General features: G+C 37.6%; 1 protein-coding gene and 2 pseudogenes across 2 annotated transcripts; all 3 read right to left on the bottom strand.

Annotated features, from left to right (window-relative positions):
* Positions 1–36,884: 36,884 nt before the first annotated feature.
* LOC149150578 (malate dehydrogenase, mitochondrial-like) lies at positions 36,885–39,764 on the bottom strand. The gene is made up of 5 exons (XM_089440284.1): positions 39,602–39,764; positions 38,597–38,765; positions 38,174–38,235; positions 37,890–38,017; positions 36,885–36,998 (listed from the first exon to the last, which is right to left on the bottom strand). The coding sequence occupies exons 1-5, from the start codon at positions 39,761–39,763 to the stop codon at positions 36,908–36,910; spliced, it is 612 nt and encodes a 203-aa protein (XP_089296410.1). The 5' UTR covers position 39,764; the 3' UTR covers positions 36,885–36,907.
* A 97-nt stretch (positions 39,765–39,861) lies between these two features.
* LOC149150577 (ABC transporter G family member 29 pseudogene) lies at positions 39,862–40,897 on the bottom strand (annotated as a pseudogene). The gene is made up of 3 exons (XR_016263240.1): positions 40,719–40,897; positions 40,096–40,179; positions 39,862–39,996 (listed from the first exon to the last, which is right to left on the bottom strand). The product of XR_016263240.1 is annotated as an ABC transporter G family member 29 pseudogene (transcript).
* A 16-nt stretch (positions 40,898–40,913) lies between these two features.
* Positions 40,914–48,174, bottom strand: LOC149150576 (malate dehydrogenase 1, mitochondrial pseudogene; annotated as a pseudogene).
* Positions 48,175–72,089: the final 23,915 nt, after the last annotated feature.

Raw genomic sequence — 72,089 nt, 5'->3', positions numbered from 1 at the left:
GTCTTCAATGATAGATGCTTCAGCCGACCACCTGAGCGGGCCAGCCGGATTTTCAACTAGTGATGGACTCGGCAAGAGTTTTTTATATCTAGGAGGAAGTCGTAACGGTGAAACCGGACGATCGTCCAAAACTCTTTTAGCCTCATCTAAGAAGAGACAATGGTGGACGGCATGATCGCCTTCGCACAGTTTACAAGGAAATCTATATTTTCCTTTTTGTCCTAGGGCTTCACTTTCACTAGTCGACGGTGTGTTTTCAACATGATCATCAGAGGTTGACGACACCGGGTTGTGCAAACGAGGAGACCAGTCCCTTAAGATCCGAGGGATGCAAGGACAATCTCTATGATAGTGGTCTCCTTTGCAAATGACACATGGCGATTTAGGCCTGGTCCGTGCAGTGTGTGGATTTTCGCTAGACGACGCTTGTTTGCCCCCTTTCGCTTTTGGCTCCTTCTTCTTCTTCTCTTTCTTCTTCTTTTCCTTCTTCTTCTCAGGTACTTGACTTTTGTCTTTACCAGCCCCATCAAGCGAAGAGGAAGGAGGAGACGAAGAATTGGAGGAAGTAGGAGGTCGGTGAGTAACTCTGGACTCGTCTAGTTGTTGACTTGATTGTTCAAGAATTGCGGTGTTCTGAACGACAGAGGTTGAGAAGAGCCATATAGGCAAGCCGATTGTTAGTCCTGGAAGCGACAATGTGGCCATATGGGGTGCACCAACATCTCCCCAAGAGGAGAAGGGACTAGGATTTCCTCCAAGGGGAATTCCTTGGTTGGTGGATTCCATTTTCTCAACCCAAGATCAACGTAGGGAAGGGTGATGAATATTCCGTTTAAAATAAATTTTAGACGCTTTGACACAACTTGTTTTTCCAATTTTTAAGAGTCGAGAAAAAACAAAAGATGACTCTAGTCACCTTCGATTTTTAATGAGCCTGAAGTGACAAGTGCTCAGATGGACCTTTTCCGTTAAAGAGTCTAAAAAGGAACGAAAGGGACTGCTCTGGAAATATAGGTAGAGGGATTACCAAACCAATCGCAAAACTGCAAAATGCTTTTTACGGTACGGCAGTCAATCTTCCCGAATGCTGTGTTTAGTGCATTGCGATCGATAGGGCGGCAGACACAGCTTCCTATGGATAAAGGATTAAACCTATTGTGGTCTCCGAAAATATACTCAACGGTACATGGGAGCACAAGTCCATACTGGCACTTATCGTCTCAAAGTGGAGGAATCACCCAACCATCAGTGAGAACAACAGTTACCAGGCTTTACGACGCCGGAATAGGTCTCTAGCCTAGACTTCTAAATGTTGTGCGTTAGGTTCCAAAGCGTTGTTAGATTCATTGAATTTATTTTATAGTTGATCTTGTTTATGAAGTTTGCCTTTCAGGTTCACCGCGAGATGTAGATGTAATTCCTAAAATGCAATCTAAGATGATAAACAATCTTTTTATCTTCTTTGTGCAATGAAAATCCTAGCTACTAAGGAAAGAAAGACAGAATCCTTTCACAAAGAGCAAAGAGCACACTCTAAATGCACTTTCCTCAGTCAAACCAATCAGACTGTCTAAATGAAAATGCACATGCATGTATTTGTTTTCGACTTTCTTAGTATATGAATGATAAAAAGAAAGTTGATGCACAAATCTGAATTACTTTTCAAGCGACAGTTATCAACAAGTTTCTTTTCGAAATCAAAAATGGGGGCAATCACAACACCTTACGATTTGGAAATGAATACTTGTTTTCGACACTAGAAAAATTATAAATTCAGACCAAAAACAATAGTAACAGGATAACCAACTATCAACAGCAATCAAACTCTTTCCTATGATTGAAATCGACACTTGCGACGCTTTCAAATCAAAGGACGACAGTGCGATTATGTTACTTTTTGCAAAGGAGAACTGAAAATGACTCAACAAACACACAAAAACATTTACAGTTCTTTTGTACAAAGGAGGCGGAATAACGGCAAAGAAAAGGGGTTTCAAACAGAGATATACTGATCACTGGTAGAAAAATTCATGAATAAAACTGGAAAGAATGAATCACAGAAGCCAAAACTGAACAATGCCTAGTCTGATCAGCGCACCTATAACACAGGGAATTTGAAATGCAGCGCACCTACTACACTCGGGAAGTGCGCTGAATTTCAGATTCTCAGAACAGTACCTGCGCTGGGCCAGAAACGAGACTTTGCTTGGGTTCCGGGTCACAGTTTGCAGTTCAGTTCATGAGTTTTGGCCGAGAAAATGGTAATCAGTAATGCAACAATCAGGGGTAGATCTAAGGAGGATCTAAGAGCTACCACAAGGGGCAATCAGAGAGTTTGTGAATCAGTTGTTTAAATCATAAACAGATCCCGGAGATTGACTGAAGCGGCATTTATCTACTTTGCATTTGCATAGCAAATGCAGTTCGAAAGCTACCTGGCACGACTTCAGACTCCGTCTGTAAGTTTATGAAATAGACAACAAGGAAGATAAACAAACAAACTAATTCGTCCCCAGCGGAGTCGCCATTTTGTTACAGGGAAAAGTGTCTACTCATAACTGCTTATCCCACTAAGGTGTGATAGCTGCCTTAGAAACAAACAAAGTAAAGCTACTTTCATTTTTCCTTTATGAAGTATAGATAGAGAGGAACAAAGAAGACCAACCTTTGTCTTGCGCTAATCTCCTGGTTCGATTCCTCTCTTCCTTGATAGTCTTTCGCTACTTGTTCCCTTGCACGCCCAGCTTCACAGAGTACCTGTAAGATCACAGTAGCATAGCACTATACAAGAACATGGATCTATAATTATAAAAAATTTAGGATCAGATGTAAATTGACCATACAAATGCAGCAAACATAAATGACACAAGAGTATGGAGGAAAACTTGAATAGCTTTTATTGATAAACAAGAAAGAGCCAAGAGGAGTTACAACCAGTTGTTCTGACCCAGCATCAACCTCTCAGCAAGGAAGCCCCTCTTCACCTCATACAAAGCTTAGATAACCCAACAATCTGATGTTTGTCTCAAGAAACCAACAACAATTCCTTACAATATGCAAAATTCCAGCCTCTGGATCTCTGGGATGAGGCATCCATATATAGATATCTGTAAGGGAGATGAGTCAGCTTGTGATTTGATTAGTGTCTTCTCTCTAATAGTTCTTGCTTCCACTTGGAGATTGATGATCTCTTACTCATCCTTGGTCGAATTCAGAGAGGCAAGTGTCACAGGAGAAGTTTCTGGAAGCTTTCATTGCCTCTCCACCTCGCGGAATGACACTGCCATTTGTCATTTCTCGCCCATCGCACCCCATAGAAGGGCTTTTTGAAATGCAACGCACCCACACAGTGTATTTAGGTGAGATGCAACGCACTTGGCCTGTGGAGCAACTGAAATGATCCTGTTTTGACCAATTCTGAGCAGTTTTTCATGGAGAACTTTTGGGAGAAGCTGTAATCACTTGACCTTATTCCTTTAGGGGTTAGAACAACACTTTTAGGGACTTAGGAGCCCTTGGTTTATGGACATTTCATGCTTGGGGTTGTAGTGCCCAAAAATGTCTATAACAGAGCCTTAATCCAAAATGAGAGAAACCAAAAGCATCTGGAATAGAGAGGAGATAATGCCAATTCATATGGTCATACGTTTTAGACAGATCAAGTTTAATAAGAATACCTGACGATTTGGATGACGTCAGAGAATGGACTACCTCATGAGGCACTAGTATATTGTCCATAATCTGTCAGCCTTCCACGAAACTTGTTTTCTCAAGTCTAATGATAGCTTTCATTAAGGGCTCAAGACATTGGACTAGAATTCCTAAAATGATTTTACATATGACATTACAAAGGGAAATTGGCCCGAAACCGTTTAGGTCCAATGCAACACCTTTCTTTGGGATGAGAATGAGTAAGGTTACACTAAGTCTCGACCATATTATTTGGGTTTAGCGAGGTTCCTCCACAAACTCATGCATTTATGGCCCTAAAAAGTGTTAGTGAGCTTTAAATAAGTCTGAGGTGAATCCATCAAGACCCAGAGCTTTATTTTATGGAAGAGCACGGATGACCTCTTCTACTTATTCATAGGAGATATCCCTCACTAGGGCCTCATTCTGATCTGCTAAAATTAATTGGGGAATACATTTTCTGACCCTGGAGATGGCCTCACTTCTCTCCACCCTTGGTTCTGTGAACAGGGTTTGGAAATGGGAGATCAACTCCTCTAAAATTTCCTCATGTTGGACAAGTCATTGACCTCCCGAGCCATTAATGGAGAATATTTGATTGACCTAGTGATGTTTTAACATGCTTCTATGGAATAACTTCGTATTTTGATCCCCCTCTTTGAGACACTGGACCCTCGATCTTTACCTCCACAATATTTCCTCTTGTTTTCTCCTTTGTTCCAGATCAGTTAGTACCTGGCCCTCTTGTGATGCAAGGGTCTCTGTATGACCTTCTGCAATAATCCGCTACTAGACTAACCTCATTTCCTCATCCAGGCACTACTTTTCTTTTTGAATATTTCCAAAATTGGAATGATTCCATTTTTTAATCCTTTCTTGAGCTCCTTCTGTTTCAGCTGGAAAGTTTCCATGTGACTTCACCCCACTACCATGATATCCTTCCACCATTCCTCTAACTTTAAGATGAAATCGAGCCTTTAAAGCCATAAGGCCTCAAAGTGGAAAGTCTTGTTCCTTGGGTCCATTCTCAAATTGATTTCCAAGTAGATATACCAATGATCTGATCCTAACCATGGAAGGATAGAAGATTGAAGGTACAAATCATGTTGAAGTATATCATCTAAAATGATGGAATGATCCAGATGTGAAGCAATATGATGCTTACCCCCTTGTTGATAATTCCATGTGAAGGAACCATTAATAAAATCGATGTCTTATACTTGGAGATCTTGAATAGATTCCTGAAAGGAGAGAGAAATAGGATCCAACTATCTAACTCCTCCTTTCTTTTCGCTCAAGTCCTTGATCAAATTGAAATCGCTTGGAAGAATCCAACTGCCCTCGCCCAGAATTCCCCTTAGCTTCCATAAACTACTAAGAAAATCTAGCTTTTCCACTGGGAGAGTAGGACCATACACTCATGTTAACCAAACCTTTTCTGAGGAGCCTCTACATTGAAATTGTCCTAAAAGAGTATTGGGGAAAGTGATCCAAGCCACAAAGTAGATAGATTTCACGTCCCAGAGAATACCCAACCCTCTTGCACTGCCCTTAGCATCTAATGCCATACAATCCATCGTGGGCCAAATCCTTCTCAAGATTTCACTTAGCTTCTCCTGCGTTACCTTAGTTTCATACAAAACAATGATATCTTGTTTTTCCTACTGAATTCTATCTCTCAGGTACCTCAACATCCCTTTTGAGTTGAGGCCCCTTATGTTCCATGAGACTACTTTTATTGGGAAGTTGGTAGAGAGTTTTGGTAGTACTTCGTGAGGACATTGGCTTGCCTTGACTTTACTAAGATCTTCCCAGCTTCCCTAATCACTTCACTGGTGGGTTTTCTACCCTTTTTTCTCTTTTCAAACCCTGAATTGGATTCAAAACGCTTAGACGACACCTCTTCATTTAGCAGGCCAGGGGTTAAGTGAGGGGAAGATTCCAAAGGATTTTGACGTTGTTCCCATTCCCTGTAGATCTGGTAGAATTGGTCTACTTTCTCTTGGGGAATATCGTCAGATCCAGCCTTGGCCCAATTCTGCAGGAAGGCTACTAGTACCCTCTCATCGGAATTGAGTTGATCCATTTTAACTTCATTCTCTAGGGCCTATTGAGCTTGGGCAAGGACCCATTAAATTTCCTTACCAGTGGATAAATCCTCTTGAGATTTCATTTTACTTCGTTGTTTTCTCATAGGGTTTATGGAGCCCACTTCCATTTCCATTTCTACTTGAGTTTAGCTCACCGCTTCTAGCTCTTTTGGCTTTTCGATCTCCACTGATTCGGCCAGAAGAGAAAAATGGTTCCTAATTGGATGATTCGAGGTCGTCGATGGCGGGGGCAGTGGAGCGTGGTTGGAAGGACCCTTGCTAGCCAAAGAGTGTTAACCCAACACCTCCTGGAAGCCATCATGGGGTGGATTGGCCAAGGAATAAAGACCTCTTTTTGCCGCTAAGGGAAATCACAGAACAGATTCCCATACTCATGACAAATTCTACATTTGAATGGGACATACTCATAGTCCAGCAGTTGGGACAAGACTACATCCTGGTATTCAATGTCCGGTAATTCCAAGAGGGGTTGGAAGATATTCATGTAAACACATATTCTGGCATAGGGCAAAAACCTTTGTCGTTTCCAGTGATTTCAGAGGCTTGCACAAAATTACTAATGGAATTACCAATTGATTCCAAGATGTCCATCTCTCAGAAATCCTCTGGTAGAGAGTAAATTTGGACCCAAATAGATGCTTCAAAGACCTGTTCCTTCTCCAAATTGTAGTAGGGTTACCAGTTCTTCATGAATAACCCAACGTTGTTCATGAAATAAGGCCTATTGTCCACGACTCTCTTCCGGTCTTCCAAATCCTCAAATATCACTTTGAAGAAGCCCTTTTCTCTTAAGCGGAGATCGATTGGGGCTTTCCACTATCTTTTGCGCTAGATCCATCTGAGGATATTATAATCCTTAGGCAAAAGACCCATAAATTTACAAATTATTGCATGATCTTGCATGAATTGCCAAGATTGTTTCAATATGTGATTAGGGATCACTACATGAGAGTTTTTAGCTACCTTTGGAAGGTAGTGACCCCTCATTCTAGACTACCATTGACCTTCTGATGCTGGCAAGTTCATTTTCTTACCTTTCTATTGCCATGTGTTGGCGGACGGACCAGAAGTAGGGCAGTGAGCAACGATTACAACATTTTTGAAGAAAGGGCTTATCCCCCTCCACCGTGGGGGGGATGACATGTGCCCAACAAGCCGAAATGCGCCTTTATAGTTGACTATAGATTTTGTATGCAAGGAGAAGTTAATCTGAAGGCAATGATTTCAAAAAAATTATGAACCCCTAGAGCTTCATAAACGCAGAGCCCGCCTCCACTCTTTATTTAGTTTTTTAATTTGTTTTCTAAAATGTATTTTTTTTCCTTTTCTTTTTTTTTTACTTATTGTTTTATTTATTTATTTTTAAATTTTTTTAGTAATGTTTTATTTTTTATTTTTTATTTTTAATAATCTATTTAATTTTTTATTTTATTTTTTTAATAATAATAAATCAATTTTGTTTTTCTATTCTTTTTTTTAAATAAATTTGCATTTTAACTCATTTCTAATGCTTTAGATTTTTATTTATTCATTTTTCCCTTTTTCGATAAATTTTTTACATTTTTGTTTCAAATGTTTTAGATTTTTTAATTATTTGTTGTTTGTTTTTTATTTTTATTTTTTGAAACAATTTATTTTGTTTTTGTTTTTTTGAATTTTTTTTGTTGATTAAAGTTGTTTTTGTTTCACATTTGTTTAACTTAAAATTTATTTGAATCTTCATTTTTTGAGAAAAAACCAAAACAAACAAACCTTCATATATTATCATCTTTGCACATAAAATTCATAAAAGTTTCATAAATTTTGTTATTTTTTCATTTTTTTGGTTGAATTTTCCCATAAAAATCTTTTATTAAACATGTCATTTTTAGCCAAAAAAATTCATGAAATGCTTTTTTTTAACTATATCTATATGCAAAATGTGTATCTTTTGTAAGTGTTTAAAATTATATTTTTTTAGTAACAATTATTTTATGTATATTGAAGTATTATTTAACAATACATAAATATATAAAAATCGTAACTTCAAAATATTAGTTTTATTTTTTTTTTAGACTTTACAAAAATATAGAAAATTGCATTGTAAAAAAAAACATTGCAAAGAAAAACAAAACACAAAAGCTTGAAAAACCCTTAAAAAAAAACATCTCGGAAAGAAAAAGAAGAGAAATAAGACAACTTGGAAAATGGTAAAATAATCAATATTTCAAAAAAAATGTGCACGCCTAGGACATAAGAAAATTTAAAGTGTCAAAAATATGCCCATGAAAAAAAAAATGTTGATGTTCCATCAACATGTTTAAAAATCCACAAGAAAATCACCAACATTTAAAAAAATCTATCCACACTTAATATATAATAAAAATGAAAATGTCAAAAATACCAACCCGCCGCTCCCCCCACCACCACCCCCCCCCACCCCCCCACCCCGCCCCCCCCCCCCCGCCCCCGCCCCCCCCCCCCATCTCCACCCCCCAAAAAAAAGGGGTTGATGTTGCATCAACACTTTTCAAAATCGAATGAAAATCACTAACATTAAAAAAGATGTCCATGCTTAGTACATAAGAAAATTTAAAGTGTCAAAAATATGCACCAAAATAAAATAAAAAGGATTGATGTTGCTTCAACATTTTTAAAAAACAGCATGAAAATCATGATCTTTTGTGACCTCTAAAAAAACAAGAACTCGATACACTTATTGTTAAGTTGGTAACTTTGTTTTGGTATCAGAGTAGCTATGGCTTCAATGGGATGCCTTTGTGGAAAAGGGATTTGGCTCGCGCCTATCATAGACCCGGTTACAGTGGGAGATATGAAAAAGTGATTCTTGTGGTGAAAAGGAAATGGAGAGTTCAATGATAAAGATCAAGAAATTCAATGGACAAATATTTTAGTTTAGGAGCTCAAAATGGAAGATTTGTTGGTGTACAGAAATCAATGGATCATTATGTATTCAAGTAATGCACTAGCAGAGACATCAACAAAATACTAGACCAAGTTAGATCAAAAGGAAAAGAGCACAATATGATTTTCTCTCATAGATTTAGTATTACTAAAAGTTTCATGGGAAGATATAGCAAAGGCATTATGTGACAAGTTAGGGAATTTTTATTAGTCTAAGTCCCTAGTGAACAAATTGTTCCTATGGAAGAAATTGTATAACCTAAGGATGAAGGATCGGGACTCAATGACATAGCATCTAAATGTCATTAATACTATGGTAAGTTAGCTATTATCTATTAATATTGAGAATTTAGATGAAGATAAGTTCATCATATTATTATGCTCTCTACTAGACTCATGATAATCTAGTTCTTTCCAAAGGTGGTAATGCAACTACTTGAAAGTTCAATGAAATAATCTCATCCTTGTTATCAAAGGAGATGAGATGGAAAAACATGAAAATCCAAAACAAAGATGCCTTTTTTGTAAGAGGATGCTTCCGGAATAGAAATAAGAATAAGCCCTTGAGTGGGAGATCTAAAACTAGAGGAATATTTAAACCTCCGAGAAAGTTCATAAATGTATGTTGGATATGTGGAAAAGAAGGGAGTTATAAGAAATATTGTAGATCTAAAATTCCTAACAAAGGGAATGGATATAAACATGCTCCCTCTACAAAAGCGAAAACATCCTCAAATGAATGAGGGGATGTGTACTTTGCTCCTTAAAGTACACATGTAGATTGTGAGGCACGGTTGGTCGACTCAGGTGCATCCTTTCATATGACTCCTCATATGGAGTGGTTTTCTGAGTGAAATATTTAGTGGTAGTGATGTTTTCTTAGGAGATGACTCAATAGCTAGAATGATAGGATGAGGAAAAATCAAGTGAAGCTCATGGGTAGAAGGATTAGAACACTCCATGGTTTTATGCACATCCCAAGATTAGCCAAATATTTGATTTCTCTAAGAAAGATGAGCAATGAAGGTGTAAAAAAAATGTTTTAAAGGGATACATATAGGATTATTTCAGGAGAAATGGTATTATTTAGGGGAGTTCATATTGGAACTATGTATAATTTTTTGGGAGGCATTATTAGTGATGGGTGTAATAGTTCTATTGTTCCTAAGTGTGGAGCAGAAGAAGGAAAAACTTTTGTAACTTCTGGAGAAAAAAATATGCTTTTTTTAACAAGATTGGATAGTTGTTATATTATCAAAAAAGGATTTTGGAGCAAGATCCTTTTACATTCCGCTATTATGATATGATAGACTGAGCGGTTGAATAGGCACGCAGACCTTTCTCCTGTGCTTGGTATCAAAACTTCAGAAGTTTTTTTAGCTATTCTAGAGTACCATTTAACATATTGACCCGCTAAGAAAACAAATTTACATCACATATTTCACAAAAATTTATGGTTTGTAAGCTATAAGAATAAATTATGTTCCTTAAGTTTATTGTTCCTTGTGCTATTATTCATTCTGCTTGCTTTTCCTTGCTGTTGTTCCTTTTTCTGGTTGATGTTCCTTCTTCTGTTGTTCGTTCTGCTTGTTGTTCCTTGTTTTTGTTCCTTTGGCCTGCCATTCCTTCAGCCTGTTGTTCCTTCGCCTGTTGTTCCTTCGGCTGTTGCTCCTTCTGTTGCTGTTGTTCGTTTTGGTTGATGTTCCTTATGGCGTTGTTCCTTCTGCTGTTGTTCCTTCTGGTTGTTGTTCCTTCTACTGATGTTCCTTCATCTTCTTGTTGTTCCTTCTGTTGTTGTTCCTTCGACCTGTTGTTCCTTTGGTTGTTGTTCCTTTTGCTGTTGTTCCTTTTGGTTGCTATTCCTTCTGGCACTGTTCCTTCTGCTGATGTTCCTTCTGGTTGTTGTTCCTTCTATTGTTGTTCCTTCATCTTTTTGCTATTCCTTCTTCTGTTGTTCCTTCAATCTGCCTCACGTTTTCCTAGTGCCTCTGCTTTTCTCATGAAAATTGTGGTCTGAGCTGCCATCACTGACATCTATCATGTGTCATTCCTTGTTGTCATGATTTTTCCTTTGACTATCCAAGTTTTTTTGGATTTCCTGATGGTTGTGGATTCCTTGTTGCACTGTACATTCTCTTCCTTGATGTTTTTCTCTACTCCTTCTGCGTTGTCCTCTACTTAGCTCCTGTGTATTGATAATTGAAGTTCGTTGCTCTCTAATTTCTATTTCCCGATGCTGCCTCTGATAATGAAGGTTCTTGTGCTTGAGGTTATTTTTAAAGGCTTGATTGAGCATGCTGAGCTCATGACTCTTCTCAGCCTGCTCATGAATATCTCGCTGACTACGGTGCTTGCCCAATTTTCCATTCAGCTCAGAATGAACACTGCCAAGATTGATTTGACCTTTAGCTGCTATGTGCTGATCTTGGGGGCGATTCTTTCTCTGTTGTAAATCACGATGCCTCCAATTCTTAATTATGAGGATTCTCCTCACTGTTCGAGAAGGATTGGCTAAGATTTTTCTGCCAGTCATGTACAGATGGATCTCTTGTTGCTTATTCATATTTTGATTCCTTGCTGCAATTGATTTGATGTGATTAACTATGCTTTGAGTCTTAGGCCTGTCCCTTTGAGGGAACGAATTATGGGATTGCTTGTTCATAGATTTCATGGTTTTCTTTCGCCATTCCGGCTCTCCGTTCCACTGCCTTGTTGGCTAGTGAGTCGACCTCCTTGTTTTGGGTTCTAGGAACATGTTTGAAAACAACATTCCCCAGCTTCTTTATGTTGTCCATAATTCTTTGTCGAATTTTATTTAAAGCTAGATTTTTGAAGTCTCTCCCTGCTTCCATTGCTGCTATTATAATTGTCGAGTCGCCAATTATAATAGGATATTTTAACTGATATTTTTTTAGGATATTGGTGCCCATTAGCAAACTGTATGCCTCTGCCCTATTGTTTTTCATTGTTCCTAGCCCCCATTCATAAGTAGTTATTGTCTCGCCTTTCGGATCCAAAATTAATCCGCCTGCCCCTGCTCTTCCAGGGTTGTTCTTTGAGGCTCCATCAAAGAAAAGAATGAGATTTATTTGATTTTTAATCCATTCCTCCATCTCCTTGCCGTTCCCATGAAGCTTCCAATCTTTGATTTTTCTTCCTACCTTCTTTGGTAATTGATTCCTTGCTGAGCCTTCAATGAGGGTTTTTTTATACCAATCCTTTTCTTCTTGCTGCAGACTTTTTTGGTCCAAAATTGGCACTCCATTTTCACTTATCATTTCCAAAAATTGACCCCATGTCTTGGCTAAAATGGTCCCAATATTTTTCTTTTGGCCTTTAAAGATACACTTATTCCTGGCTAGCCATAAATGCCAACACAGAGTGGAGGGGAGGCACTTCCAGATTCGATTTATGACAGTGTTTTTTTCCTTGCATATGGATAAATTTGCTCCCAATTTACATTTAGAGTTGTCAGCTACTCAAATGTGTCAATGTTCATTTCAAGAGGACTGATGATTTTCTTCCAGCATTGTCTGGCAATAATGCATTTCAAAAATAAATGTTGAATACTTTCTTCTTCCCTTTGACACATAACACATATAGAAGGGCCTTGAAAACCTTTTTTCCTTAAATTTTCCACCATAAGAATCTTGCCTTTAAGAAGAGTCCATGCAAAAAAAATTATTTTGGGTAAACATTCATTCTTCCATGTTGCTGTCCAAAGATTCCAGTTTTCGTAATTGTGGTATTTTTGCAGAAAATTGTAGCCTGATTTTACTGTAAATTTTCCTCCAATTGGGTCCCATATATAACTATCTTGGCTCTCTTTATTTATTGGGGTTGCTCCTACAAGTAAAAGCTTCAATTCTTCCCACTGATTTTTCAGTCTATTTGGAAGAAACTGCACTCTCCAAGTTGTCCATCTGTTTTGTTCCCACTCTGATATGGAGTATAATGAAGTAGTGCCTTTCTCCTCCAACCAATCTTTCAGTCCTCTTAAGTTTTGATATTGATTCAAGGGAGTTGTTCCCATGATCCTGTCATCCCAAATAGAGGTAGAGTTCCCATTCCCCGGGTTCTTGGAGATTTGGTCTCTAACTTGAGGAATAATTTTTTTGGAGAAAAAACTATGTTATCACATCAAAGATTGGGACTTATCGAAGAGAAGGGCCTTCTAGAACTACTTAGTAATAATATTTTAGAAGGTATGTCTAATTACTCTCCATACCTTGATTTTTGTGAACATTGTTTATATGGGAAGAAAAATCAGATAAGATTCTCCTTTGGTTCTATGAAGTCAAAGGGAATATTACAATTGGTGCATAATGATGACCTGTGTTTGTTCCATCGCTAGGTAAATATGTGTACCATGTCTCATTTATAGATGAATTCTTGAGGAATGCATGGATATATTTCGTTAGGAAGAAATCTAAAGTCTTTGACAAGTTCAAACAGTTTAAGGCTCTTGTGGAAAATCAGACAGAGAATAAAATTAAGGTGTTGAGGACAGATAATGGTGGAGAATTATGTGGGAATGGATTAAAAGAATTATGTAAGAAGTGTAGTATAGCAAGTCACAAGACCACTCCATACACAACTCGGTAAAATGGAGTCGCAGAAAGGATGAACATGATGTTGATGGAGAAAGAAAGGAGTATGCTCAATGGTGCTAAGTTAGGATAGGAATTCTAGGTAGAGATAGTGGATATTACAAGTTATTTGGTAAATAGATCGCCCTCATCAACATTTGGTGAAAAGACACACATGAGGTATAGAATAGTATGAACCTTCTCTTAAACATCTTAGAGTATTTGGTTGTGATGCTTATGTACACATCCCAAAGGAGAATACATGTAAGCTAGATAAGAAAGTTGAAAAATGTGTCTTTTTTTATATAAAGATGGTATAAAAAGTTATAAGATTTGGAAACAATAAACTAAGGTTGTTTGTAGTTGAGATGTGGTATTTAGAGAAGTCAGGGATGTTTCAAATAGGAATTTCTACCAAGGGAGAAAGAACCAGAAAATATAGAGAATTTGAATTGAAGGATGATGAATTAGAATCTATAGAAGAACAAGAATAAGAATAAGAAGAACCAAATACTCTGACATTGAAGAGATTGATTTGAGAAAGGTGGCTAGAAAGGTATACTCCACTTAATTTTCATTCAAAATTTTCGTAATTTATTATTGATGGTGATCATATAATTATTAGTTATGTAGTGGATTCAAAAGATGGAAAACTCTAGAAAAAGGCCATGGTTCAAGAAATGGTAATCTTAGAGAAAAATGAGGTTTTGGATCTAGTGGATTTGTCGGTTGGAAGAAATCCCATTAGAAACAAATGGATATTTAGGAAGAAGTTGAATGCAAAAGGTAGAGTAGAGAAATACAAAGCTCAATGAGTAGCAAAGGGTTATTCCTAAATAAAGGTAATTGACTTTAGTGATATTTGCTTTTCTTATTTCCAAGCTAACTTCTATTAGATTTATTTTATCTATTTTTTTTGCTTTTCATCTTGAAGTATAACATACATACATAAGACAACATTCCTACATAGGGGATATAGAAGAAGAAATCTATATGAAGCAGCTAGACGACTTTATTGTGAAAGGAAATGATCCAAGGGATTAGTAAAGTGCTCAAAATAAAAAGTGTTCAAAATAATTTGAAATTGATGCAAATGCATAGAGCTCGCTGACTTGAATCCAACAGAACTTGAATCGCTCAAAATCGATGTCGTATGCTCCCGATATGGCATTCTGATCGTTTTCCCAAATAGGTAAAAATTTTGCAGGTTAGGTGCAGAACTGCTGACTGGGAAATCCGTATGATGACTTAGCAGGATGATTGGGTAGGCAGACTAGACAAGTTGACTGTACCTTGGGCCAATGGCAGGATTCCAAGTGGCTTCACTAGATTTGTTCAAGGATTGATGGATTTTGATTAGTTGTTGGAATTGTTAAGTGGACCAATGGATAGGTGCCATGTGGCCCAGTCATGGGCTGCCACGTGGCACCCCGATACTGTGAAAAAAATTGGTTAAGGGACTAACTAGCCTCCATAGGATTCGAACACAGGACCTCATGCACACAATTCAAGTGCCTTACCAATAGGTCGCGGGGTGGTTCCTAATAGTTATAGCAGCGAATATATATTTAAAGTTTTGGCAGAATGTTGTTTGGGGAAGGGGTCGAGGAAAATCCCCTGTCCCTTGGTCACTACACAACCCAAGAGGCCGCAGGTGGAGTGGCCAAGGGCTCAAGGCTTAGCCCCAACCCAAGTTCTAACTATATGCCATATAACCGGAGGTGGAGGCAGGGTAGAGTGCTTGGTGGATAGGTGCAAAGATTGGGGGCCAACCCCGAGACTTATGATGTAGTAGAACTGTGACCCAAAAGACTGGGGGCTATTCTGAAGGAGGCAGATGGTTATCCCCAGACCTTGGGCTCATGGCCCCATGTGGCCCTAATTTTCTGCCAAAAGGTGTCATTGTACATTTAAACGATCCCACAAATTGCACCCGAACCAACGGGAATATCACCGATTCCAGGCAAAAATGGTGCTCGGTGGTCCCTTGAATTATGAAATTCGTACAACAGTTAGTAGAGGACTCCATTTTGTAGAGTGGTTAGCAACAAAACTTCTCTAGGGCATAACTTCTTTAGTTTTTGGCCAAATTGAGCCCAACAAGAGCTGAGCTTGGGGTTTTTTATTGTTTTGGAACCATTTGAGACATCATTTTTACATTTTGAGCATTGTAAATCCATGTAAACACAAATTTGAGAATTTAATGAAAGAGACCCAACATTAGAATCTCGACTAGGAGATGTAGCACCGAAGGGGTGAACTCCTTTATCATTTTGTTGTCTTGTGTTATTGTATATGGTATATTTGTCTCTATGTTTATGTTTCAAACTAAGTTTTAAAATCATTATGCTATGTGCTTTTGCAAAGTGATCCATTGCCTAAAAGACATAAAATTTTACTTGCATATTTTCTATCAACTTCAAATTTGTAAAACAAATCAGTTTGGTATCATAGCTCAAGGTTATTTTGAAGGTTTGATTTTGTTTGCAAGTGTTTTATGATGGTTACAAGGATGAAACTCAAAATAGGAGAAGGAGAGCTTGTGGAGCCAAGGTCGCAAATTGTTTCAAGGAGAACACACATATCTCAAGCTTCACTAGTCATGGCACATGAAGAAGGTCATGAAGGGATGTCTGAAGATGAGAGAAATTTTAGAAAATCTTTCTTTGAAATGTCTAAAATGGTGAAAGTTATTTATGAGGAGAGGAACTCAAGGTTGCAAGGAGAGAGCTCAAAACCTCCAAAAGGATATGGAGGAAATGGAGACAAACCTCCAAAAAGGAATGTAGGGAATGGTGGCAATCCACCACCTTCACTTCCATGCTCATCCTCATCTTCTTCTACTTCTACCCCTTCACAAACACCTCCACATTCTCCAAAGGGACATGGTAAAACTCCTTTGTTAAAGCTTGACATAAAGTTTGAATTTCCTATGTACAATGGAGAGGTAAATGCTGAGAAATTAGATAATTGGGTTCATCATATTGAAGTGTATTGCAGGATACAAAGAATCAAGGATGATGCAACCAAAATTCAGCTTGCTTCTCTTAGGTTGGAAAGTGCAACACTCATTTGGTGGGAGGCCAAAACTCAAGAGGACATGAAGAAAAGTGGTAAGGTTTTATCCTCTTGGAATGATTTTGTTGTTGCAATAAGAAGACAATTTTATCCATTAGTATACATGCAAAAAGAAATAATGGATTGGCAAAACTTTAGGCAAGATAAGGGTAAAATTGTGCAAATCTATACACAAGAATTTAGAAAAAGAGCTTTGATTTTGGGTATAGATTTAGCCTCTCAAGACACTCTACTAAAATACATTGGAGGTTTACATAGTTATTTGAGACACACAATTCTCATGTTTAACCCTACAAAGCTAAATGAAGTTTGTGTACAGGAAACTCATTTAGAAGCAAGAGGGAAGAATGTTCCCCAAGAGGGCAGCAAGAAGCCATTCAAGAGTGGAGACAAAGGAAAGGGGAAATTCAAAGGCAAAGGGAAGAAGAATTCTTCAGTTAAGAAGGAGGGAGAAAAACTCACATGTAAACATTGTTCAAAAGAAGGCCATGATGAAGACCATTGTTGGAAACTTCATCCTAAGATGAGACCGAAAAAATTTAACAACAAAGGGAAACAAAATATTGTTGTAACTACACAGCATTATTTAGGATCCGATTTTGGGGATGAAACAAAGATCACAACTATGGGATTTAAAGGTAAGGACTCTATTGCAAGTACTAGTTCTTCTAGTAACCTCAATGAAACTCAACATGAAAAAAAAATTATAGAGCTTTTCCACATTGAATTCATTTCAAAACATACCAAGATAGATACATTTTTTGATAGTTGATCACAAGAAAACCTTATTTCAAAAGACATTGTTAAGAAATTAAACTTAGAAAACATTCCTCATCCTAAACCTTATCCTTTAGGGTGGATATGTGACAATGCAAAATTTCATGTGACAAAAAGATGTAAACTGAAATTTTCCATCACTGCAAACTTTATAGATGAGGTAGAGCTTGATGTAATTCCACTTGACATTTGTGGTATTGTTTTGGGAAGCTCATATCTATCTTATAGGAGAGAAATCTTTCATCGCCATGAGAACAAATATCATTTGTTTAAAAATGGGATGAGTACATTGTTAGAGCACATAGAAATAAGTTGAATGTATCTCTTGTAAAAGTTGGACAAATGAAGAGGCTTGTTAATGCTAGTAAGAATTTTCTACTCTTGATGATCAAACCCAAAGAGAATGTTGAAAATGAAGCCTTCCAAGGATGTGATGAAATATTAAAATCTGATTTGATTGAGGTTGTTAACACCTATGATAAGATGTTTCGGGAACTTGAAGGATTGCCTCCTAAAAGAGGAATCCAACATGAGATCCAATTGCAGTAAGATTGTCCTCTTCCAAACATTGGTATGTACATGATGTCAATCATGGAGAATTCATAAATCAAGAAACAAATCCAAGAGTTGCTTAATAAAGGGGTTATCAGACCAAGCACATCGCCATGCGGGTCTCCAATTATTTTAGTGCCAAATAAAGATGGTACATGGCGCATGTGTGTGGATTTTAGATCCTTGAGCAAGATCACGATAAAGAATCGTTACCCTCTTCCTCGAATTGAAGATGTACTTGATCAATTGAAAGGTGTTGTTTATTTCACCAAGTTAGATTTGAGTAGTGGCTATCATCATATTAGGATTGTTGAAGGAGACAAATGGAAGACAACCTTCAAAACAAAGCAAGGTTTGTTTGAATGGATGGTTATGCCATTTGGGCTTTGTAATGCTCCTGTAACATTCATGAGAGTTATGAATGATGTCTTAAGATATTTTCTTGATTACTTTGTGATAGTATACTTAGAAGACATACTGATTTTCAGCAAGACTCGTGAAGAGCATGTCAATCATGTTAGGAAAGTCCTAGATGTCTTAAAGAAAGAAAAGTTGTTTTTAAAGATGTCTAAATGTGAATTTGGAAAAACCTCGTTAGTATATTTGGGTCATAATGTTGGAGGGGGTGAATTGAGGATAGATCCCTCAAAGGTCAAAGTCATTGTGGAGCATCCCAATATTGGAGAAAGTTCATTTCTAACTTCTCATCAATTGCAGCTCCATTACATGCCTTAACAAGTGTGAAATAGGTTTTCTAGTAGGGAGGCAAGCAACATAAACCCTTCGATGCATTGAAAGAGAGAATCAGTACAACATCAGTTCTTGTACTTCCTGATTTAAGACATTCATTTGAGATACAAACTGATGCAAGTGACTATGCTATGGGAGTGGTCTTAATGCAACATGGTAAGCCCATTTGTTACAATTCTGAAACTTTTAATGGTGCAGTTGTTAACTATCCAACATATGACAAAGAATTGTATGCTTTGGTGCAAAGTGTGAAAAAATGGAAACGATGTTTGATGGGAAAGGAAGCTATCATTCACACTGACCATCAACCATTGCAATACTTGTAATCACAAACCAAGCTACAACAAGCGAGGCATTTCATATGGATGGGTTTCTTGCAGCAATTGCACTTGGTGATAAGGTATAAGAAAGGTATATATAACAAAGTTGTTGATATGCTATCTAGACTATTTGTTAGTGCATCAGTTATTCTTAAGCATAATCCTATCATGCATGAGAGTTATGTTGAACAGTATGCTTTAGATGAAGATTTTAAGGATGTATATGCAACTATGTGTTAAGGAAACCAAGTAGAGGAATGAGATAACCATGTTCATGATAAACTATTTTATCCTCTCGACAATCTATGGGTTCCATAGGGTCAAAGAGTCAACACCATAAGTGAAGTGCATACTTCTATTATTGCTAGCCTTTTTTGTGTAGGCGAGATGGTGGCACAATTACAGAGGTATTTTTGTTGGCCGCGTATGAACGAAAGTGTGTCACGATATGTAAGAGGATGTTCTTTGTGTGCTACTAGTAAGCCTAGCAATAGAAAGTTAGGATTGTATACTCCACTTCCAGTTCCTTCTCATCCTTGGGAAAGTGTTTCTATGGACTTTGTAGGAGGGCTACCTATGTCTAGGAAAAATCATGATTATCTTTATGTTGTGGTGGATCATTTCAGCAAAATGTGTATTTTGATGCCTTGTAAGAAGCAAGTTACAACTGAACAAACTGCACAAATGTTCTTTCAAAATGTATGGGTGCATTTTGGGTTGCCCACATCTATTATTTATGATCGAGATTCTCGATTTGTCGGGAAATTTTGGTCAAGCTTATGGGGACTCATGGACACCAAGTTGAAGAAGAGCACAACATTCCATCCACAAACCGATGGTCAGACAGAAGTGGTGAACATAATAATAGTACATCTTCTTCGTGGTTATTGCAACAAACATCCTAATCTTTGGGATGAATACTTACACTACATTCAGCGTGCTTACAACTGGGCCAAGCATTCATTGACTCAAACATCTCCATTTGAGGCATGCTTTGGATACTTACCAAAATCTCCTTTAGATTTTATCTTTGGGAAATATGTTGCTATTGATGGACATAGTGACATTGATAAGGCCAAGTGATTCATTGAACAAGTTCAATTGGTGCATCAGATGGTTCAAGAACAGTTGGAAAAGAGTCAAGCCAAGTACAAGACAAGGCATGATAAGCATCGTGTTGACCACAATTTTCAGGTTGGAGATGAAGTTTGGCTTTACATTAGCAAGGAGAGGCTTCAAGGAGAAGGTAAAAAACTGAAACCAATCAGGTATGGACCTTTTAAGATTTTAGAAAAGATTAGTAATAATGCCTTTCAGTTGGATTTGCCTCCATATATGCAAATTTATGCAGTTGTTAATGTTGAGAATTTTAGATTATATGAGCCTCCTTTGATTGAAGATCAAGGAGAGCATGTTCATATTCCTTCAATAGAATATTTCTCTCCTGAATTTCTTGAAGAATTGCAGCAAGATACTATCCTTGACAGAAAAACAAGAACTTCAAGAAGAGGGAATATGGAGTACCTTCGTGTGGGGCTCAAAGGTACAAATCCAAGAAAATCCAAATGGATTGAGATTGGAAGGGTGAGGGAGTTGTACCCTCATATGTTTGTTGACTAAAAATAGTCTTTTGGAGGTATAAAAGCTTCCGGTGGGGAGGAGTGATCCAAGGGATTAGTAAAGTGATAAAAATTCAAAGTGTTCAAAAGTTCTTGAAACTGGGGCCAAAGCATAGAGTTGGTTGACTTGAATCCAATGCAACTTGAATCGCTCAAAACTAATATCGTATGATCTTAATATCGCGTTCTGATCATTTTGCCAAAAAGGTAAATTTTTTGCAGGTTGGGTGTAGGGTTGTTGACTAGGCAGTCCATACAATGACTCAACATGCTGACCAAGTAGGCAGACTGGACAAGATGATTGTACCATGGGCTAATGGCAGGCTACCAAGTGGCTTCACCTGATTCATTCAAGGATTGATGGATTTTGATTGGTTGTTCGAATTGTTAAGTGGACCAATGGATGGGTGCCATGTGGCCCAGTCATGGGCTAGCACGTGGCACCCTGGTATTGTGAAAAATTTTGGTTAAGGTCGAACTATCCTCCACAAGATTCAAACATAGGATCCCATGCACACAATTCAAGTGCCTTACCAATAGTCCACAGGGTGGTTCTTAATAGTTATAGCAGCGAATACATATTTAAAGTTTTGGCGGAATGTTGTTTGGTGAAACGACCGAGGCTAAGCCCTTGGCCTCTGCTCACTACATAAGCCATGAGACCACATGCAGAGTGACCAAGGTCTCGGGGCTTAGCCCCAGCCCAAGTTCTAACCATATGTCATATAACCGGAAGCGGAGGCAGGGCAGAGTGCTAGGCGGATAGGTGCAAAGATTAGGGGCTCGCCCGGGACTTATGACATAGCGGAACCGTGGCCTAAAAGACTAGGGGCTATGCCAACGTGAGAAGGCAGTTAGCCCCAACCCCCGAGTGCATGGCCCCATGTGGCCCTAATTTTCCACCAAAAGGCGTCATTGTACATTTAAACGATCCAACAAATTGCATACAAACCTGCGGGAATCTCACCGGCACCAAGTGAAAATGGCACTCAGTGGTCCCTAGAATTGCAGAATTCATAGAAGAGTTAGCAGAGGAGTCTAGTTTGTAGAGTAGTTGGTAGAAAAACTTCTCTAAAGCATAACTTCTTTAGTTTTTAGCCAAATTGAGCCCAACAAGAGCCCAACGTGGGGTTTTTTACTATTATGGAGCCATTGGAGACATTATTTTTACATTTTGAGCACTGTAAATCCATGTAAACACAAATTTGAGCACTTAATGAAAGAGACAACATTGGAAACTGGATTAGGAGATGTAGCCTAGGAGGGGTGAACTCCTTTATCATTTTGTTGTCTTGTGTTACTGTATATGGTATCTTTGTCTCTATGTTTATGCTGCAAACTGAGTTTTAAAACAATTATTTTATGTGATTTTGCAAAGTGATCCATTGCCTAAAAGGCATAAAATTTTGCTTGCATATTTTCTATCACTTTCAAATTTGTAAAACAGATTAGGAAAAAATGGGCTATTATGCAAGTTAAAAAAATATTTGTGTGGGTTAAAGCAATAACCAGGGAATTTCTATTAAAAATTTAATACTTATATACTAGGACTTGGCTTCATAGGTAGAAAGTTAAATCATTGTGTATATTTCAAACTACTTGGTGATCATGTTATTTATTTGGACTTGTATGTGGATGATACATTGTTGATTGGAAATGATAGGGAAATCATCCAGACAATGAAAACTTATTTTTCCTCTAAATTTGACATGAAGGACTCATTGCAAATTTTATCTTGGGCATGGAAATTAAAATAGAATAGGCAAACAAGAAACTTTGGTTAAGTTAAAGGAAATATGTAGAGACAATATTACAAAGGTTTAATATGGAGGGATTTAAATGGGTAAACGAGACTATTCCTATAGATGTAAAGTTATCTACATATTAGTGTCCCAAGACACAAGAAGAGGAGGAAGACATTTCATGTTCCATATGTCAATCCACTTGGAAGATTGAAGTATGGAACAGTCTAAACTAGATCAGATGTTGTACATGAAGTGGGAGTATTGAACAAGTACATGTCGAAACCAGCGAAAGAACATTTCAATGTTGGACTTAAATAAAATATTTCAATATCAAACATCGTATATGATGGTACAATCATATATCCATCATATACAATGTTTTATATTGAAATATTTTGTTTAGGTCTAACATTGAAATGTTTTTTTTTTTTTTTGGTAAATTATTACTAATATTTTTAAATGTGTGTGTGAGAGAGGGACAATAAGTAAAAGTAAAAAGTATTATTAAAAAAAAATTAAAATATTTGTGAGGCTTGTTGCTAAGCACACCCAAATGCATGGGTCACTATTCTTCCATTCTCATCATGGCGTTTATACATAGAATTTTAAAAATATTAATAATAAATAAAAATCATTTCAATGTGGGCCATCAATAAAATATTTAAATATCAACATTACATATAATGATGATGATGTCAAAGAGAGAGAGTAAATGAAAGTAAAAGAAAGAAAAAAGTTACAATTAAAACATTTGGAAGGCATATTACTAAGTATGATGGAGATTTGTACTCCTTTTGTGGTTAACATGGAGTTGACACATGGCATATTTATATAAAACAAAAAATCACTGTTTACCATAAATAAAAAATGTACACCATAAATCATTAAATTCTAATGTTATATAGTGCAAAATGGTTTAATGCATACATTTGAGTGATATCACACTTAAAAAATGAACAATTTGCATCTATTTATAGAAGTAGGAAATTGATTACATTACATATCGAATAACACAAAATAAATTGTGAAAGAAATATGAGAAACATAATGTCAAAATTCTATAGATAATAAAAGAAAAATAAAATGAATGTGAGTAGAATATGAATATAATAAGTGGATATTGTTAAACATAAATACATGTTGAGCACATATTACTAAAGGAAATTATATACTGAGATATATTATAAAAATTGGTTCTAATTTTCTAAGTAATTATATGCCACTACAAAACAAATTCTCTAGTTAAGATGAAAATATTTCAGTCATACCATAGAATTTGTTCACAAGTATTGAAATGCCTTGTAATTGAGATTTATTCATACTCTCACCTTGTATTTTGTAGGGGGGAATTGTTGGTCAATTACCATATTTGAAGCCAAATCAAGCAACCCTGAGCCACGTCCTGAGCCTAGAGCCAAAGTCAGCCATCCCCATATTCAAAGTTGTAGCCAAAGATGGAGTAATGCTCCATGAACATGATTTTTGGTTGGTGGCCTTATTTAAACCATCATTGGTTGATACAACATTGGTCTCCCATTCAAAACAATAGGGGGCACTTCCACTAGCAGAAGACTTCAACTTCTAACCAGATTTGGAAATGTTCCAAGAAATGCATAAAGTGTTCTAGAGTTGGTGGTCAACCTTAAATCATCACCGATTAAGGCTTCAATTTCTCCCACCTTTTGCATTTATTGTATTCCTTAAGAACCACCATTTCAAAGAGCACATCCAACTGTTGACTACCATGCATTTTTTCATTTTTTTTATTTCTACTCTTTTCTTGGACTCATATACACCCCTTTGGATTTTGGGGGGGACGTTGGACACTTAATCCACTAAGGTTTATGGTGTGGAATGTGAACATTCATTGGAGTCCAAACAACCTCTTGGAATATGAAACCAAGGGTCAGAAACACATGTATTTATATGCACATCTTTGTGTATAATATGCATCTCACGAGTTATCCAAATCCTTTATATTACTCTTGTGTGTTTGACACATATCACAAAACCTTGATTTTCTTACCAAGACACTATAGCCTTTCCTTGTTCAACTTTAACCATACTCTGTCTCCCACCTTGGATTACCTCTCTCTTATGTGTCGATCATTCCTAGCCTTATATTTTTCCTATGACTTTTGCAGTGTCTCCTATACTTGTATATGGATTTTCTTGATATTCTTGTCATTCTTTTCTACCCTTAAGGAATCCCTTGTAACACCCTCCCTCCATCCTCCTTGTCCATATGCAATATCCAAATGTGAATGGGGGGGAAACAAGTTTCAAATGGGGACTTACCAGTAAAATTGTGGATTGTTATGTTATAAGAGTGTTGTATATATACTATTTTTTTTATCTCAAGTCTTTGGATGCTTTTGATTGCAACCCCTCAAAAGTTGCACCAAAGTCATGTTGACTACTTATGTTTTCCCATATGTCTATGGATGGAATGTTGTAGACCTATTTAACTTCATTTCCATCTTCTCCCATAGTGAAGTCCAAAATTCACTGAGAAATCTTGTGTCCTTGTTTGAAACAATGCTCCTAGATATCCCAAAGTGAACCCAAACCTATCCAAAGAACAAGTCCACTACTTCTTTCCCACTAATGGTTTTTTTATAAGGCATTAGAACACACATCTTGTTGAACATCTCAAATACCACGAATAGGTAGTGATGTCCCTTTCTAGTTTTCGGTAAACCTCCCACAAAGTCCATGGAAATATTTTACCAAGGACGAGTGGGTATAGGCAAGGGATGATATAGACCTTATTTCCTAATACTAGGCTTGCCAGTACAACAAAGCATGCATCCTATTATGAACCTAGCTACCTATTTTTGCATATTGGGCCAATACACATATCTCTGCAAGTTGGTCATTATCTTCCCTACACCAAAGTTCCCTACAACTTTGCAGCTGTGAGCCTTTCTAATTAGTTATAGTTTCTCATCTTTAAGAACACATAACTTATCCAACCTGTACAGTAATACATTATTCCTAAATAATTAGATTCTTACATTCTTTGATTTTCATGTTAAATCTTATATTTCCTCTCTAGTTCTTCACGATCTTCCAATTTCCCCTCTAATCTGACCTCCATGTTAGCACCTCCATATTCTCTGAATAGCCTAATATTACTAATCAAAACCACCATGAGGAGGTTCACACCATGATTTATATCTATGACTTGTACTTCCAGCCACACAAACCTCTCCTTTGGAGGATCTTGAGGGTTATTAACATATTCATTGAACATGGATCAGGTTTCATGACTTTCAATTTAGCCAAGATGGATTCCCTGCAAATCCCATAATATACGCAAAGAAACCTAGATCTGATACTAATATGATCTGTAAACTATTATGGACACTCCACTAGATAATTTGTCACAACATATCTACTAAAATATATACAAAAATCTGAAATCCACACTATGAGGATTTATTTTTCCTTATAATTTTAGATTAGTTAAATATTGTTTATTTCATATGCATGAAAATTATAATTATGCATAAAATAGAGAATAATGAAATAAAACTCATAAACCACAAATTAACATACTCAGGAAACCCTTTCAGGAGAAAACCTAGCTAGAAGGTGAGGTTGCTCTACTCTATTTATTTGCATGGAAAATGGATGAAAGTATAAAGAAGTGAGTCTTGTGGCCCATGGGTTGCTATAGTGCAAAAAACATCTTTTTTCTCTCTCTCCATATCCACTATTGGATGCTCTACTCATTTATGGAAGAAAATACACTCAAATAAAATGGAGCCCCTTTTCCTCCTAGTGGCTCGGTTATAACATAGACCGATATCCTACTAGTGGTTAAGTTTGACTCTTTCAACTCTTAACTAGTTACAATATTGACTCTTCTAGAGTCTCCTTCATCGTGATCATGTGGCTAGCCCCCTTTCAATGAATAATGGGGGGAAACATGGCATCCTCTCAAATCATGGTGGTTAAAACAAGAAGGTCAACTTCCAAGTGGCCTCGTTTGCATATGGATTCCAAATGAGACAATTCTTACATCATTGGAATTGTATGTGTGTGTAGAATAGGATTATGGGGTGCATATTTAATAAACAGAGTTATGACCCAAAAGAATTCCTTTTGATGCCTCAAATTTCTTTTCGAAGGTTTCAAACCCTAATTTTCCAAACTGAGACCTGTCGATAGAAATAGTTTTGTGAATTTATTACTTCACTTTTTCCACTTTAAAAGCATTAATATGGATGAAAGTTAATATAATGATCCAATCTTGATCATTTCCATTGCATATTTTTTTATTTTATTGAGATTTTTTTTGCAACGATTAATTTTACAAGGTTAAAAATGACATTTGGTATTAGAGTAGTTTTAGCTTCAATGGGATGCCTTTGTGGTTAAGGGATTTAGCTCCACCCTGTGGTAAACCCTATTATAGTGGGAGATATGTGGAAGTGATTCTTTTGGTGAAAAGGAAATGGTGAGGAGTTCAATAATAGAGATCAAAAAATTCAATGGGAAAATATTTGAGTAGTGGAGCTCCAAATGAAAGATTTGTTGGTGGAAAAAGATCAGTGGATCATTGTGTATTCAAGTACTACACCAGCAAGGATATCAACAGAATATTGGACAAAGTTGGATCAAAAGGAAAGGAGCACAATATGTTTGTGTCTCTCAAATTTAGTATTGTTGAAGTTTCAAGGGAAGCTACAACAAAGGCTTTATGGGTCAAGTCATGGGATTTGTATTAGTCTAACTCTCTAGTGAACAAATTATTCCTACGGAAGAAACTATATAACCCGAGGATGAAGGATCGAGACCCAATGACAGAGCATATGAATTCCTTCAATACTATGGAAACACAACTACAACTATTAATATTGAGATTTTAGATGAAGATAAGTGCATCAGTTTGTTATTTTCTCTACCAGACTCATGGGATAGTCTAGTTGTTACTATAGGTAGTAATGTAACTACTTGAAAGTTTAATGAAATAATATCATCCTTTTTATCAAAGGAAATGAGATGGAAAAACATGGAAATCTAGAATAGAGATGCATTTTCTATAAGAGGATGCTCCTGGAATATAAATATAAATAAGTCCTCAAGTGGGAGATCTAAAACTAGAGTAATATTTATATCTCCAAGAAATTTCTTAAAGTTATGTTGGAGATGTGTGAAAGAAGGGAATTACAGGAAAGATTGTAGATATAAAATTCATAAGAAAGGGAAGGGATCTAAATATGTTCCCTCTGTAGAAGAAAAACATCCTCAAATGAATGAGGGCATGTGTACTTCAATTCTTCAAGTACACAATATCATGAGTCATGGTTGTTAGACTCAGGCACATCCTTTCATATGACTCCTCACAAGGAGTGGTAGTGGAATATTGGATGGCGGTGATGGTTTCTTAGGATATGACTCAATAGCTAGAATCATAGGACGAGGAAATTTAAGTGAAGCTCATTGGCAGAAGGATTATAACACTCCATTGTGTTCTGCACATCCTAGGATTAGCCAGAAATTTGATTTCTCTAAGAAGGATGAGTGATGCAGGTGTAAAACTAATGTTTGAAAACAATACATATAGGATGGTTCTAGGAGCAATGGTATTGTTGAGGGGATTTTAGATTGGAACTTTGCATAAGCTATTGGGAAGCATTGTTAGCGACGGGTGAAACAATTTTGTTGTTTCTAAGAGTGGAGCAGAAGAAGGAAAAAAATTTGTAGCTTCTGGAGAAAAGACTATATTGTGGCATCAAAGACTAGGACATATTGAAGAGAAGTGTATTCAAGTAACTAACATTAATGATATGGTAGAAGGTATGTCTAATTTCTCTCTAGAGCTTGATTTTTGTGAACAATGTTTATATGGGAAGAAGAATTGGGTAAGATTCTCCTCTAGCTCTATGAGGTCAAAGGGAATATTATAGTTGGTGCATAGTGATGTGTTTGTCCCTATTTTGGTTCCATAACTAGGTAAATATTTGTAACATGTCTCATTTATCTATGAATTCTCGAGGAATACATGGATATATTTCCTTATGAAGGGATCTAAAGTCTTTGACAAGTTCAAAGAGTTTAAGGCTCTTATGGAAAATAAAACATACAAGAAAATTAAGTTGTTGAGGATAGATAATGGTGGGGAACTATGTGGGAATGAATTTGAAGAATTTTGTAAGAAGTGTAATAAGGCAAGGCAAAACAATACTCTATACACACCTAACTAAAATGGAGTTGCAGTAAGGATGAACAAGACCCTGATGGAGAAATCTAGGAGCATGCTCAATGGTGCTAAGTCGGGATAGTAATTCTAGGTAGAGATAGTGGACATTGCAAGTATTTGGTAAATAGATCACCCTCATCGACATTGGATGAAAAGAAACAACATGAGGCATGGACTAGTATGAAACCTTCTCTTAAACATCTTAGGGTATTTGTCTATGATGCTTATCTACACGTTCCAAAAGATAATACGAGTAAGTTGGATAAGAAAGTTGAAAAGTGTATATTGATTTGATATAGAGATGGTCTAAAGGTTATAATATTTGGAACCAATAAACTAAGAAGGTTATTGTAGCCGATATGTGTTATTTATATAAGTCAAATATGTTGTCAAACAGGAAGTCCTACCAAGGGAGAAAGAACTAGAAAAGATAGAGTTTGAATTGAAGGATGATGAATCACTCTACGAAAGAACAAGAATTGGAAGAAGAAGAACCGAAGAATCTGGAATTGAAGAGATTTGTTTGAGAAAGAAGGTGATTAGAAAGGTATAATCCACCTAATTTTCATTCAAATTTTTATTTGTTTATTATTGATAACTACCATAGGACTGTTAGGTAGGCAATGGATTCAAATGATAGAAAACTCTAGAAAAAGGAAATGGTTGAAGAAATGGTAGGCCTTGGACAAAAAATATGATTGGGATCTAGTGGGGTTGTCAATTGGAAGGAATTCCATTGGAAATATATGGGTGTTTAGGAAGAAGTTGAAAGCAAAAGGAAAAGTGGGCTTATATTAGATTTATTTTATCTATTGTCGCTAATTTTGATCTTCAATTAGAACATATGGAGATGAAGACAACACTCCTATATAAGGGATCTAGAAGAAGAAATCTACATGAAGCAACTATAAGGTTTTGTTGTGAAAGGAAAAAATGACCTATTATATAGGCTGAAAAATTCCTTGGATGGGTTAAAGCAATAACCAAGTATGTGTTATCCTCCCAATGGGGGTGACCCTCATGGCTACCACTTGTCTTCTGAGCACCCACCGGGGCTCGTCCGGCCTCCACACATGCATTTATAGAGTCATTATGTGTCGTCCTAGACCTCAATGTCAGCGAGTGTTGAGATTGCTCGCACACTTCGTCGTTAAATACATGGGACGTTGTGAAAGATTCTCCAGTTTGTTTGTTCGGGAGATGAATTTAGACACAGTGAAGAACAATGGTGCTAGTGTTGGGTTCCATGATGCCTCTTCGGGGTCAAGGCCTTGGGTGAGAAACGGGGTGGACACATGGGCTCGATTGATTTGGGGTGGCACTGGTTTGCTAGATTTCCCCCGGAATCCCAGAATGCGAGCAACTAAGGTGTTGCTTTTTCTTCACACCTTTAGTTTTCATTTGTGGAATGTCAATTTTTTCGAGCTCATGCCTACAGTTCAGGGAAAGGTATTTGTTCATGCAGGTTTCAGTGCTCACTCTCATAATTTTGGTGTTCAGTCGGTGTCTAGTTGGGCTTGCCTTGTGTTCTGGTTCTTTGTGGTAAATTAGGCTTAGCTTTTGTCAATGGGAGGGTGATATCCGGTCTTTATTATGCCCTCCTAGTGGCCTGGTTGTCGGATAAAGCTAAAGGTCAAGTGTATTAGTTATCTGCCACCTGGGGGCAGGGGTGTTCTCAATTTTGAGTTCGGGGGGTGGAGGAAGGATCTTAACCTATTATGGCCCTGGGACTAGGTAATCAAGGGCTCCCCCTATGTCACTATGTATGTTTACTGGTGGTTGGTTTGCATCCTCTAGGAGTTGCACTTATGTGGGTCCAACTACTTTGTTGATTTTTGGTATTGTGAACTGCTTTCTCAGGCCTCCTCCCCGTCAAAGGTTTCACCTCGACCACTTCAGTATGCCACGCCAACGGGGTCAACCTCGTCGATGGGGATGGAACCATATTCATGCAGGGCATCTCGACTTTGGCCACAACTCACCTTCAGATATTTCAGACAACCGGGAGACTAAAGAAGCAGTTTCCATCTCACCAACTCGCTACCTAGGCCATGTTGTGGCCCCTGTCACTTTGGAGTCCATCGCTGACTAGCTTCAGAATATCCAGATTAACATGGATATTCTCAAGGGCCACGGGTATGAAGATCGAAATGAGCTCGTGGCTTACATAAATGACGTCCAATACAGTCAAAATGAAATTCTAGAAAAATTGGACAACCTTCGTCGTAGCCACTGTCGCACCAATGGCCACCTTCACAGCTTGGAAGTGAGGGTGGAACATGTTATACTCCTATACCAATAGGTGTCATATTTCATGATTGACTAGTTGAGCTCTGTAATATGTTCATCCCTTTCCTTGTTGCAAAGGTTTCTATGTTAAATTTTAAAAAAAAAAAGTTTAAAAAATGTAAAGAGGGTATGCCCTAAAAGAAAAATCAAAGGGTAAAAAGAATAAAATGGTCAAAAAAGTGAAAGAAATGAACCCCAAATAAAGAAAGACCAGGAAAGTGTGCAAGTCCAAAATGCCACTACTTTTTCATTTTCTGTAAATAAAGCATTGTGTGCAGCTTGTTAAATTCATGCCACAATTGATGAATGTCCAAACAGCTTAATCTTGGCTACTTCATGTTTGAATTTGAGATAGAGAATAAAATCTGACCAAACTGTTTAATATTGGTAGATAAGTAGATAGGTAGAGAAGCAAAGGAGCTCAACAGTTTAATCTGAGCCCTTGGATGTAATAAGTGCAAACTTAGGTAGGCTTACCATGCAAAGAAAAGAAAAGTTGGTGAGGGTTTGCTAGTCTAAGTGCACCTAAGTAAAGAGAAGAAACAATGCTAGGCAAAGTTGGCAAGGTAGGTAGATTGGTGTTGCAGAAGGATACTTGTGATAGATCATGTCTCTCAATGTGTTAACTTTTACTTTTATCACAAGTGCCATTGCAGATATTTTTTGATGCAGCTCAAGCGAAGCAGATTACATAACTAACTCCCCTTCATACTTTTCCTTAATCACTTACTAATTTCCCCCCTCAAATATTAAGAATTTGTTCTTGATAAATCACTCATCTCATTTCATAAACATTGCCTAAGCAAAACCCTATTTTTCTTAGGAAAATCCATAAAAACCCTTTTTCAGCTCTAGCCTAAGTTTAAATACAAAAGTCAAAATTGTTTTTTAAACTTAGCGCTTCTGATCATCTCATGAGTCATATTAACTTTAACACTTATTATATAACTCCCGAATAAACTCTCACATATTCCTGTATTATTTAAAATTACATAAAAAAAACCCCAAAAATATTAATATCCCCGCCCTGGTCGATTACGGCCATATCATTGTTTAAAGAATGATTGATAAATTTATTTGAAATTTATTGATAACCGTTACCCACCATGCATAAATGGGTTAATTAACCACCCGGGTTAATTAATAACCAACCCCGAACCAATTAAGTTGCCCCCGATACATTTAAAAACATGGTTTAATACATCGGGCCCACAGCATTAACGCCCCGCCATCTCCATGCAACGTCCATCGTCCGATCCCTGCTCCACCATCCGACGGTCTGCATCCATTTCACGACCCCCCTAACCGCCGTTGTTTAACTCGCGGGAGGCCGGTGGTTTTTCCGCCCGTACAAAGCCACGCGTCACGCTCCCGCTATGATCGCTCCCTCCCGATCCCAAACCACCCAGCCCCAAAAGTGGTGCGGGCAAAACAATTTACCCCCCCCCCCCCCCCCCCCCCCCCCCCGACCCGCTGACGTCATCTGCTGGTGTCCTTCGTCCTGTGTTGACATCACCACCACGTCATCTGTCCTTCGAATCATAAACTCCCGCCAAGATTCATTTTGTCAATTAAAAAGGTAAAATATCGTTTTTTGCTATATTTCCCTACAAACAGCGCTCCGGGCATGATATCTATCGAGTTCACAGTTCATTCTCGACCGCCTCCAAACCAGAAAAGGCTCCATCGACGAGCTCCACCACCTGTCAACTGACTGTCCAATGTACGGTTTCCTCCTCTTTTGACACAGGTACATGTGAATTTTCCCAATACATGGCTATCAGCGCACCAATTGCGAGGACTTCTCAGCAATCTCTGCAGGAAGTTAGCATACCAACCACAGAAAGATCTAAAGCAAAGGAATTGGAAGGCGCAGAACAAGCTTAACATCCCACCAACAGGTGTTTATCCATAGTTGCGCTGTTACCCTTGGGACAAGGTAAATTTTGGGCTAAATATCAGACAGAGATGAGCAGAAGTCAAAAACACAATTAAAGAGTATCAGACGAGCATTAAAGAGTATCAGACGAGCATTATAGTGTATTAGTCCAGCATTAAAGTGTATCAGATTAGCGTTAAAGAATGTCATAGCAGAATTAAAAGCAGCAAAGAAGAATTAAAGAAGGCAGGTCAGAATTAAAGAGCACAGTTAAGACAGGCATTTGACACAGAGCTACTACAGAAGACAGTTGCAAGCCGAACCCTAAAGGCCTGTCTTCAGCACAACATTAGTTAGTTGTCTCTAGTTTACTTGTAAACTCTTATAAGTTAAACCTAGATATTATCTCACAGCTGTTATGAGATATTTATTGTACACATTTTGTTGTATAAATACCTCCTCCATTAGAATATTGGGTCTGTGGTGTGTGGATTTCTTAGGCTCTGCTATAATATTGAAACTTTGGAATAAAGAGCTGTTGGAATCAACTATTGTCTGGCCTACTGGATAAAGAATTGAAGCAAAGGACTTGTCACAGATTTCTTGAATCAATCTCTGGATCAATAAGTCCTCTATATCTTCTGTTTTACAGTTTTCTTGGTTATTATATCATCTATGTTTCATAAATCTGAATGATAAAGAAAATGGTTAATTCATAATATGCTTGATTGCACTCTGTTTTCAGTCTTTATTGTTCTCTGTGTTTTCTTCAGAATTAGAATAAGCAGTGAACCCTTAATTGCTCCTGTTGCGTGATTCTTTCATGTTGATTATCTGCTAAGGAATTATTAACTTCTCCTTATCAGTAATCATCCATTTTCCCTCTTTCAATATGTTGAAGGATTCTTAACTTCCCTTCACCCATTTGAGCCCATTTCATCTGTTTCAAGCCTTTATTTGTTCCCTGTTTGACTACCTAGCTCTGTGAAGCCATCCTCTGTTAAGAAACCAAATCCAGAAAGCCTTTTTATTTGACTCCATCTTGCCCAATGGACTGAAATATTCTGTCTTACCTCACTGTTCTATTGAATCCCACCACCCAAACCCAAACAAAACCCTTGAACTTCATAACTAGCCTAATACCTTTAAGAAACAAAGCTAAATCATAAAGAGAGAGCCCTCTCTGGATACAGATTGGCTAGGTTCTGTGTCTAAAAGATTGGTCTATGATTACCTCAGCATCCTTCCCTTTCTTACAACTTTGGGGAAAACCTAAGTGATAACATCATTGGCGACTCCGCTGGGAACCTGAATAATTTGTTTATTAATACTATTTTTGTATAAGCTACAAACGGAGCCTGAAGTTAGCCAGGTAGCCTTTGAAATGATTGGCTAGGTTCTGTATCTAAAAGATTGATCTGTGGTTACCTCAGCATTCTTCCCTTTCTTACAACTTTGGGGAAAACCTGAGTGATAACATCATTGGCGACTCCGCTAGGGACTTGAATAATTTTTTTGTTAATATTGTTTTCTATATAAGCTACAGATGGAGCCTGAAGTTAGCCAGGTAGCCTTTGAAATGATTTTGCCTTGCAATTGCATAAGTAAATGAATGCTACTTCAGTCTATCTGTGTCTAGCTTGTGGATTGACAGTTGGTTTCAAATACCTGACCAGTTCCTTTTTCAAAAAATCTTTAGGAAAGTTCAAAACTCCCACATCTAAAACCTCCTAGAAGAGATTGTTAAAGTTGTATTGTCAAAACTATTTCAAGGAAAAACCAAAAACACACCTAGAAACTAGCTTCAGAAAAGATTCATTACACCAGATCAAATCATGATCCTAATCCCCCACCTGTGTTTGAAAATCCTAATCAGATTTCTAGGATTCTTAGAAGACAAGGGAGCCAAGGAAATTCTGCTACTTCACACCTTGACAAACATTTGCAGAACTCCATTCAATCTGAGCTTACCTCTGAAAGAACACCAAACCTTTCTGTGATCACTACAACAAAACCAGCGATTTGCGCCATATTTAGCGCCAGATTTTAGTGCATTTTTTTTGTAATTGTGATGAGCAACCTGGCGCTAAATCTGGCTCTATTGTACAATTTTTAAAGTGTCCTTTTTTGCACCTGATTTTACATCCCTTTTCACGCTAGATTTTGCATCATTTTTTACACCAAACTATGCATCATTTTTTGCATCAAATTTTGAACCAAGATTTGCATCTTATTTTATGACAGGTTTTGCTTCTAGTTTTGTGTCATTTTTTGCATCTATTTTTCATTCTCTTTTGCTTCCTATTTTGTGTCATTCTTTGCTTCCATTTTTGCACCATCATTTGCATCAACTTTACACTGTATTTTGAATCCAATTTAACGTCTTTTTATGCATCCATTTTGTGTCAGTTTTTGCATCTAGTCTTACGCCAAGTTTTGTATCTAGTCTTACACTAGTTTTTGCTTCTATTTTTGCACCAGCTTTGGTGCCTATCTTTGCACCATGTGTTGAATTTGATTTAGCACCAAATTTTGCATCCATTTTTGTGCCCATTTTTGCATCTTTTTTTGGACCATTTTTTACATCCACATTTACGTTTGATTTGTCTCCATTTTTCCCATCTCATTTTGCACCATATTTTGCGTCATTTGTTTCATCCAATTTTGCATCATTTTTAACACCATCTCTTGCATCTAATGTTACATCATTTTGAGCATCGAAATTTGCATTTATATTTGCATCTTATGTTGAGTCATGCGTTGTGTCCACCTTTGCATCTTATTTTGTGTCTAATGGTACATTCAATTTAGAGCCATTTTTTACGTCTACTTTTGTATTTGTTTTTGCACCAAGTTTTGCATCCAATTTTAAGCTATTTTATGCCCCTTTTTGCACCATTTTTTTGTGTCTACTTGTGTCCAATGTTGCACCATTATTTACACAGACTTTTTCATCCAATTTTGCATTTTTTTGGTGTCTAGTTTTACATCGTTTTCACCATCCAAATTTGCATCTTTTTTTGCCTCATTTTGTGTCCACATTTGCATATAATTTTGTGTCTGAGTTCGAGCCTAAATTTGCATGTGATTAGGAATCATTTTTTACATCCAATATGGCATCCTTGGTTTCACCTTTTTTCAGCCCCATTTTGCATCTTGTTTTATGTCTTTTCTTACATATTTTTTTTTTCCTTTTTTGCACCCAAGTTTGCATCCCAAATTTACACCATTATTTGCATCATCATTTGGCATATTAATTTGTAACGTTTTTTGTTTCTTTTTAACGCTCAACTTTGAATCTTATTTTACATCTAGTTGTTGTCTTTTTTTGCATCTAATTTGGTGCCCATTTATGTGTCCTTGTTTTTGCCCAATTTGATATCCTTTTGTATGCCATGTTTTGTTCCCTTCTTTGTGTCAACTATTGCACAATTTTTCACTTCTAATTTAAAACACTTTGTATGTCAATTGTTTGCATTTTGTATTAATTCCTAGTTTAACATCCAATTTTACTTTCAATTTTGCATCCATGGTTACATCTGCATTTGACTTCTTATATAGAGTATATTTTTCTTTACATATATGACCCCCTTTATAGATTCATAGTGAAATATATGATAGTTTCTAAATATCATTAAGGCAGATTTCACAATTCAAAATTATTTGTAAAGAAATTTAAGATAAATTGACAACATCCATCCAAAAAAATAACAATGTGCCATTAACAATTTTCAAAACATGTATAAAATAGCAACATAATACTAATAAAATCAGTATTATTTTTAATCAAAACAACTAAAATTCAAATATGATTAACAAATCAAAATATTTCATGAATATCGTTACGATAAATTAACAACATACATAAATCAAACTCATCGTATGATTACAAAATCAAAATGTCTCATTGATATAGGGTAAATTCACAACACCCATCTAAACATAACAATGTCATTCTACACAATAATTTCTTCATAAAAAACAATGCATGTGCATGCCTAGCTACCACCACCAAGATCATCCTCATGATCATCTTGACCATCCTCATTACTCTGATCCACATCATCACCAACACCGCAACTATCATCATCATCTCCTCCTTCACCACCATCATCCTCATCCTCATCCTCATCATCTCCTGATATATGTTGAACATAATTTGGATCATCGTCTTGGCAATCATTACCTATAGCATTCTGACAAAAAAAATCAATATTACATGTTAGTATTAATTACATAACACAACGCATGTTTTTGTTATACAATGTTAACCATAAAATGAGGTAAGATATAATATCTAATAGTACTAAAAAATAAAATGAAAATATGGTTTAAAAGTATATTGGAAATCCAACTAAGATTACATACCATAGAGTCCATCCAAACAACAAATTCAACCCATCTCTTTTGCTGCAGCACCTCCTTTTCCAAATGATTTGGAGGTCTTCAGGGTAAAAATATATATCCCATGGTTTATATTTGGCCTTAAAAAACAGTAGAAAAAAAAAAATTGAGAACACAGGAGCAAGATGAAAAAGGAATTGCATGTCTAAACATTTTGAAGTCTCAAAAAGCATTCATCAACATAGAGAAGACTACAACACTACTCTTCACTTCCAAGTTTTCAACTAATGGATTTAACTGACCAGCAATGTTTTTTGCATGAACCATGCTCAAATGCTCAAGATGAGGTAATGAATGGATGTTATGCACCTATCTGTGAATTGCAACCACAGGCATACATGTAAGTGCAAATTTGTAAATCTCATACCCAGATTTACCCATCATCAAGCACACAACTTTTGCGGGATCCATTTGATATATCTTATGTTTAAGAAGGAATAACATCCTTGAAGAGACTCATGGCTTTTCTTAGGGAAGGATCTTTGCATGCAGAATCTAGATTAACTCTGAACATTTCAATCAAACTAAGGTAAATGAAAGGCAACAATCCATCGGTCAAACCTCACAGGTTAAAAGCACCCGCTGAGTTTCACACAAATGAGAAAGCCTAAGGGAAAAGATTTGAGACATGCATGCTACATGATTTCATGTAGGATAAGTACCTAAGCTTAAGGCAAAAGATTTGAGACATGCAAATGTATGAAGTACAAGATTCAGATAAAGAGAAAGAAGCTCCTTCATGCCATATTCTCACTGACAGTGAATCTCAGATTAGGTACTTATCAAGCATGAAATCATGTTGCATGCCAAGCATGAAATCATGAAGCACACACCATGATAAGATTATCTGACTCCAACTATTGCATCAAGATGAAAAATTCAGCACTCTAGACAGTCACATAAGAATAAAAAAACATTCAAAAGATATGAATGCATATTAGCCACTATAGAGGACCAAAACATAAACTTACGCCATAGACAGTGTGGCTGAACCTTTCCCTGCTTTTGCTTCAACAACTTCAGTTCCTCCATCCTGTGTGCGCTTTGTCAAGGCTTTAATGTCCTCCTCAGATAATACAGAGTTTGGCTTTGGTGTTGCCTAAAAAAAATTATCAAAACAAAAAAGTGTATGTTCCCTTTTTAACTGTATTGAAGGGTAGGTAATTATGATCTCATTTTATCTTTGATAAATTAATCTTCTAATATCCAAGAGTAAAGAACAAACTCAAGATGAGGATCCAACAAAGTCATATACATGTGAAAAAAGTGGAAGAATTGTAACACCCGCATGTCCACCTACAACAGGAACATCAACTTCTGCAGACAGCATAGGATGACATCAACAACAAACATAAAACTAAGAATTGTATCTAATGTTAAAAAAAGCATGATGTTGGTAAGATCCTGCAGCATATCATGTATTGGGTCTAGCCCAGATGGTTGTGTGCAAAGACTGTTATCCTTCCCACCCGGGTTCAATTCCCTCAAGTGACATCTTGAGCTGACTATATTTCTGATGGCCTTGAGCCCTATGATACCATCCTTGAAATGAGGAGAAGTGCCTGGCATGTTTGCCCAGGATGCATATTTCATGATTAAATTATAAAAAATAAAAATATTTTACAGAATACTAAATATTTGAGAGTAGCTAAGCATAACAAGCCAGAATTTTAAATACCTTCAACAGGAACCCCTGCTTTTGAAGCATAGAACGTCTTTGCACGGACAACATCAAGAGTAGTAACACCAAAGAGTTTCTTTTCATTATAGGTCCCTGCCTTCTTAAAAACCTCAACAGCTATTGGTACAGTAGAATTTACAGGATTGCTGATCATATTTACAATTGCCTGCCATGGATATCAAGTCCTCAGCAATGCCATAAAAACCAATTCTAGATGATTTCTTGAATCCAAATATACCATTCCTGATAGAAGGAAAACATTATCCAGTACACTCTCCCCCCTCTCCATATCTCTATCTATATAATATGTAACAATATACTATACATACTGTACACACACACCAGTACATGAACAAAACAAATAATTGTGAAACATACTTCTTTATCTATTAACTTGCCACACTAATGGTAGTACATACTGATTGTATGTAATATATAATGTTATAGAGGATACCTCGTGATCAGTGGATTTGTGCACAGTTAAATAGAAGACCAAGGATATTTTTTATATTGATATTCATATGCCAATTTTCTCAAAAGTCCAAAAGCTAAGTTACTAACTACAAGAGGAAAAACAAGAATAACAGGGCTTTAACAGTGGCTGCAAACTTGCATTGGACTACACAGCTAATTACTCTTAAGTTCATTTCAATTAGTATTTCCTTCTTATGGGCAAAAGTTAGCTGCAATTTGTCTAAATAAAGAGTCAATAATGAGTCAATCACCTATTCGTTTGACTCAAAGAAGTCTTCAAGCTTCGTTAACCTCTCCAGTAGAATTGATTATATACAAGAACAGTATGTAAATCTAGATCAACAACTTGCTTAAAGATTTTTGCAAATATGTATTTGTATATATTGCCATCTCTATAGATCTCAAACATACAAAGCCTTCAACAAAGCAACTTACAATGAACGTCATGCTTATTCCTATGAAATAGTCAATAAGAAAATCGCATGAAAACAAAAACTTCAAAGAAGATCATAAATCATGACAACTTACCTCTGGGCAGTATTTTGCAATTGCAGAGCAAAGAGATTTAACAATCCCTGCATTGATGTTGAAGAGATCATCACGGGTCATGCCAGGTTTTCGAGGCACACCAGCAGGAATGATCACAACATCTGCATTCTCCAATGCCGTGCCAAGTTGTTCCTCTCCCATATATCCTACAACCTGCACCCAGGTCACACATATATATTTTGATGAAAATATATAAGCAATGGTGAGTGCGACTTATAAGAGCGTTTGATCTGGACTTACTAGAAAAGAGGAGACTTCTTATAAATTTCAGCAAAATCTATCTCAAGGCACTCCTCAGCAACTCTAAAGCTGATTTCTAGCATCCATGTTGCAGGGTTACATTTATCAGTAATCTTTGTCACACCTTCAATAGCCTGTCCAGGACATTTCAAGTTGTTAGATTTAATGAGACTTGAATAAATTGTAAGATGCCTTAATAACATATGCTGCATTAGCAAACATTAATCATATACCTGGAAGTACTCTATGACATGGATTGAATGGCAACCTAGTGGACCGCCATATATAATTTGACCACCTTGTTTCATCAACAGCAGCTGCAAAAAAAGAAAGAATGCTATTGTAGTTGGGATTGTTTGGGAAAGTAAGCATCATTAAATATTTGCAAGGTTTTGTTCAATAAGCATTGCTTTACACACATGATTATCAGGTTTTACCTAGGTGTCCAAATGCATTGCCCTTCAGAGTGGGCAGTGAAAATTGTTTTAAATATTGATATTGGTGGGCTTCTAAAAGATCTTCCTTTCTAGAAATTTACAGAACCATCTACTTCTTCCTACAATCCATCTTATAACCTTTTCAAAACTAGCCATTTTGCTGAAGACCTTTGATATTAAATATTTTACTCCATGGCCTTGGATTTGAAATTTAAATATAGCTCTCCGAACTCTAGATACATCACTACCAATTGGCCCCCTATGATTATTGTCAGTGGTTTGGATTTCTAGTGAAAAATATTTTTCCTTCCATGACATGTGGTCTCATGCATGCTTTCATATTTTTTTTGTGGGTGTCTGATCACAATTTCAGATTTGGCTATATTAACAACCTGTAAGGAGTTAGAGATGTATCTTACCTCATCAAATCCTTCAAAAATATCTATACTTGGCTGATGGATAGTACAGACTACAATTCGGCCTGTGTCCACTGTATTCCTAACTGTATGCATCGCGATAGTTGCAGCTCTGGCATCCAGACCAGATGTCGGCTCATCCATGAATATGATTGAAGGATTTGCAACAAGTTCTACAGCAATCGTTAGTCTCTTCCATTACTCAGTTGATAGACCAGTCACACCAGGAAGGCCCACCAATGTGTCTCTCAAGCTATCAAGCTCTACAAGCTCCAGCACTTCATCCACAAACATCTGTTAAATAGAACAATCTCAATCTTAGGAAACCCAATATTAAGAATGAAAGAAAGAAACTATATTAAAGTCCACAGGTGGTTCATAAGCGGCTCTCCAGTAAATAATTATTGAATAAAAACAATAAATTGAATCTAAAGGGAAATTCCAGTCCTTTACTATACATCTGTAACAATTTTTATGTGTATTCAATTTTTATGTGTATTTTGTCATATATTTTCATACCAGCATTTTGAACCATACATTACAATGAATCAAAATAGTTGAATTTTATCATTACTATGAGAAAAAGCAGTGATGAAAGAACAAGGCTGGAAAGCGCTGTGGGCTGGCAATGGCAAGACCTAAGGGTCTAGATTCATCCTCTCCTCTCCTCACTAAGTCTATATAATGAAGCCACTCCAGAGAGAGATAATTACATGCTGCTGAAAAATCTTAGAGAGAGCTTTCTTTCTGTCCCTTAGGAATGACTTCATTATATAGACTTGGTGAGGAGAGGAGAGGAGGATGATTCCAGACCCTTTGTCCTAGTGAATTCAAAGTTTAGTACGAGTTCCCAAGCGATTAGATGAGGTAATTGAAAATTCAAACCTCTTCAAAGTGATCCCCTAAAAAATGAACAAATCTAAAAGCTTGACCAGGTCATTGCTGCTGAAGGGAATTAGGCAATCATTGCTCCTTGCAGTAAGGACAAGGGCGATGCATTGCTCCTTGTCAGTGTACAGGGAGCAATGAACCTGCTAATCTTTGCTTTTAAGGGAAGAAAAGTGGTGCTTCAGCAAAGTGACATCGTGGGACCCATTTTAAAACAAATGAACCATATTAAATTTAATCCAAAAGAAAATCGAAAAATCTAACCTTAGATTACATCTTCAGAAGCTTACCTTGCATCATTTGTCAGTCGTTGCTCTCGTGGAGAGAGCTTGCAGTTGAGATGTTAAGTAAACCTTCCCTGCTGTTGTAGCTGATTTGGAGATGATTTCACAGGGGAAACCATTTCTGTCTGAAAATGACATATACATACTTGTACAGTTATCAGCAGAACCCCAGGATCCAATTTATAATTTTAGCGTATGACCCTGGAAATTATGCTCTACTGCGGTGTAACCTGAGGATCAAACTTGCAAAGCTCAATGCCTGTTAAATGACATTACAGGTGTCATGATGAAAGGTTCCAGATATTTTATCCTTAAAATGTAAAACTATCTTTAAATGTTTTCTGTTTTAAATGCCTTAAGAGGACCGAATCTGCAGAAATAAATATTATAGTTCTCCTCTCTTGAACAACCCACAATCTAAAGAAAAGCATTGTTCTTGTTTTAGAAATTGACAGAGTGCATTCAAAGCAATCTTGGATTTCAACTGTTCTCTTCTCCCATCTGAATTCTTGTTGATGATTTCTAGATCAACATTTCCTAGCAAGCAATTTAATCTGGGTTGAACTTCAGTGGTGAAATTCTAATTCGTTGATTGGATATTTAAGCGTCATTTTCCATTTTGATTCCCTAGAAGGAGGGCTTGTCATCTATATCTGTACCTTTCTTCAGACTGTTATTAAATTTATCTAGCATGCAGGGCATTGGCATTGTGTTTTGGCATTTTCAGGCAACAGTTGTAAGCAACATGATGGGAAAGGCACACCTTCTGTCTGCATTCCTTGACTACAAGATTTGGACAAGTGATTAGACCCCTTTGGGCTCATTAAGAGGATCCATAAAAGAATCTGCAACTGTATCAAAGGTAGTTGCATCCATGACCAGACTTGCAGACCTTTGAGAGATCTACAAAATTTTGAGAGGGGTGCCAGTCTCTTAGGGATATATATTAATAATCCAACTTTTAAGGTCACAGCCAACCGAGACATCAAATTCATGTATAAGATCTTTTTGTTTGTGCGACAAGGGACCTACCTTTAAGTAGCCATTGGATCCTTCAGGCAGCCATTGTACTACTAAAATATACAAAAGCATACATAATCCACACTACTCTGGATTTTAACAGGAAGAAACACATGTTCTTAAGTTCTCACTGATCTTCTTCTAGAGCTGTACGTGGTGTCAAGTTGGCAGTCGCAGCAATCAACCGCATTTTGTACACAAGTCACCAAAAAAGAAGCCAGAGTCCCAGATAGAGAAAGTAGGTTGGCAAGCAGTCCCTGAAGCATTTTCTCAGGGAAACGGTTAATTTCCTGTTTTCTTGTTTCACACAAAATGTAATACTCAGCCGTTAACCCTTTACATGCTTAATGACTCTTAACCAGTTTGTCTACCAATGTTTTGTACTTTCATCTTCGAAGTTCGAACTACAACATCTGGAAAATTTTACAAGCTAGGAATCAAACCCAACCCAAGACCAAAGCTGCTCTTTGACCGTGCTATGTGCCATTTTCATGAAGACACGCTTAAGAGTTCGCTGTAGGAATGTGAATTTCATATTCAAAAATACCATCTTCCCTGCAATTTGAAGGCAGAGGAAAAGGGCCAACTTTTATAAAATAATATTAAAGAAGGGACTCAAGACACCAAACTTGATCATTGACAACCACTCTTTCAATAAAAGGACCATGGCATAAAACCATAAAGTTCAAAAAAGTTCTTGCTTTACTAAACTTTATTAATCCCTTTTGCATGATGAATCGTTTCTGCTCTTAAGACATTACATAGTTTACACTACCCCGTAGCAACAATAACATGTTGCACAAGCTAGTAGCCATGGAGCTTCAAAGCCTACGATGGAGACTCTTTTTCGACAGCCAAGGTCAACACTTGGTCTAAAGACGATCTCCCGTACATAGTCAGGGATGCTTACTCAAAGCATTTAAATAAGAAGCCATCTCTTACAGTTCTAGCTGTATTGTGTCTATTTCCCTCTTACATAGACAGCCTGAACCTTTCTATCTGTATTGTGTCTATGACTATTTCCCTCTTTCTTAGAGGCTGTAAAGCTCAGCTCATTGGATTTCGAGTAAAATTGACAAAAGCCAAAACACTATGTTATTTGGATAAACTGGAAATATGCATTTGGGATTTCTGAAGCTAAACTGGAAATATGTATTTGGGATTTCTGAAGCTGCACACTGAGTCCAGTATCCATATTAAATCATAAATGTACCAAATGCATGGATTTGATTCAATACACGCTTGGTGGGAGCAGGGGGCGTGGGGTAGTGGACACAACTCAGGTTGTAGAATACACCTCCATTTTGTTCTTGGAACTATCAAGGGATTCGGGAACCTACTTAGCTTAATGGGTATTTGCTTTTCAAATCAAAGAGGTTTTAACTACTTCAGTAGGATTCCTTTGGTTCATAGGTCTAACACATGGAATTCAGGCATGTAAAATCAGCCAGGAATCACACCATCATTAAACACAATACCATAACCAAACTCAGGCAAACAAAATTAACTTGATATGAAGGAGAAGAAAGAGGAACCAGGACGAGTATTACCAACAGTTGAAAATATACAAAAGCATACATAATCCACACTACTCTGGATTTTAACTTGAAGAAACACATGTTCTTAAGCTCTCACTGATCTTCTTCTAGAGCTGTACGTGGTGTCAAGTTGGCAGTCGCAGCAATCAAACGCATTTTGTACACAAGTCACCAAAAAAGAAGCCAGAGTCCTGGATAGAGAAAGTAGGTTGGCAAGCAGTCCCTGAAGCATTTTCTCAGGGAAATGGTTAATTTCCTGTTTTCTTGTTTCACACAAAATATAATACTCAGTCGTTAACCCTTTACATGCTTAATGACTCTTAAGCAGTTTGTCTACCAATGTTTTGTACTTTCATCTTCGAAGTTCGAACTACAACATCTGGAAAATTTTACAAGCTAGGAATCAAACCCAACCCAAGACCAAAGCTGCTCTTTGACCGTGCTACGTGCCATTTTCATGAAGACACGCTTAAGAGTTCGCTGTAGGAATGTGAATTGCATATTCAAAAATACCATCTTCCCAACTTTCAGGTGATGACTCTGATATGTAAAATGATGAAGAAGCTATTGTCTATAGAGGGAGCTTCAAGAATGGATACAACATTGGAAATACTCCAAACCAAATTTATTGTAAAAATCCAAAGCATGTTTCGATGGATTTGACAAAAACTTCTCATGTGGTTGGAGAATATAACCCAAATTCTTTCATAAGAAATGATAATAATGTTATAGTGCATTCATGGTCAACACAATATCCAGCTCCTATTTCAAGGACTCTACCCACTCATGTAGGTAAATCTTCCTCATTGCAAAGGATTCAAACAGCTAGTGTCATATTGTCTGCACTTGATAAGCCTATGCAGACATTATCTGTCACAGATTCTGGTCAACATGGAATGCCTTCTAAGGAAACAAATGCAGGACAAACTTCATATTTTTGTGTGCAACCTAGCGATATTCAAGGTTTAAAAAGACAACGTGTCCACATTCTCAATATATATAGAGGAAGTATGCTTCTTGTACATGTTCCATCTGAATATCAAAAGGTCTTTGGCAGACCTCTATATTTATTGGAGTATGGTTCTTATAATCTAGTTAATTTGATAGAAAAGATGCATGATGTCTTCACCACATCATTGAAAGAAAAGGAAACAATAAGTTTGTGTCTTTAAGAGAGTTATCAAACAAGTTCATACAAGGTAATATAAAAATGAACTCTTCTACCAATGATTCAAGAGATGTGCTTAGGAAGAAAGAACATACTGGAAAGTTAGAGAAGGGAAAAGTTTAAAGGATTCCAAGAATTCACAGATCTAGGTGCTTGTAATGACCTACGTGATGACTTTGATCCATATGACATAGAAGTGAACATGGCTTCACATTCAGATGAAGGTTCATATGATGGAAGTTGAAGTGAACAAGATGACGAAGATGGGGATGGAGAGATGATCCTCCAAGGAGATGTGAATGTTGATGAATATGAAGCATAAGCAAGCCTAGAAATATTCAAACAAGAACTGCAGGGGCTTTTGGTAAGCCATGCCTGTGCAATTCTGCTGGCAAAATTTTCAACACTGTACCGACAAAGATACACCAAAGATCTCGATTACCAGGTGTTTGCTGTTAAATAACTTGAAGCACTAATTCAAAATTTAGAGATGTTACAATTGTGTTGGAGGAACGCGACATTAAAAGGAAACTCGTTGTTGCCAACTGTGGTTCTAATGTTGATTAAAATTAACAATCCACTGATGTTGCAGTAGCCATTCTTTGTCCAGATGTAAGTGTCAAATCGTAATGTCTCAGGATAGATGATTTCAAACTATTTAGAGAATAGTCAAATACATCTTTCAAAGAGTTAACTAAGCAAGTAATTGACATCTTGATTCTCAACAACATTTTGAAGTTCTTGGCAGCTCAAGAGTTTGAAGCTGTTTCTACAAAGAAAATGCCAGATTTATGGAACAGAGCTCTAAATGATATTGAGAATTACAGGTTTATAATTTATCTATAGCGACATCTAAATATGCAGAGTATAGGTTATGGTTTGCATTTTGGAAGATGCGATTTATATATTATATTGAGGAATTCTTATTACAAATATATAAGATGAAATGGGAGCTTTTATATTCTGAGAAAGTTGAAGGCTGACATAATGATTTTGTTTTGTAGTTTCTTGTGACGTGAATCTGGCAACATCACTTGTTTGATTACTGATGAAATTTATTTCATGACTTTTTTTTTACTAATGCAGTATGTACAGGACCTGTGACATCATAAAGATGATATTTCCCATTTTCTGAACAGATTATATGAACATATTTGAAAGGAACAGAATTTCCTGATTTCGAGATTAACCTGGACATTGACCTTCTGAGGATATATTTGGGGATTTTCTGTTTCAGGTCTCCGCAACTTGGTTTTGGTTTCCTCTCAGTGCATAGGTCCACATTAGTATTGTTCTAGTAGTGGGCATGTGTTCATGAGACAAAATTGTCTGGGGTCAGCTTGTTTAAATGCATCTTTCGGGCAATGGCATTTTTGAATGTGCAAGATGCGTAAAAGTTATATTGCAAAATAGATATGGCTCGTCTTTCAAGCTTGATGAAGTTCCTTAAGAAAATTGCAAATAATACTATCCCATGTGTTACTGGTCACTGAATAAGTACTGGTTAATAAAGTCGGAGGATATTTCTAAATTGGGATATTGAAAATTGCCCTATTCCTGGGGAAGTCCATCCAGAGGATGCAGCAGGTAATATTAGGATGGCTCTTGGGTTGCATCCAATGGTTACAGGTGTTGTCACTATGCTCTCGGCATTATGGAGATTTTAATAATTTTCCTCCAAGACTGAGAGAAGGCTGTCAAAAGACTGGAGTCAACCTCATTGACCTTCCCAATGGAAGGAAAGATGCAGCATATAAATCGATTTTAGTGTATATGTTTTCATTTTCTCTTGATAATCATCTTCCCTCTACCATTTTATTGATTTCATGAGATGTTTATTTTTCTCTTGCTTTGCACAAACTAGGGAAATGGGGGTATACAATTGTTCTTGCATTTCCAGATGGAGTGGGTGTCTCTTCTTCACTACACAATGATGGTCGATTTGTGTGGGATTAACCATGTTTGGCTTGAGGTGAAGGTCTTGTTCCAGCAAAATCCTTGTCTCTAGCACCCGATTTCACTTTTTATCATGTTGGTTGTCTTTCAGGTGATGACTCTGTTATGCAAAATGATGAAGAATCTGACCATGGACAATATCAGAAACGTAAAATCAAAGAACTAATAACAGGTAAAACACTAACGAAAAGTAGATCCTACCAAGTGGGTCGTCGTACGATCGATCCCAATGGAGATCCCTTGAAACTAAAATCAAAACATCTCTATCGTTCGCAGAGAGAACTGATCCAGCATACAGAGAACGAAAAAAACGCAGTAGGAAAAGAGGAACCCACCTCAGCACGGCTGTTGATGTGGCCGACATCTGCAGCCACACCTGGAGTGCTAGCGATATCATAGAGTGCCAACTTTGACACCAGAGGATTGAGTTTCATCAGAAGAGCCAATGGCTGCCCGATACCCCCAGCAGCTCCCAACACAACAACCTTGCGTGGCGGACTTCCACCACTCGAATAAAACCTTCTCGGCATAACATTAGTTTTGAAAGAAGAAGATGATGCATTCTTCAGTGCAGATCCCACCAATCGTCGCATTGCAGAACTCATTTTTGCCGCTGGTAACACTGAAAGAATGCAAGCTGAAGGCAGATGAAGAAGAAGGGGGAGATTCCAGAGCTTAAAGGCCGAATCAATGGAGATGTGTGGATACGACTTTGTTAAAAGGGATTTTAAAGCCTCACGGTACTATGCAGGGCTTTGGTTTAATCTATTTTATTGCGAAATTCTTAGTTATTGACAATCAGACAGCTCGTGATAGAAATCCCTCTTTTGGGGGGACGAGGTTCGGGAATGGAACATCATCTGATCTAAATTTTCAGTTGGTCAAATGTTAATTAAGTTATTATAAAATAGAGATATTTTTTATTTTATTTTTTTAAATAAATTTAATAATATTAGGAGATTTTTATCAAACTCTGGTTAGGGGTCAGACTAGTTTACAATGTATTTAAACATTGCAAATCTCGGTGTGTTTAAAAGGAAAGTGTTTTTTTTTTTTTCAGGGGTGTTAGTTATTTATGGAATATGTCATATTGTGGATATTTTGATTGATATTGGACCATTTTAGTTGTTTGTTATGTATGTCGAATAGTCCAATCCCAAGGAATCCTCGAAAGTGGTGAATCTTTGCAGAGAATCTTTAAAAGTGGTGAATATGATGTTAGGGTGTTTTTTAAAAGGGAGTGATAGTTGAGATAGCTATATATTTTAAAAGAATATGTTTTTAGGGGTTATAAGAGTGTGAAGGACCATTTTCCATTCTAGGGAAAGGGAAAGGTTTATATTTAGGGATTAGGATAGTTTTTAATTTTTATTTCAAAGTAATAAGATCATTGAGGAAAGATATTATAAAAATATAATTGTTGATGGAGATTTATAATGATAATTAAATCTTTTTATAAAGGTATAAGGTAGGGTTAAAGAATGTTGTTATAAATAGTTTACAGGATAAATAAAGAGATAGAATTGTTTGAAAGAATGGAGTTATTTCATGCGCTTAGCGCAGTAAATAACAAGGTAGTTGGGTTAATGTAGCAAGTAAGTTAGATAAACGAGTATTTTAAAATAAAATCCGGTAAGTAAGGGTATTAATCCCATAAGAGTTCAGCCTTGAGCTAATAATGACATATTTTTGTAAGATTAGAGGATTTAGATTATATTACTGCGAGAAAAAACGTGATTATAACATAGATGGATTGGTTTGGTCTATCGTTAGGGAGGTCAAAGCAATAGCACATAAACAAAATTTTCATATTGCTCGCATTCTTTCTGACCTGAGAGTCTGGGAATTTAAACCAAAAACAAGGATATACATAGACAAAATTACATAAACTAAGAGACCAAAATACATTCTGAAACAAGTAGAAGAATAGAGACGGTATAGAGAGAGTTATCATTTTTCCTAGAGTTGCACTTGAGTTGTCATTCTACAGGGTGTTAAGTATGAGCTCGAGGGTGAGAGTCATCTCCTGTGGTTGATGGAGGCTGGGTAGTAGATAGAATTTGGTTGAGGTTGTCATCCATGTCATTCAGCATGTTCTCCATGTTGTTCATTCTGTCCAGGAGTTCTAACATCAAATAAGGAGCTCTTGTTAGGTGTCAACCCTGTCAGTAAGTACCCGGCCCATGAGTGTCTCAGTATGCCATTACAGGTTAATATTCTTAAGCAGAGGCCCTCGCCCTGGTGGAGTTTCTGTTATCATGAATATAATCTTGTGTTTCTCGCTCCACGTGATGATTTGGCACGTATCTTCTAGCCCAGCGAACTTGCCCTTTGATGTAAGCGATAGCTCACTACATGACCTCAAGAACGAGACGTTGATAATGGTCCACGATGGCTCCGGTGGAATCCTGAGCATGGGAGGCATGCAGGGAGGGAGGAGTAGGAGAGGGGAGTTGACTCGATCTGCCCCTATGTTCTGCCTCTGTGGAGATGGTGGTGCAACATCGAACCATGACTGAGTGAGAGGTAGGGGCGGCAGAAAGTCGATTGAAAGGAGGAACAAGTCGATGGTGGGTAAAAATAAACTAGATAGAGGTTAACCTTTCTAACTGAAAGTGGGGGGGGGGGGTTAAAATTGTGAGGAGGCTCGGGTGAGGAAACCTGCAACAAAAATAAAGCCAAGCATGGGGACAGAGAGACAAGATCCGAAATTCCAAATCGGAGCAAGAAGAGAGGTTGTGGAAAAGAACCAATCTTGAAGTGAGTTGCAAGGGGAGTAAAGGAGAAGACCAAACTTGATTGATAGAGATCCTTGTAAAGGAGAGGCATGGATGATAACTGAAAGTGGAGATCCTAAGGGGTTGATTGCAAGTGCAAACGTCGGGGATTACATGGCGCTTGCAAGCTAGATTCATTGATAGAGTGTTGCAGGACCCCATGACCATATGCCCTATTTTAAAGGCTTCGAGAATTGGCTGTATTTTTCTCTTAATGATCCAACATGATATGCTTTGCTTCTTTAAATGACAGTGGTGTACTCACCTACACAAAACCATGAATGTGTGCTCAATTCGAAGAGTGTGAGATCTACGAAATGATAGTAGCCCACCTCCTTTCGTACAAATGCCTCTAATACCATAAATATCATCCTCTACTGAGAATTGTGATGGTGGTGGCAGATATGCCATGCAGGTCGCTGGGTGTGGGCATCTTGCCTCCCTCTCATATGATTACTACAGATCATGGTCAATCAGGAAAATTAATGTTGTGCACCCACCTTAGGGAACTTTGTCTTGTTCAACAATGTCCTGACATTCATGCTTCCATTGAGCAACAAAAATTTGTTCCCATAGAGATTCCATGACCTCTAAAGTGAAGTTGAGTCCTTCATTGGCAAGCATGTTTACCAACTTGTTGCCCTTTCTTAGTATGTGTTGGAAAGCGAGTGCATTGAAGTTTAGGAGTTGTTTTGTGATATTCTCTAGACTAGCCAAAAGTCTCCAACTCCTTTAGCTCGAGTAGCCCCGCCTACCACCATCTATTTGATCTCTGCAAAGAAATGTAGTAAGATCATTTCACAGACTAGGAAATTTGTTTTCCTTATGATTCACCCTCAGGACAAGAAGAAGATTGTGGCCACAAATTCCAAACATGGCTCCTCCGCACAGTAGTAGCAGATGGACAAGGTCATGGAGGAGTACAAGGACATTTTCACCTCACCTGCGGGGGTACCTCTCCATTGTCAGGTCAAGCACTCCATCGATCTAACCCCAAGCGCGTCATTCCCAATGGATCAATATATCGACGTTGTGTTCTAGATACGAATGATATCAAGAGGAAAATTCAGGAGTTGTTGCAGAAAGGGCACATTAGAAAAAGCTCATCACCCTGTGGGAGTCTGATTGTATTGGTACATAAGAAGGATGGGACCTGGAGACTCTATATTGACTATCGGGTGCCAAACAAAATCATTGTCTATAATAGGTACCCAATCCCATGGATTGATGACCTTCTGGACCAGCTCAAGGGGGCCAAATATTCCAGCAATATTAACTTGAAGTTTGGTTAATTCTGATGTGTGGAAGACTGCCTTCAAATCCAAGGAGGGACTTTTCGAATGGTTGGTCATGCCTTTCAAGTTGACGAATGTTACTGCAACCTTCATGAAGTTGATGGATGACATCTTGTGACCCTTCACCAATGCATTTGTGGTGGTGTATTTAGATGACATCTTAATCTTCAACCAAAGTTGGGAATGAACAAGAGGTTAGTCATGATGATAATACATGGAATGAATACTTTGATACAATTGTTATACTTTGTGGGTGTTATAAATAAGTTCAGTTATAAATTAATGGACGATATAAGTACATCATATAGTCTAATCTCTAACCTTGGAAAAAATAATGCATGTATCAATTATTTTAGGTTGGCAATGGAATCAGAACAAATGAGGAGTTTAATCATTTTGATAGACCAATACAAATACCTGCATATGGACGTGGCCTACGCCGTACAATTAAATCACGCAAAAAGAAATGGGTGGAAGAGGATATGACAATGGAGTTTGTAAATGAAATAGAAAATCAACACAATGAACAAGAGGTTGGTCATGATGATACTACATGCATAGATGAATAATTTGAGACAATTGTTGTTTTTGGATGTTCCTAAGGTAGAAAATCTAAGAATATGAAATTAATGTGGCTTGTTTTTAAAATAATGTGTTCAAAAATAATATTTTTAATTTATTGTATACATGTATAATGTTGTTTTGTTGAGTAATTTATTGCGTATATCTTTGAAATGGATCCATGTTCTATACAGTAATTGCTATCTAACATTAAATAATGGTTGCATTTAATTATAGGTAAACGATGTTGATGATACACCTATTAATGATCAAGATCCAACTAGACCATTAAGAATTCAACGAGATGATCCAATTCATCCTTTAAACCATACTAGGAGAAGAAGAGAAGCATTGAAGAGAGCACTACCACGTGAAAAATTTGAGGAATTGATGAAATTAGCATACATTGATGACATGCCATCCACTACTCAGAGTAGAGATGTCGATGGAAATGTAATGCATGAAGAATGATAGTAATACGTATCCAGAAGATGGTATTGAAACTAGTAATTGTTCACGAATCCATAAGATTGTAAGGTCATTCTCATTATCATAATCATTGTCATCATCATCACCATCATCCTTGTCATTGTTATTGCCATCATTACATTATCATCATAATCACCATTCATGCCATCATCATCATCATTATGGACATTGTTTGCAATTGTTCATAATTGTAGATGTTGTAAGAAATATCATCAACCCAAAAAATGTGATCAGTGCTAGAAAAGGGTTGTTTAGGACACATTGATATACGTAAGAGAAATAACAACTCTATTTTTGACAGATGATCGATGATGATCATCATCACCACCATTATCATCGTCATTGTCATTTTTATCATCCCCATCATCATCATTAATGTAATTTCTATCGACATTGTTGTAATCATGCATCATCATCATTCATGCCATTATTGTTTTTGATGATGACCTAGATGAAAATGATTATCATGACACCAAATATAATGCTTATGATTATGACAATGACAACATCTAAAATTGGGAAGATTCGCCAACGTCATTAGCATCGTCATCATCATAATCATTGCCATCATCATCATTGTCATTGTAACCACTATCGTCTTTATCATCATAATCACAATTCATGTCATCGCCATCATCTTCATTTTCATCATTGTCAATATTATTGACATTGTCATCAATTGTTCATAATTGTCAATGCCATAAGGAATATCATCAATGCAGAAAATATGATGAGTGTTGGAAAAGGGATGCAAAAGCGAACATAGAAATGGGGGCAACAATAGAAGTAAAATTGGATGAAAAGTGGATACAACATAAGTAGATGCACAACAACATGAAAAACCTGACACAAAAGTGGATGCAAAAGTAGATGCAGTTGTCAATGCAAACTTGGATGCAACCATGAAGGCAAAAGTGGAAGTAAACATGGGTCCAATGGTAGGTGTAAAACTTGGCACAAATTGTGGTGAAACAAATGTGGATGCAACAACGGAAACAAAAGTATATGCAAAAATGGATGAAACAAAAGTGGATGCAAACGTGGAAGCAAATGTGGTTGCAATGGTAGGCGTAAGATATGGTGCAACAAAAGTGGATGTAACAATAGACAAAAAATATGCAAAATAAGATGCAAAAATGGATGTAAAAGTGGAAGCAAACATTGATGCAACAGGCAAAACAAAATTGGATGCAAAAAATGGATATAATGTAAGTAGATGCAAAAGTAGATACAAAACGAGATGCAAAACCCAATGCATAAACCTAACATAAAAGTGGATGCAAAAATAGATGCAATATTTGATGCAAAAGAGGATGTGAACATGGATGCAAAATTGGAAGCAAACGTGGATACAACAGTGAGTGCAAAACATGGTGCAAATTGTGGCATAACAAAAGTGGATGTAATGATAGATGCAAAAAAAGAATCAAAGTATGATGCAAATGAAGATGTAAAAAGGGATGCAAAAAGTGAAATTTAAAATGGGTGCAACAGTGGATGCAAAATTGTGTGCAAAAGTGGATGCAATAGAAGTCGATGCAAAAGTAGATGCAAAACGAGACACAAAACCCGATGCAAATCCCGGTCCAAAATTGGATACAAAAAGGGATGCAAAAATAGATGTAGTAGTTGATGAAAACCTAGACGCAAATGAGGATGCAAACGTGGATGCAAAATTATAATCAAAAGTGGGTGCAAAAGGAGGTGCCAAACTAGGCGCTAATTGTGGCACAAAAATATTAGATGCAATAGTGGGTACAATAATAGATGCAAAAGAGGATGTAAATATGGATGCCAAACAAGAGGGAAAAGTGGATGCAACAAAAGTAGATGCAAAATTTTATGCAAAACTAGACACAAAACTCGATGTAAAACTTGGCGCAAAAGGGATGCACAAATGGATGAAAAAATGGATGCAAAAAATGATTTAAAAAAGGATGCAAAAGTCGATGCAAAAGTTGATGCAAGTGTAGGTGCAAAAAGTGGATGCAAATGAGGATGCAAAAGTATGTCAAACAAAATTAGGTGCCAAACTTGATGCAAAACCTGGAACAAAACCTGGTGTAAAGGATGACACAAAACTTGGCATAAAATTTGGTGCAAAACCTATTGCAATACTTGGTGCTAAACTTGGTGTAAGATTTGGTGCAAAACTTGATGCAAATTTTGTGTCAAGTTTTGCACCATATTTGATAAATGGATGCAAATAGCACCAAAAATGGGCTCTAGATGCAAAAAAAGAAGTAAAAAGGGACGCTAATCGCTGGTTTTGTTGTAGTGGATTACTACAGCTTCTCCAAGTTCACCATCAGCACCTCAAACTACCCTTTCCACTCCTCCATCTACAACACACATTCCCATTGTTATCCCTACTCCCTCAGTTGTCACATCTATTTCTGAAACCATGGCAAACCGATATACTCCCCTAAACTTACCTGCCAATCCAGGGGCTATGCCCCAAGACTATCAAAGTAAAATTCCTTCTTTTGAAGGTATTGACACTTACACAGCTCAACAACATACTAATAAAATGATCGACTATTTTGAAAAATATGAGGTTGATGATGATGATGTTAGAATGAAAGTATTTGTTCAAATTTTAACTGGAGATGTTAGAACCTGGTTTAGAGCCCTCCCTGCAAATAGTATCAATGACCCACAAGCTCTTTATCAGACCTTCTTGAACAGATGGGAAAAAAAGAAAGATCCTCTCCACATTTTATCAGAGTATGAAAACCTAAGAGGCACACAGGAAACTATCCAAGATTACTGTACCAGATTCAACAATGTCTACAATGTTATTCCTCAAAATCTCAGACCTCCTCCAAATTTGGCTTTGATCAAATTCCCTGATGCATTTTATTCTGATATGGCATACCAACTTAGGGAAAGAGCTCCTCGAAACTTAGAAGAGATGCAGCGTATAGCTGTCAGTGTTGAGGCCAACTTAATATCTAAACGATCTAGAGCCAAAGCTGAAAGGAGGACACCTTTCAAAGAAGAACCTTCTGCCTTTGAACAGAAACTAGATGCTATTATTAAAGGAATGGATAGACTTGGAGATAGAGTAGAAACAATCGAGAGAAAATCTCCTTGGGATGGTCAACTAAGCAATACCGGGAGAAATCCAAATTTCAGAAAGAACCAAAATCCTAACACTGGAAAGACAGGGCCTGACTGTTACCGAGAAAAGTGTCTATTTAGAACTTCTCTATCCCACTAAGGTGTGACAGCTGCCTTAGAAACAAATAGAGAAAACTAATTTTGTATTTCCTTTATGAACTATAGATAGAGAGGAATAGAAAGGACCAACCTGTGTCTTGCGCTAATCCTTTGATCCAATCCCTCTCCTCTTTGACAGCTTCCAGCTACCTGCTCCCTTACTTGCCCAGCTTCACCAAGTACCTGTAAGATCACAGAAGAAGAACACTATACAAAGACATGGATCTATATTCATAAACAACTTAGGATCAGTTTTAAGTTAACCATACAAATGTAACAAGCATCAATGATACAAAAGCATGGAGGAAAAACTCAAATAGTTTTTATTGATAAACAAGAAGATCCAGGAGGAGTTACAACCGATGGTTCCTGACCCAGCATCAACCTCCCAACAAAGAAGCCCCTCTTCACCTCCAACAAAGCATAGATCACCCAATTCTCTGATGTTTCTCTCAAAACCAACAGCAATTCCTTACAATGTGCAAAATTCCAGCCTTCGGATCTCTGGGATGAGGGATCCATATATAGATGTATGTAAGGAGGATGAGTCAACTTGTGATTTGATTAGTGTCTTCTCTCTGTCAGTTCTTGCTTCCACTTGGAGACTGAAGGCCTCTTTCTCATCCTTGGTCGAATTCAGTGAGGCAAGTGTCATAGGAGAAGATTCTGGAAGCTTCCATTGTCTCTCCACCTCGCGGAATGACACTGCCATTTGTCATTTCTCGCCCAACGCACCCTCATAGTGCATTTAGATGCGTTGCAACGCACCTAGCCAGTGTATTCAGGTGCTATGCAACGCACCTAGCCAGTGGAGCAGCTGAAATGATCCTGTTTTGACTTATTCTGAGCAGTTTCTGGTGGAGAACTTCTGGGAGAAGTTGTAATTCGTTGACCTTGTTCCTTTAGGGGTTAGAATAACACTTTTAGGGACTTAGGAGCCCCTGTTTTATGGACATTTCATGCTTGGAGTTGTAAGGCACAAAAATGTCTATAACAGTTGCCCCCTAAAGTATGAGGCCGTTAATCGAGTGAAATTCTTTATTATGAGGATCTGAAGTTCTTTCAATGCTGGGAGGAGACCTGTAATAAGATACAATACAATACATTATCTTCATACTGTTTTCATGATCTAGATGAGGCGGGAATTCCCATGCTCAGCTTTATAAATTCATTTTCATGTACATAGGACAGACAATCGTCTGATTGTAGACTGATGATTCTGATAGAGCCATCATCCTTTTGGTAGGATGATTATCTGTGCTGCAATGCTGTACATTTTAATGTCTTTATTTCCCTGAATATATATCACAGCCTGGATGGATGAAACTAGATCCGGGGTCTTCAATCTCGTCCGATCTTCACTCGAAGTACAAGTCGATCCATGTGAGAAATGTTTTGAAGTCGAACATGGAAAGATATCGCTTGATTACCAGTCAATGATGTAAACTGTTAACAAGCGCGAGAGGAATCACCGATAATGATAATGATCCTCAAGGTACTGCAGTACAATTCACGTGGTGTGAATAAAGGACTTGGCATCGAACACCACGCAAAATCTTTCGGTCGAAGGTCATTGATGTGAACCTGTTGCCAGAAGTGAGAAACTTGCCATTGAGGCATGCAAGCTTCAAAGTACTGAATGGGATGTTCCTAGATCAACTTCTTGGATAATGAGCTGATGTCGACAAGAAGTGATCCGTCATAGGAGGGCCTTAATGAATCCCACATCAATAACACGAAACGGAGCAAATGATTTTGATGGAGGTGAAAACGATCTGATGATATACGGTTCAGGGTGGCGGTCATGAAAGAATGGAGTATAATGTATGGTAGTGGGTGGGACACAGGTGGCCTTTCTGGATGACTTCTCTTGAACATGTTGGCGACACTGATGTGATGGATTGGTAGCATTAACCCCAAATGTGGATGGTATGGTGTGACCATGGCGATGTGACCGGTGAATGAAACAACCCAACCCGACTCGGACACGGAGTGGAAGTGTCATGTTCAAGAGCGACTTGCTACCAATAAAGATTCTTTGAGTTTTCTTCCCAATTTTTCCCCAGTCATTGCTGACCAGTACCTCTTTATTTTTGTCAAGCTTGAGGAGGATAACATATGCTTGTTCTATAATTTTCCCTTCGGGCAAACCCATCGCTATGTTTTAACGAGCCTAGCGATAGTGAAACTCGTTCTTGTCTAAAGACAAGTTTGTCGCTATTAATATTTTTAACAAGTTTAACGACAAAGATAACTCGGTCCTTTTCATTTTTAGAGAGTCTGAAAAGGTACGTAAAGGTAACTCCAAAATTCCTTTTTCGTCATCTAATCCCTTAAGTCTGAAAAAGTATAAAACAATACAGAAGGGATGAATTTTCGATAGTTTTAACGAGCCGAACAAAACAAGCGCTCGATCTTTTTGTGCAATAATCCCTCAGGTCCAAAAAGATTAAAATCTAGATGAGGGATAGCACTTCCTGTCCCTTTAACAAGCTGGAGAGGCCAATGGCTCGGCAATCTTTTCATATTTTACGAGTCAGTTGAAAAGAGCTTAAAGAAGACTCATCTTTTGAGGAACGAGTGATAAAATGGGTAGCAACTGATTCCAGGTAAGGTTTGGAATTTTCCAATCACGGCAGTGTCACAAGGATGGCTAGTGAAATCACTCTTCGCAGTTGTTCCTCAAAATGGGTAAACAATCAAATGGAGGTGAACGATCGGCCAATGAAAAAGTGGAGGTGACGGTGCAAACACGACCAAGGCTTTAATGGCTGAAGTACTACATTCACGGTGGTTATTTACCAGGTAATAGTTCATTTTTTAACGAGCTTAAACGCGGGTGGAAACATTTGCTCGGTGCGGGTTTATTTTTTAACGAGCTTGAACCTTGCGGTAACACTGCTCGATTAATCCAGTTGTATGATAAGAATGTCTCATATGAAAACGGAAACTTTTAGAGTCCTGCCCCACATCCTTTCTTTATGCAAGTTAGGAAACGACCAATCCTACGGGTTTAAAGGGTTAGAGGTCCTAAAAATTTAAAAAATAAATAGTCGCTCTTCGCTTGCATGCCCCCAGGTATAAAACAGAGTTTCAAGGTTACCCCTACTTCCTTCCGCCAAAACATTTGTTTTACCGAGAGAGGCCTACCTCTTACAGGTTACCCAAAGATTGTTCTATTCACGGCGCAAACAAAACACTTCTTCGGCGATGTCTACCGAGATAAACAAAGGTGAGTGGCGGCGCTCGCCAACTCACATAACTTTGACAAGAGAATCTTGTTCTAGAATAACCACATCTTCCAATCACGGACGGGGGTACAGACTAGTCATATTCTCCCCCGGAAACCTACTCTATACCCGAAGTTTTTCTGCCGAAGCAGACCAGGGTGCATGCCCCCTGGGTTTCAGTCATATCCCTCCGAATTACTCGCGCTCATCGGGAGGACGGACTGGAGATTGAGACATTTCTTGCGCGAAAAGACCATTCAGGGATGGTATATGACTATTTGCTATGCGTGATCCGGGAAATGAAAGCTGGTCCACGAGCTTGACCACTCTTCCTTCGTGCGGAAAACACATCACTCTAAAGAGTGATGAGACAATGGCTCTCATGCAATAAATATAGTCTCGTCGAAGGAATAGATTGTAATCTAGGGGTCCTTGAACTACCATTACGTTCATATGAACGGTTTTCCTTCTCAATGTTATGGGCACATCGGGAAGGATCCCTAAAGGTCGACTGGTTCCTTTATCAAATCCTGTCAGATTTCTCATCTCAGGCAAAAGCGATGGCGAACCAAGCGCTTTCCAAGCAATTGAGGAAAGGATACTCACAGAAGCCCCCTCATCTATGATGGTACCAGCCATAACCATTCTATATATTTGAATGATAATTCAGAATGGTATGCTAGCTGGTAAACGGGGTCTGCCTAGTTGATTCCAGTCGAAGGAGACAACTAGGTTGCTTGGAGGTGGGACCGAATAGACGGCCGGGTACGACTCTGACGAACTTCCTTCCTGCGGTAAAGGAACGGGTAAATTGCCCCCATGTTCGTTGGAGTTTGTGCTTATGAAAAGAATTTGGACGGTGTCATCCTTGTTCTCTTCAGTGATTGTATCATCTGAAGATGAAACCTCTAAAGGCAAGACCGGGTCAATTTCCGCCTCGACCTTTTGACTTTCGTCTGGTATGGATCCAGATGGTTCATCTTCAATGACAGATGCTTCGGCCGACCACCTGAGCGGGTCAGCCGGATTTTCGACTAGCGACGGACTCGGCAAGAGTTTTTTATATCCAGGAGGAAGTCGTAACGGTGAAACCGAATGATCATCCAAAACTCTTTTAGCTTCGTCTAAGAAGGGACAACGGTGAACGGCATGATCGCCTTCACACAGTTTACAAGGAAATCTATATTTTCCTTTTTGTCCTGGGGCTTCACTTTCACTAGTTGACGGTGTGCTTTCAACATGATCATCAGAGGTTAACGACACCGGGTTGTGCAAACGAGGAGTCCAGTCCCTTAATATCTGAGGGATGCAAGGACAATCTCTGTGAAAGTGGTCTCCTTTGCAAATGACACATGCGATTTAGGCCTGGTTGGTGCAGTGTGTGGATTTTCGTTAGACGACACTCGTTTTCCCCCATTCGCCTTTGGCTCCTTCTTCTTCTTCTCTTTCTTCTTCTTTTCCTTCTTCTCCTTAGGAACTTGACTTTTGGCTTTACCAGCCCCATCAAGCGAAGAGGAAGGAGGAGAGGAAGAATTAGAGGAAGTAGAAGGTTGGTGGGCAACTCTGGACTCGTCTAATTGCTGATTCGATTGTTCAGGAATAGTGGTGTTCTGAACGACAGAGGTTGAGAAGAGCCATACAGGCAAACCAATTGTCAGCCTTGGAAGCGACAATGTGGCCATACGGGTCGCACCAACATCTCCCCAAGAGGAGAAGGGACTAGGATTTCCTCCAAGTGGAATTCCTTGGTTGGTAGACTCCATTTTCTCAACCCAAGATCAACGTAGGAAAGGGTAATGAATATTCCGTTTAAAATAAATTTTTATACGCTTTGACACAACTTGTTTTTTCAGTTTTTAAGAGTCGAGAAAAAACAAAAGATGACTCTAGTCTCCTTCGATTTTTAATGAGCCTGAAGTGACAAGTGCTCAGATGGACCTTTTCCGTTAAGGAGTCTGAAAAGGAACGAAAGGGACTGCTCTTGAGGTCTAGGTAGAGGGAGTACCAAACCAATCACAAAACTGCAGAATACTTTTTACGGTACGGCAGTCAATCTTCCCGAATGCTGTGTTCAGTGCATTGCAATCGATAGGGCGGCAGACACGGCTTCCTATGGATAAAGGATTTAAGCCTATAGGGGTCTCCCAAAATATACTCGACGGTACGTGGGAGCACAAGTCTGTACTGGCACTTATCGTCTCAAAGTGGAGGAATCACCCAACCATCAGTGAGGACAACAGTTACCAGGCTTTACGACACCGGAATACGTCTCTAGCCTAGACCTCTAAATGTTGTGCGTTAAGTTCCAAAGCGTTGTTAGATTCATTGAATTTATTTTAAGTTGATCTTTCTTATGAAGTTTGCCTTTTGGGTTCACCACGAGATGTAGATGTAATTCCTAAAATGCAATCTAAAGATGATAAACAAACTTTTATCTCTTTTGTGCAATGAAAATCCTAGCTACTAAAGGAAAAGAAAGACACAATCTTTTCACAAAGAGCAAAGAGCACACTGTAAATGCACTTTCCTAAATCAAGCCAAACAGACTGTCTATATGCAAATGCACATGCATGTATTTGTTTTCGACTTTCTTAGTATTGATGCTAAAAAGAAATTTGATGTACAAATCTGAATTTGCTTTCAAGCGACAAACACAAACAAGCTTCTTTTCGAAATCAAAAGATAGAGATGATTACGACACCTTGCGATTTTGAAATGAATACTCGTTTTTGGCACTAGAAAATCACAAATTCAGACCAAAGGCAATAGTAAAAGTATAATCGACCATCAACAGCAATCAAACTTTCTCCTATGATCGAAATCGACACTTGCGACAGATCTAAATCAAAGGACGACAGTACGACTATTCTACTTTTGCAATGTAAAACTGTAAATGACTCAACAAACACACAAAAACATCTACAGTTCTTTTGTAAAAATGAGGCGGAATATCAGTAAGGAAAAGGGGTTTTAAACAGACATATACTGATCACAGGCTGCAAAATTCAGAGACAGAACTGGAAAGAATGAAGCACAAGAACCTCAGCTGCACAGGGCTAGTCTGATCAGCGCACCTGTAACACAGAGAAACTGCATTGCAGCGCAGGTTGCCCTTTCGGGAAGTGCATTGAAATGCAGGATCTCTTCACAGTACCTGCGCTGGGCTAGAAACGAGAATCTGTCCGGGTTCTGGGTCACAGTTTGCAGTTTAGTCTTTGGTTTTTGGCCGAGTAAAAGCAATCAGTAATGCACAATCAGGGGTAAATCTAAGGAGGGTCTAAGAGCTATCACAAGGGAAATCAGATAGTTTGTGAATCAGCTGTTCAAATCATAAACAAATCCAGTGAATGGATTGAAGCAGCAAATGTCTACTTTGCATTTGTTATGGCAAATGCAGTTCGAATGCTACTTATGAGTTTATGAAACAAACAACAAAGAGATACACAAACAAACTAATTAGACAATCGTCCCCAGTGGAGTCGCCATTTTGTTACCGGGAAAAGTGTCTATTTAGAACTGCTCTATCCCACTAAGGTGTGACAGCTGCCTTAGAAACAAACAGAGAAAACTACTTTTGTATTTCCTTTATGAACTATAGATAGAGAGGAATAGAAAGGACCGACCTATGTCTTGCACTAATCCTTTGATCCAATCCCTCTCCTCTTTGACAACTTCTAGCTACCTGCTCCCTTACTTGCCCAGCTTCACCAAGTACCTGTAAGATCACAGAAGAAGAACACTATACAAAGACATGGATCTATATTCATAAACAACTTAGGATCAGTTTTAAGTTAACCATACAAATGTAACAAGCATCAATGATACAAAAGCATGGAGGAAAAACTCAAATAGTTTTTATTGATAAACAAGAAGATCCAGGAGGAGTTACAACCGATGGTTCCTGACCCAGCATCAACCTCCCAACAAAGAAGCCCCTCTTCACCTCCAACAAAGCATAGATCACCCAATTCTCTGATGTTTCTCTCAAAACCAACAGCAATTCCTTACAATGTGCAAAATTCTAGCCTCCGGATCTCTGGGATGAGGGATCCATATATAGATGTATGTAAGGAGGATGAGTCAACTTGTGATTTTATTAGTGTCTTCTCTCTGTCAGTTCTTGCTTCCACTTGGAGACTGAAGGCCTCTTACTCATCCTTGGTTGAATTCAGTGAGGCAAGTGTCATAGGAGAAGATTCTGGAAGCTTCCATTGTCTCTCCACCTCGCAGAATGACACTGCCATTTGTCATTTCTCGCCCAACGCACCCTCATAGTGCATTTAGGTGCGTTGCAACGCACCTAGCCAGTGTATTCAGGTGCTATGCAACGCACCTAGCCAGTGGAGCAGCTGAAATGATCCTGTTTTGACTTATTCTGAGCAGTTTCTGGTGGAGAACTTCTGGGAGAAGCTGTAATTCGTTGACTTTGTTCCTTTAGGGGTTAGAACAACACTTTTAGGGACTTAGGAGCCCTTGGTTTATGGACATTTCATGCTTGGAGTTGTAAGGCACAAAAATGTCTATAACACTGACCAAAATATTAGGCCCCCATTTCACGAAAATCATGTTGAAGCCTCAACTTCTAATGAACCAACAGAAGACACTCATATTAATTTGATGGGACTCAACAATGAACAACAAGTTTTCTTGACCCAAGAGGATCAAGAAGCTCACATCCTTAAACAATTCCAAACTTAGTCAGGTGAAACATTTGACTTTAGGGAGGGATATGATACAACCATTTACGATGTCCACAAACAATACAATCTGAGGAGCAGAAGAATAGATGTCCCTGAAACCAGTAAAAAAAGAGATACCAAGCAACCTAACAAAGGTAAGATCAGTACCCCCCTGTACATATTATTTCTAAAACAGATCCTAACCCAAATAACCCAACTGTTGAAGATATATTAGACAATCAGCCACCTAACAGACAACCTTCCACTTCTATTCCTTCTAAAGGAAAAGTAGGAGAGCCTCTAGAACTCAATTTGGGAATAACTTCAGCCCATAATTCCACTCCTGAAGAGGAGAGAAATGCAGAAAATTCAGTTGTCCGAAATACAAGAGCTCAGACCGAAAAACCTTTCAATCTTGAGACAGAAGTAGGCAAACTAAAGATAGTTGTTCCATTATCAGAATTAGTTAAACATGATGTCTACAGAAGTCAAATCAGCAAATCACTCAAAATTTCTGTGAACGAGGATTCAGTAAATGTTTTTGATGACCAACCTGAATTGATATTTGGCCCGGAAGTAAATGGAAAAATAGCAGAGGGAGAGGTTTCTCCTTTCTATGTAGGTTTAAACATACATGATAAAATACTTCATAATGCCATGTTTGATTCTGGTGCTTCTCATAACTTAATGCCTAAATCTGTAATGGAGAGGTTAAACCTTGACATCACCAGGCCATATAAAGACCTTTTCTCTTTTGATTCAAGTCAGGTCAAATGTTTGGGTTTAATCAAAGACTTATGTGTGTCACTAGTCCAATATCCTACCAAAACCATCTTAATGGACATAGTAGTGGCTGATATTCCTCCAAAGTATGGTATGTTATTGTCTAGATCTTAGGGTGCAAAGCTTCAAGGATCTCTACAGTTAGACATGGCATACGCTACTATTTCAGTGTTTGGTCAACCCAAGAGACTATACAGAGAAACCTTAATGAAGTATGTAGTAAGTAGTCAAGAGAAACCTCAAAATTTCCCTATCTACTCAATACATTCGGATATGGATTCTTTTATCCTTTACAATGCTAAAATTGATCCCCCACATGAAATGAAAGTTTTAGCAAATGAAACAGAAAAAATTGCAAATGAAAGGTCTAGTGTCTGAATCCAAGAAACTTCTGAAACTCGTGAAACATCAGATAAACCAGAAAAAACTAAAAAACCAGATCTCCCTATTAAACTAACCCCTGAAACTCCAGATGCTAACTGTGAATAGGAAATCCTTTGGTACTTAGAATTTGATGGTTCCGTGAACAAATTAGGAGCAGGAGCAGAAGTCTGGGTGCACAATCTTGAAAACAATCATGCTGAAGGCCATTCCTACAGGTTAAACTTTAGGTGCACCAATAATATGGCTGAATATGAAGCTCTGTTGCTAGGTCTTAAACTGCTCAAGAAATTGGGAGCAACTAGAGTGTCAGTCCAGGGAGATTCTGATTTAATCATTCAATAGATAAAAGGGAAGTTCTTAACAAAAGATCCCAAATTAAGAGAGTACAAAGGAACAACTATAGAGATCCTCAACACATTTCTGGAAACTCAGCTTTCCAAAATCCCGAGAAAACATAACTTGCAAGCTCATAGCCTAGCAATGTTTGCCAGCACCTGTAAATTACCATTTGAACCAAATCATCAATTCACAGCAGAAGTTAGACACAGGCCAGTCATACCTGATAATGTTAAGAACTGGCAAGTGTTTAACCATGATAATCAGATCAACAATTTTTTAACCTTAGAAGAAGAATTTTCTAGCACTAATGTAGATGAAGATACAGTTAATGAGTTTGATCCAACAAATCAGATAGAAGCAAACATTTCATTAGATAAGGCAACTCAAATGCTTCATCCAACGAAATTTACCAAAAAAGAAATACAAGATCTTAAAGAAATAGATGTTGATGAGATTATTGAAGGAGAATCTGAAATTATCAATTTGAAAGACAATCAGTTTCCCAAACTCCTTTGGAAGATCTCTTTGATTTCAACGATATTCCAAAGAAACCCCAGATGGAACCTCTAAAAACAGACATTGAAGACTACAACATAGGAACTAAAGAGAATCCAAAAATGGTAAAATTGTCCAAAACTTTGCCCCCTGATCAAAAACTTAAGTATGTTGAACTGATCAAAGAATTCTAGGATGTTTTTGCCTAGAGTTATGAAGACCTGAAATCTTATGACACCTCGGTAATTCAACATATGATACCCCTCAAGGAAAATCAAAAACCATTCAAACAAAAGCTCAGAAGAATCAACCTTGTACTGCTTCCTTTAATTGAAAAAGAAATCAAACGAATGCATGATGCAGGGATAATCGCTCCAATCAGATTTTCAGAGTGGGTATCTAATTTAGTGCCTACCAGGAAGAAAACAGGAGAAATTAGATTATGTGTTGACTTAAGAAATGTAAACAAGGTTTCTTTGAAGGACAATTACCCTTTACCTAAGATGGATCATATTTTACAAAGGGTAGTAGGTGCTTCTAGGATTTCACTTTTGGATGGGTTTTCAGGTTTTAATCAGATTCTAGTTCATCCTGATGACCAAGAAAAGACTACATTTACAACACCATGGGGTACATTCAAATATGTTAAAATGCCATTCGGACTTAAGAATGCAGGGGCAACCTTTCAGCAAGCAATGGATATAGCTTTTGCAAAAGAAATTCATGATTTTTTGCTTGTATATCTAGATGACCTCACTGTGTTTTCTAGATCAGATCAGCAACATTTAGATCATTTGAGACAAGTGTTTCTAAAATGCAGAAAGTATGGTATTTCATTAAATCCTAAAAATCTTTGTTTGGTCTAGAAGAAGGCAAACTGTTATGCCATATCATCTCCAAAGATGGCATCAAAATTGATCGTGCTAGAATAGAAGCTATTCTGCAAATACCCCACCTCAGAAATTTCAAAGAAATTCAAGCTTTCTTAGGGAAGATTAACTTTTTGAGAAGATTCATATCTAATTTGGCTAAATTAATTAGATTGCTGAACAATATGTTAAAAAAGGATTCAAAGGTTAAATGGATAGTAGAAGCCAAACAAGCATTTGAAGAAATTAAAATGGCTTTGACCAGAACACCAGTCCTCACAAGTCCAAAGTTTGATAGAGACTTCATAATTTTCTCATTTGCATCAGAACACACTATAGTAGTTGTTTTACTGCAAAAAGATGATCAAGGATGTGAAAAACCCATAGCCTTTTTCAGTAAATCACTTAGAGATGCGCCTCTGAATTACAAAATCATGCAAAAACAAGTTTTTGCACTTGTGAAAGCCATTCAAGACTTCAGAGTCTATATATTGTACTCCCATGTGGTAGCTTATGTGCCAAATGTTGTTGTAAAAGATATCCTGACTCAAGATGGAATTGAAGGCAAATGAGGTAAATGGATAGCTAAAAGATTGTAGTATGACATTGAAATAAAGCCTACAAAGCTTATAAAAGGACAGGGATTGGCTAAACTCATGACTACAACAAACTTTCAAGATTAATGAACTGGATAATGAACAGGAGATGGCGACTCCACAAATCAGCCAGGCCTTCTTAGAATCACCTTGGTATGTTGATATAATTCATGTGTTATTAAACCTGCAGGCTCCTCCAGGGTTATCCAGAACAAAGAAAAGGTTTTTAAAGATGAAAGCTTCAAAATTTTGTATTTTAGATAATGTTCTTTTTTGGAAAAATCATGAAGGTATTTTATTGAATTGTTTAATAAAAGAAGAAGCTGACAAAGTTCTCAAATAATTTCATGCAGGGGACTGCAGTGGACACCTCTACTGGAAATCAACTACAGACAAAATCCTAAGGGTTGGATTTTACTGGCCAACCTTGTTCGCTGATGTAAAGAAGTTTGTCACTGCTTGCCACAAATGCCAAATTTTTGAAGGCAAAAGGAAACTGTTACCCTTACCCTTGAGACCAATTTCCACTGAAAGACTCTTTCAACAATGAGGTTTGGACTTCATTGGAGAAATCCATCCTCCCTCTTCTGGCCAACATAAATGGATTCTTACTGCCACAGACTATTTCACCAAATGGATAGAAGTCATTCCTTCTAGACAAACCAATGATACAGTGATTATAGGATGCTTAGAAACCAACATATTGTCCAGATTTGGCTGTCCTAAAAAGATCATAACCGATAATGTTGTTGCCTTCAAGTCCAAGAAAATGATAAATTTCTGTAACAAATGCCATATCACTTTAGGCCATTCCACAGCCTATTACCCTCAAGGTAATGGTCTAGCTAAGTCTTCCAATAAAAGCCTGATTAATATTATAAAGAAATTGTTGGAAGAGAACAAGAAAAACTGGCACAAGAAGCTTACAAATGCACTATGGGCAGACAGACTTACTACAAAGAGATCTATTGGAACTAGCCCTTATCAGCTAGTTTATGGCATGGAGGCTGTATTTCCTTCATCTTTAGGAGTTCCTGTAATGAAATTGCTGCAAGAAGCTCAGGCGGAACCCAATGACATTCAAAGGAGAATAAATCAAACCATCCATTTGTAGCAGACCATAGAAGAAGTGCACTGAAGATGCCAAGTGTTACAAGAAAAACTCAAGAAAATTTTTGATAAAAGGACCAAAGCAGAAGACTTCTACATTGGATACAAAGTTCTAAGGTGGGATTCCAGGAGAGAAGACAAAGGAAAACATGGGAAGTTTGACTTCCTGTGGAAAGGCCCATTTATCATCCAGGCATTGCAAGGGAACAATACTTACTTTCTGAAGAGCCTGGATGGTACAGAAACAGAGGAAGGACCAGTGAATGGTCGAATGCTGAAAAATTACTTTGATCCAGTTTTTTGATGTATTTTGACTCTTACATGTACATATTATATCTTCGATAATGTCACAGTTTGAATTGGATAGTAACTTGCTGCAGTTGAAGCCCGAAGAGAAGGCCCTAAGCTTCACAAGTATGATGTCATATATGCAATAAAGCAACCAGCAGAAGGAAAATTTTCAGAACTCAGTAAAAGTTATTCAAAAGGCCATCTGACCTGTTGTTCTTGACTTTCCACCAAGGAAAGCCGTCCCCAAGTGGAGCCACTGTTATACTACTATACCAATAGGTGTCATATTTCATGATTGACTGGTTGAGCTCTGTAATATGTTCATCCCTTTCCTTGTTGCAAAGGTTTCCATAAAAAAATAAAAAAAAAGAGTCTAAAAAATGTAAAGAGGGTGTCCTAAAAGAAAAATCAAAGGGTAAAAAGAATAAAATGGTCAAAAAAGTGAAAGAAATGAACCCCAAATAAAGAAATACCAGGAAAGTGTGCAAGTCCAAAATGCCACTACTTTTTCATTTTCTGTAAATAAAGCATTGTGTGCAGCTTGTTAAATTCATGCCACAATTGATGAATGGCCAAACAGCTTAATCTTGGCTAGTTCATGTTTGAATTTCATGTTTTAGAGATAGAGAATAAAATCTGACCAAACTATTTAATCTTGGCAGATAAGTAGATAGGTAGAGAAGCAAAGGAGCTCAACAGTTTAATCTAAGCCCTTGGATGTAATAAGTGTAGACTTAGGTAGGCTTACCATGCAAAGAAAATAAAAGTTGATGAGGGTTTGCTAGTCTAAGTGCACCCAAGTAAAGAGAAGAAAAAATGCTAGGCAAAGTAGGCAGGGTAGGTAGATTGGTGTTGCAGAAGGATACTTGTGATAAATCATGTCTCTCAATGTGTTAACTTTTACTTTTATCACAAGTGCCATGGCAGATATTTTTTGATGCAGCTCAAGCAAGGCAGATTACATAACTAACTCCCCTTCATACTTTTCCCTAATCACTTACTAATTCCCCCCCTCAAATATTGAGAATTTGTTCTTGATAAATCACTCATCTCATTTCATAAACATTGCCTAAGTAAAACCCTATTTTTCTTAGGAAAATCCATAAAAACCCTTTTTCAGCCCTAGCCTAAGTTTAAATACAAAAGTCAAAATTGTTTTTTAAACTTAGCGCTTATGATCATCTCATGAGTCATATTAACTTTAGCACTTATTATATAACTCCCAAATAAACTCTCGCCTATTCTCGTATTATTTAAAATTACATAAAAAAACCCCAAAAATATTAATATCCCTGCCCTGGTCGATTATGGCCATATCACTGTTTAAAAAGGGATTGATAAATTTGTTTGAAATTTATTGATAACTGTTACCCACCGCGCATAAATGGGTTAATTAACCACCCGGGTTAATTAATAACCAACCCCGAACCAATGAATTTGCCCCCAAAACATTTAAAAACATGGTTTAATACATCAGGCTCGCAGCATTAACCCCCCGCCATCTCCATGCATCGTCCGTCGTCTGATCCCCACTCCACCATTTAACAGTCCGCATCCATTTCGTGACCCCCCTAACCGCCGCTGTTTAACTCGTGGGAGGCAATGGTTTTTCCGCCCGTACAAAGCCATGCGTCGCGCTCCCGCTATGATCACTCCCTCACGGTCCCAAACCACCCAGCCCCAAAAGCGGTGCGGGCAAAACCATTTACCACCCCCACCACTGACGTCATCTGCTGACGTCCTCCGTCTTATGCTGACATCACCACCACGTCATCTGTCCTTCAAATCATAAACTCCCGCCAAGATTCATTTTGTCAATTAAAAAGGTAAAATATCATTTTTTGCTATATTTCGCTGCAAACAGCACTCCGGGCATGATATCTACCGAGTTCGCAGTTCATTCTCGACCGCCTCCAGACCAGAAAAGGCTCCATCAACGAGCTCCGCCGCCTGTCAACCGACCCTCCAGTGTACGGTTTCCTCCTCTTTTGACACAGGTACCTGTGAATTTTCCCAATACATGGCTATCAGCGCATCAATTGCTAGGACTTCTCAGCAATCTCCGCAGGAAGTTAGCATACCAGCCAGAGAAAGATCTAAAGCAAAGGAATTGGAAGGCGCAGAACAAGCTTAACATCCCACCAACAGGTGTTTATCCATAGCTGCGTTGTTACCCTTCGGACAAGGGAAATTTTGGGCTAAATATCAGACAGAGATGAGCATAAGTCAAAAACACAATTAAAGAGTATCAGACGAGCATTAAAGTGTATCAATCTAGCATTAAAGTGTATCATATCAGCGTTAAAGAATGTCAGAGCAGAATTAAAAGCAACAGAGAAGAATTAAAGAAGGCAAGTCAAAATTAAAGAGCACAGTTAAGACAGGCAGTCGGCGCAGAGCTACTACAGAAGACAGCTGCAAGTCGAACCCTAAAGGCCTGCCTTCAGCACAACATCAGTTAGCTGTCTCTATTTTACTTGTAAACTCTTATTAGTTAAACCTAGATATTATCTCACAGCTGTTATGAGATATTTATTATACACATTTTGTTGTATAAATACCTCCTCCATTAGAGTATTGGGTCTGTGGTGTGTGGATTTCTTAGGCTCTGCTGTAATATTGAAACTTTGGAATAAAGCTCTGTTGGAATCAACTATTGTCTGGCCTACTGGATAAAGAATTGAAGCAGAGGACTTGTCACAGATTTCTTGAATCAATCTCCAGATCAATAAGTCCTCTATATCCTCTGTTTTACAGTTTTCTTGGTTATTATATCATCTGTGTTTCATAAATCTGAATGATAAAGAAAATGGTTAATTCAGAATATGCTTGATTGCACTTTGTTTTCAGTCTTTATTGTTCTTTGTGTTTTCTTCAGAATTAGAATAAGCAGTGAACCCTTAATTGCTCCTGTTTCCTGATTCTTTCATGTTGATTATCTGCTAAGGAATTCTTAACTGCTCCTTATCAGTAATCATCCATTTTCCCTCTTTCAATATGTTGAAGGATTCTTAACTGCCCTTCACCCATTTGAGCCCATTTCATCTGTTTAAAGCCTTTATTTGTTCCATGTTTGACTACCTAGCTCTGTGAAGCCCTCCTCTGTTAAGAAACCAAATCCAGAAAGTCGTTTTCTTTGACTCCATCATGCCCAATGGACTGAAATATTCTGTATTACCTCACTGTTCTATTGAATCCCACCACCCAAACCTAAACAAAACCCTTGAACTTCATAACTAGCCTAATACCTTTAAGAAACAAAGCTAAATCATAAAGAGAGAGCCCTCTCTCGATACAGATTGGCTAGGTTCTGTATCTAAAAGATTGGTCTGTGGTTACCTCAGCATCCTTCTCTTTCTTACAACTTTGGGGAAAACCTGAGTGATAACAGAACACATAG

This window comes from Pinus tabuliformis, chromosome 9 (assembly GCF_031772625.1).
Source record: "Pinus tabuliformis cultivar Carrire ecotype Pingquan chromosome 9, CPIR1, whole genome shotgun sequence".
Classification (NCBI taxonomy): Eukaryota; Viridiplantae; Streptophyta; class Pinopsida; order Pinales; family Pinaceae; genus Pinus; species Pinus tabuliformis.
The sequence above is the reverse complement of the archived record's forward strand: the minus strand, read 5'-3'. Positions and strand labels throughout refer to the sequence as shown.

What these genes read in the sequence shown, in the direction of transcription:
- LOC149150578 (XM_089440284.1), bottom strand. Translation starts at nt 39,763, where the DNA reads ATGGGAGAGGAACAACTTGGCACGGCATTGGAGAATGCAGATGTTGTG. An exon ending in TTGCAAAATACTGCCCAGAG is followed by an intron (nt 38,766 to 39,601) that starts GTAAGTTGTCAT and finishes TATCCATGGCAG; the next exon opens with GCAATTGTAAATATGATCAG. An exon ending in TTCTTCCACTTTTTTCACAT is followed by an intron (nt 38,018 to 38,173) that starts GTATATGACTTT and finishes AATTTTTTTTAG; the next exon opens with GCAACACCAAAGCCAAACTC.